Source organism: Mesoplodon bidens (assembly GCF_964165515.1).
Source record: "Mesoplodon bidens genome assembly, chromosome: 2".
Classification (NCBI taxonomy): Eukaryota; Metazoa; Chordata; class Mammalia; order Artiodactyla; family Ziphiidae; genus Mesoplodon; species Mesoplodon bidens.
This window is the reverse complement of record NC_138177.1, coordinates 117644047-117697224: the sequence shown is the minus strand read 5'-3', so window position 1 is coordinate 117697224 and position 53178 is coordinate 117644047. Positions and strand designations below refer to the sequence as shown.

The following is a 53178-nucleotide window of genomic DNA, read 5'->3' as shown; positions in this document are numbered from 1 at the left end:
TAATTCACATGTGAGTGGACCACTACAGTTTAAATAAGCATACTAAGATATATACAGTTATGGTATTCTGAGTGTATCAGACTCTGTTCTGCCTGATAGGCAATCAGTGGTTCTCTTCTCAGTGCAGGTTTATGGGGGGGGGGGATTGTCAAATCCCCATGACTGAAGAGTCCAGGGAGAAAAAGAAGTAGCTCATCTGCATGGTAGGACTTCAGATATTTCAAATGGGCAGTACATGAAGCTAGATAACTTCTTAAAATAGCAAATTTTATATATATTTTTTGTACTTCCCTGTGTATAGTTTGTCCCTCATTTCCCAGAGTCACTTACATTGTCTTCTTAAGAATTAAGATTATTTGAACCAGGGGGTGAAAAAAACCTGAAACAGTGTTCAGACTTTTTTTAAGTTTTGTAGTAGACCCTTGGGAGTCCAGGCCATGAGAGGATCTGAACACAGAATTTATAGAATTGCTATGTATTAAAAAAGTAATAGAGGGACGCAGTTCTGTAGAAACTATAAGGTAGTCACCCATCCTGGGAAGAAAGAGGGAAGAGAAATTGTCCATAACTCTGGTGGAAGAATGAAAGAAAGAGAAACAGAATTGAAGGGACCAAGAGGAAGAGTGGTACACAAAGGGGGAATTCTCAGTACCATGTGAGCAGTTACGACACTGACTGGAAGCCAGGGCAATGTGTCCAAAGTTTTCATTCCCATTTGAAGAAGCCCCACACTTCACAAGGTAAATAAGAAATGTTACCTGATGGTCTTGTCAATGTGGCCTGTGGGCCTTTCATTAATAATGGACTGACTGTCATCTGTAGACTATCCAACAGAAGGACACACCTCTGTTCTGAAATTTAGCTGGCTGAGACTCTCTGAATAGTTGGAGCATATCTGCTTTATAAAGACCTGAGACACTCAGAATACTCCCAACATATAAGGTTGACCCTTGATGCTAAAAGGACCAGTGGGAGTATGCAAAGGGGGACACCAACACAGGTTTTTGGATGGGACCTATCATACCTCTGAGGTCATATTAAGTATCTATGTCTTCCAAAGACTCAAGGAAAGGAAAGCTGGGAATATCAATTTCTTGAAGGGACTGGTTCATTCAAATAACATAATTTATGAGCAAGGGCTACCTAAGTTATTCGGTTATTTGTATGTGTTGGGAGTGGGAAGGTAGGGGGCAGGTTTGAAACTACATCTTGATAAATGCCAATTCTACAGTATCTCTTAAAAGGATTTGGGGTAAGTGCTGACTACCAAATGATCTCTCCTCCCATCTCCATGTCTTGTTTCTTTACCATTAAGGATCTAAGCCTTACTTATTTCAGTTCCATTGATGATACAAGGAATGTGTCAAATATTACCCTAAGAGTCCTAGCTTTCTAACTGAGCTGACAGCTGTTTTCCAGGTGATGTTAGACCAACTGGCTCCAGTCTGAGTTCTTAAGGCAGTCTTCAAAATGGAAGAAGAGAAGATCTTCTGCTCTTCTGAGCCTTTCAGGGAGCAGTGGAACCTGACCATAGAAGGAATTCAGACAGTGATGACACTGTGTTTAACCCTCGCTGATCTCTGCAAGCCTTTTGTTTTATCCAGTGTTCTCTGCTTGAGGCTGCTCCTCCTATCATAGCTTTTCAGAAACCTTCCCATGTTTCTTTGCTGGAGTCAGCTTTAAAGTCTTCCTTAACACCAGCAGCATATAAAGCAGTGGACCCTGATGCACTAAGACCCTCAGGATTGGCCAATTTGGCAAGAGACCTTCTCCACTGACCATGAAAATAGGGAAATGGAACTGCTCACCCTTGAAGACTCACTGAGACCAGCGTGGGAGACCTCCCTCCCTGTTGAAGCATGGACCACAGTCTCACTCAGCGCTGCAGAGTCAGCTTCTCTGCAGGTTCACATCTTTATTTGCAGTGGAGCTACATTCTTTAGCACTTTCCAGCATTTCCCTAGCAGGAGATAGTCACCACTACCTAAATGCCCTCTCCCCATAGTACGACAAGACCATCCCTCAAATTCCCAGCTCCTGAGGAAGAGAGTGAGTCTTTCCAGATGTATAAATGGAGGAGGTGCAGAAGGGAATCTCTCCATCATTTGATGCAGCTGATCACTTCCCCCTTCCTCACGTGAGTCCTGGGATAGCTGACTCTTCTAGCTTTTCTCTACTTTTCTGGCTTTTCTCTACTTTTTACTTTTTTATTAGTCTTCTTGGATAGACCCTTTTAATAATTCTGACCTCTGGGTATTGGGGATAAGGGCAGGTCTTTGTCCATAGGACCGCTCTTATTAATTTAAACTCATTCTTAACATATATATATATATATATATATATATATATATATATATATATATATATATATATATATATATATATATATATATATACTGATCATTCTCAAATTCATTGCCCATCCCTGACCCCTTTCCTGGTCTCTGATCTCATATACCTACCTGTATTATGTATGCACTTACAGATTTCAGTACATTTAGATTCCCCTCAAGAAATCTTCTCCCAGTGTACTCATCTCAATAAATAGCTCCACCATTCACCCAGTGCTCAAGTCAAAATCTTTGGCAGTCATACTAAATTCTCCTTTTTCCTTCCTCCCCACCCTTCTCCCCACATCCAGTCCAGCAATAAGTTCTCTTCTTTTTTTTTTTTTAATCCTTAAAGACATCCTGATTCTGACCACTTTTCATAAATTCCCCCACTATCATTCTAGTCTACACGACCTTCACCTCTCACCTGATATTGCAATAGCCTTCTGGTTGCCCTCTATTCTTCCTCTTTCAAGAGTGATCACTGACATCATTCTGCTCCATACCTACTTTACTGCAGCCTCATTGACCTCCTTACTGCTATCCAAGGTTGTTTGTGCTTGCTTTCTCTGTCTACAATGCTCTTCCCTGGATGTTTCAATGGCCCTGTCCCCACTCCATTTAGGTCGATTATCCAATGTCATCTCCTCAGACCTTCTCTGATCACGTGATCAAAAGTGGCAGATACCTTCTCTCATCATTCCTTTCCCTCTCATTCCCATTTATTTTCCTCATAACACTTTTCTCTAGATGACATTTGTGTTGGTTGCCTGCCTTCCAAAGAAGAATATAGGTTTATGAGGACAGGAACTTTGTCTGTCTTGTCTACTATATCCCTAGCCTCCAGAACAGTAGTAGGTAGGCACATAATGGGTACCAGATAAATACTGAAAGAAAGAATGAATAAAAGAATCTCAGTTCACAACACAAATAGGAAGCTTACCTTGCATAGCTAGAGACATTGGACTTAACAGATAATTAATAGCTTTTGAAAAAGAGCCTCTATTCCAAGTGGAAGATCAGAGATCTCATAGATGTTATTTTTCTTACTTTTATTTTCATATTAATGAATTATTTAAGTATATTTATGTATGCCATTGCCCTTAAACTGTTGCCAGGCAGTTTAATAGTATTACAAATTTCCTTACAATACAGGGAAAAAGAGGATAATATATTGTTTGGAAATTGTGAACTTTTTTTTCTTAACAGCTATAGTAAGGTACAACTAAGATACTTTTAATTGCACCTGTCGAAAGTATGTAATTTGATCCGTTTTGACAAATGTATGTACCTGTGAAACCACTATCACTCTGTTTTCACTTAGATTATGGTTCAAATCTTGGCTCTACAATTTAGCAGTGGAGTGAAATTTGGCAAATTATTTAACTCCAATATTCTGTTTATCTGAAAACTGGAGGGAAGATTGGTATCTTTCTCATAAGATTATTATTATTATTATTATTTTTTTTTTTTTTTTGCTGTACGTGGGCCTCTCACTGATGTGGCCTCTCCCATTGTGAAGTACAGGCTCCGGACGCGCAGGCCCAGTGGCCATGGCTCACGGGCCTAGCCACTCTGCGGCATGTGGGATCTTCCCGGACCGGGGCACGAACCCGTGTCCCCTGCATCGGCAGGCGGACTCTCAACCACTGTGTCACCAGGGAAGCCCTCATAAGATTATTGAAATAAATAAATGAGCTAACATGGAAAGTGCCTTGCAAATAATAAACGTATGATAACTTCTGGCACTTTTTTAGCTAATTAAATATACTTAAATCTGCTTAAAATATCTTTATTAGATATTACTTTTTAAAATAGAGTCAAAAACTTAATTCCTTTTTGGGCCAGGCAAGTAATTTAAAAATTTCAGAACCAGGAATAGATTTGTGAGGACACTTGGAACTGGAATGATATAAAAGCATTCAAACTTAAAATCCACTCCCTGGCCCCCAGAAAAAGAAAGAAAGGAAGAAAGAAAGAAGGAAAAAAAAGAAAGAAAAGGAAATTTGTTGGCCTTACAAAACAAATCTGCAGGTTGTGTTCAGCCTATACGACACAAGTTTGTGATCCCCAGCAATGTGAAGTCAGAGAAGGGGTTTTAGTGTGAAATTTACATATTTTAGTATGTATTTTACAAATGAAGTTGACTGGCTTTGTTGAGGAGAAGGAATTGGAGAGGAGGCAAGCAGAAAAATGGAGGGACCAATTAGGAGGCTGTTTCAACAATATACATGTATTGATTTAGAATATATTGATAGCAGAGATGAAGAGGAGTGAATGTATTTGAGATACCTTCTGGAGGTAGAATAGACAGTGCTTTCTTGTATGTCCATATACAGAAACTGATTGAATTTTCCTTAAAATATTTTTAAGTCATTTTAAGAAAAAGTAGCGAGCTATTAGGTTTTTTTCCTTCTGACTTCAATTCCTTGATTCTTCCAATATTATTTTTATATGACTTTACTATCTAAAATTAGCTGGATTCCTTTATGCTTGCTCACTGGAGGGAAATGGGCACACTGCCAACAGGGCTGGGCCACACTGAGTTTGTTTTCTTTTGTCTGAGTCTCTGAAGCCTCAAGGTTGCTGAGAAATTTTCTGCTCCCAGTTTGCACCTGCCTACCTGTCCAGAGAGAGCAACTACTCTCAGCTTCAGCCCTTGTATAGATCCTCCAAACAGGTAAATGACTTACTGCTTTCCACTTTTCCCAGCCTCCTGCAAAGAAGTCTTTTCTGTTTTTAACTTAAAAAGTAATTATTTAGGGCTTCCCTGGTGACGCAGTGGTTGAGAGTCTGCCTGCCGTTGCAGGGGACACAGGTTCGTGCCCCAGTCTGGGAAGATCCCACATGCCGCGGAGCGGCTGGGCCCGTGGGCCATGGCCACTAAGCTTGCATGTCCAGAGCCTGTGCTCCGCAACGGGAGAGGCCACAATAGTGAGAGGTCCGCGTACCGCAAAAAAAAAAAAAAAAAAAAAAAAAAGGGGAAAAAAAAGTAATTATTTAGAATGAAAAACTAGCTAATGACTTTTCTTGCTATCTTTTCACCCTACATTTACTCATTTCATTTGTAATGTAAAGTAAATAAAAGGCATAAATGCAAACTTTGTGGCAGTACATATTATCTGTTTTTCAATATTTAATGGAAAATGGATTTGATTTTCCACCAGATTGAGAAGTATGGCAATGACAACTTGTTTGACATGGATGCAAGAAAAAAAGCTGCAAAATTATTTTGGAGAAAAGTAGTTTAGCCTTCTCTATAAGGCCAGTGTCCATGAATTCTCTAGTGAAAGTTTGCTTCAGAGATGCTCTAAACAAGGACCTACTATAACAGTGATTTATAGTGAAGATCACATTGTTGGGGCATATGTGCAAAAGAACTACCCGGAAGACTATTTCATTATCCTTTTTGCCTTTCAAGAGACTACAATTTCAGAATGCAAGATAGGGCCATTTCAACTATCTATGTTGCTTTGTGAAAGTGATAGAAATTCTGAATTCAATATAAACCTAGAGAAAAAAGAGGTGGCTATTAGCATAAATACAGTGGACAAACTTGGACTACCTCAATGTTGTATTTCCTTCCAGGAATGTGAAGTTTTTCTATGTGAAAGTAGGTTTAACCAGATAACGCTATATAGAGTTCTCTTTATGTTTGGAGGGTTCTAGCTGACTCATTCCTGTAAGAAACAATAACTTTTATACTTGTCCTTATCTCCAGGTGGCCCAGACTGAAACCTGGCCACAAATTGTTTTCTACAACACAACCATGGTCAAAAGGAGAATATACAGGGGGCTTCCCTGGTGGCGCAGTGGTTGAGAGTCCGCCTGACGATGCAGGGGACACGGGTTTGTGTCCCGGTCTGGGAAGATCCCACATACCGCGGAGCGGCTAGGCCCGTGAGCCATGGCCGCTGAGCCTGCGTGTCCGGAGCCTGTGCTCCGCAATGGGAGAGGCGACGACAGTGAGAGGAGTGTGGGGAACGGGTGGGGAGGAAGCGGTAGGGTGAAAGGAAGAGAGAGAGAGCACAGAAAGCAACCTTGAAGACTGTGAGCCTGTCAAAAAGAAACCAGAGCTTGAACTTCTTTTGACTGGTACTCAATCCTTTCTGCTGCAGTTTCCTGTCATATCCATATATCAAAAGACCAAAGTTAATTTACCTATTTTTCTACTAAAGGACATTTAAATTGTTTCTTATATTTGCTGTTATAAACAATGCTCCTGTAATATCTGTATGCATATAACTGTGCACAAAAATACTTCTCTATGGTAACTTCCTGGTAGTGGAATTGCTGTTTAAGACTTATGTACATTTGCATTTCAATAGATCCCTTTCAAAAGCTTCAGTTGTCTGCGCTATCCCCAGGAGTGTTATAGAAATGACTCTTTCCCTGTATCCTTGCCAGTCTTTGCTACTAGCAATATTTAGAATCTTCACCAATTTGATGGTCAAAAGATCGTTTCTTGTTTTATTTTTTGCTTATCCCTGATTGTTAATGAGTCTATGTGTATTGCTTATTTATATTTCTTCTACGAAATACTTGTTTATATCTATCCACTTAAAAGAAGGGCTCCTGGGAGTAGTATTCCCTGAGCATTTGCGTTTGCAAACTAATTGTGGTTTTTATACTTAAATGACTAGCAGAGTACATAATTCATGGATCACATTTTATTCTGGGGGATACTGTAATGTTTCCACAGCTTTGGTGTTACTGTGGAAAACCTTAGGCCAGATTTATTTACTTGCAGTATTTTTTTTATTGTTTCTCTTTGAGTGATTTGATCTTTCTTCTGGCTGCCCCAAACAGCTTAAAACTTTTTGTTGTTGTTGTTGAAGTCTGATAAATTTACATGGATACATCATGATGTTGACCCTAACTGATCAGTTAAGTAAACTTTTTATTGAAGTATAATATATAAACAGAAATGCACAATTGATCAGTATACCAACTGACAAACTTTTATAAATTGGACACAGTCATGTAACCAGTACTCGGATGAAGAAATAGATTATTACCATTGTTTCAGAAGACTCCTTTATGACTCCTCTCAGTTATTACTAACCAAAGGTAACGATTATTCTGGCTCATAGTAACATCAATTAATACTTATAATTTTTCAATTTTATATAACTGGAACTATACCAAAGTGTTTGTTCTTCTGTGTCTGGCCTCTTTCATTCAATATTATGTGTGAGAGGTTGGGCTAATACAATGGATTGGATTATAAAATCAGACCTCTGCAAATCAGATGTCTTACCGAGTATCAAGTTTTACTAATAATTTCAAGAATAAAGGCTATCAAAAATCTCAGAGAAGTCAGGAAGAGTACCAAGATATTCTGTGTGGCTCCTAATTTTTTCCTTCCCATATTAGACATACATTTTCTGGCTAAGAACAGAAGGCAGGGTTTTTAAATGAAGTTTGTGGGCCACCTTACATATTGAAGAGTGGTTAGATTATGGAACATTTATATGCCAATGATATGGGCTCCCAAATTACGATTAAGGCATGTTGAAGCCCTAACCTCCTGTGTGAGTATACATGGAGACAGGGTCTCTAGAAAGTAATTAAGGTTAAGTGAGGTCATAAGAATGGGACCTTGATCTGATAGGGATAAAGTAAGTTTCCATATAAGAAGGGACACCAGGGAGCTTTTTCCCTCTCCCCACGAATCCACAAGAAAATGACTTGCAAGCACATAGCAAGATGGCAGCCACTTTCCTACAAGCCAAGAGGAAAGGCCTCAGAATGAAACCTGCTTTGCCCACACCTGGATCTTGGACTTAGCCTCCAGAATGCGAGAAATAATTTTCTGTTGTTTAAGCCACCCAGTCCATGGTAATATGTACAGCAGCCTGAGCAGACTGAGACAATCAGCTTATGTGACATTTCTGGGAAGACATGCCTCATAAATCCATAAAATCTGGATTTATTTACTGTAAGTAATTCTTAGCCAGGAACATCCTGTCAAAGACATTCAAGAGATAAGTACTCTCCTTGTAGCAAATATCATTAGTTTATTTCCCAGGAGACAAGAGTATTAGCATATTTATAAGAAAATTAGTCCCAGTCACTTTTTTTTTTTTTTCTTTCCCTGGTAAAGTAAGTGAATGTATCCCAGGACAGCTATTTTAACTTATAACTCCCTAGTGATTCATCCATAGTATTATATGTAGTAGTAATTTTTTCCTTTTAATTTTTATATAATATTCCATTGTAATGATTCCATCACACTTAAAAAAAAAAATCAAATCACTTTTGGTGACCATTTGGGTTTTCCAGTTTGGAGCTATCACAAATAATACTGCTATAAATATTCTTCTGCGTGTCTTTTGGTTCATGTATATACATAATTTTTTAAAGAGTATAAGTATGAAATTTCTGGGTCATTGGGTATGTATATTTTCAGTTTTGGTAGATACTGATAAAGTTTTCCAACACTGTCATACCATTCCACTACAAGCAGTGTATGAGACTTTCTGTCACTCTAAATCTTTCCCCAAACCTTTTATCACTGGTTTTACAATATGTAGCCATTCTGGTATGTGACCTGTGGTGTGACATTTTGTGAATTTGGCTTTCTTTGATTAGACTAGTTAGTAATTTATTTATTTCATATTTTAAATTAATTAATTACTATATTAATTTATCCCTTTTTTCAATTTATGAATTTGTCTTTTTGTTCTTAATATATTCTTATATTTCTAAGGTTTGTTCCCCTCTATTCTTTTCTATTCCTTTCCTTCTTTCCTGGTATTCATGAAAGGTACTTTTATCCCAAGATTGATAAGAAGCATTTATATTTTTGTTATTTCCTATATATTTACTATTGTGATTTTTAATTTCCTTTTGGATGTTAAAGTATCTAAAAAGTGATTTGTAAAACCCTAAGACATTACCCTTCTCTTTGTTTATGCTTGTTCTTTTCCAGTTTTATTATATTGCTGTCATTGAATGCAGTTCTTCACTATTTCTACTTTTGGTAATTTAAAGAGGCTTTCTTTGTAACCATACATACAGCTATATTTATAAATGTTCCACACAGTATTATTATTTTTTTTTGTTTAGAGAATTACCAGCATCTCTACACCTAATCCTTTCAGTTTTAAATCCACCATAAAAGAGTATCTCTTTCCAGGGCTTCCCTGGTGGTGCAGTGGTTAAGAATCTACCTGCCAATACAAGGGAGACGTGTTTGAGCCCTGGCCTGGGAAGATCCCACACGCCGTGGAGAAGCTAAGCTCGTGCGCCACAACTACTGAGCCTGCGCTCAAGAGCTCACATGCCACAGCTACTGAAGCCTGTGTGCCTAGAGCTCGTGCTCTGCAACAAGAGAAGCCACCACAATGAGAAGCCTGTGCACTGCAAGGAAGAGTAGCCCCACTCACCGCAACTAGAGAAAGCCTGCACACAGCAAGGGTGACCAAACACAGCCAAAAATTAAAAACAAACAAACAAACAAATAAATTTATTTAAAAAAAAAGATTATATCTTTCCAAGAAACAAAAGAATTCTGGGCCTTAGTCTCATTGGTTCAAATGAAGACCTAAGCCCACCCCTGAACCACTCACTGTGCTCTGATTGGCTATGCACAAGTACTACATTCTCTTCTGTACCAAGAAGAAAATCAGTTGGATTGGAAGTTCCAGGAAGCCCAATTGTTGATAGTAGGTTTTGGAGAAAATCTGGTGCCTGTGGTTTTTTGATTTGTGTGTCCTTGCTCATTATCCCTTTCAGACCTATTGGATTTATGGAGGAGAAAATATTTTAGAGTGTTTCCAGTCTTTCCCTAGCCTGTCGATGCCTCTAGACCTTGCTTCTCTGATTCAGAGAGGACTCCAGCCCTCATCTCTCATGTTGGAGTGGGCCACCCACTACTGCTGAGTAATTTGGTGAGAAAAGATCTGCTGACACTATAGTCTTGCAGTGCCTACATTGAGTCTAGTTCTGGACTCTTCAAATGAAATATGTTAAGATTTCCCATAATTTTCTCCACTTGCTTTTCATCATACTGCACTGTTCCTACAGAAAGGCTATTTTTATATTTTTCCCTGGTGAATTAATGGCATTCATTCATTGCCAGTCGTTCAACAACTTGTAATCTTCATTATTCTTTGATTATTTCTCTAGTTTTATTGGACAAAAGGAGGATGGATGGGATCACTGAGTAAGTCAATGTTCTTAATGTTCTATTATTCTATTCATTATCTTAGACTTATTCTATTATAGGTTTTGTCAATAAAATTCGTAGCACAAATTATAGCAGATAACTTGTGGATCACCAAGAACAAGTTATATTTATAATCATAAAATATTTCATAATAGTAATGTTAAAACAAAAAGAATACTGAGTGTATGAAAGACATTTCTCATGTTTTTATATACTTGAAAGGAAATAATTATTTTTCTGAATGTCTACACTTTTGCTTAGAATTCTTACAGCTATGGTTGGTTTCAACTACTTCAGAGCAGGGGTGGTTGGCAGGTGAGGAATACCTATCATGAACTTCAAGAACATGTTAGAAATTTTCTACTTCTATAAACCTCAAAAGTCACGTATTATGTTGTGGTTTTTGAAGTTTATTATTGATAATTTATCTTCATGTTTAACATAATTGCTGTTTATTCCAAGGTTTATATATGCTTAAATCTGAAAGTTTTATGTCTGATTGGCTTTAGTTAAAACTGTTACTTTTACTTCTTTTACAATAGGATTTGAGATAGGATATTTTCATGTCTTTTTATACAAGATGTTAATCAAAAATAAATAATAACATATGAGAAAAGAGACTGAATTCTAGGAAAATTTATGGTCGAGTCTTGTGACCTAACCTTAGTCAACTGTTAAAATTGTCTTGTCTAAACAGGCTCAAGGAGAGCTTATTGTCTGCTATAAGAACTTATGAACCATATGGAGGCCTGGTTCACCAAATACGAATTCTGCTTTTGGGTCCAATTGGAGCCGGGAAGTCTAGCTTTTTCAACTCAGTGAAGTCTGTTTTCTGAGGCCATGTAACAAACCAGGCTTTGGTGGGGTCTAAGACAACTGGGGTATCTGAAAAGATGAGTCTATTCTAGGTCACTCAGCCTTTGCTTCTTTGTTCAAGTTAATTATATTTGAGGTCTTTTGCTGATCAATTTCATTACATGTACACTTCATTTCAATTTACAGTTTTTTAGAAAATGAACTTTTAAAGTTGCTTTTTTTCCCTCTGCAGTACAGAACATATTTCATTAAGGATGGGAAGAATGGCAACACCCTGCCATTTATTCTGTGTGACTCAATGGGGTTGAGTGAGAAAGAAGAAGGGCTGTGCATGGATGACATACCCTATATCTTAGAAGGCTGCATTCCTGACAGATACCAGGTAAGATTTGACTAATTATTGAGAAAGTATAATTGATACTTGAAATGTTTATTTTTGCCCACTATCAACAATATTAGACTCTAGTTTAGTGCACTGGCATTTATTTTATTAAACTACACTTGTTCAAGATATTTTTCTGCTTTTTGATATTTTATTTTATAAAGAATTAAAACATCCATAGGTTTCTTCTCTCATAGTTGTTATAACAACTTTGAATGTTGTTATACATTCAATTGCTTTTGGCTATGTGAAACAGAAGTCTAACTACATCAATTTACTCACAAGGGTGATTTTTCTTATGTAACAGAAAGTTTGAAGGTAGGCCACTTTGGGCAAGTGTGGAAGGTTATTAACTTCATGTGTCCTTCTGACTTTCTGTTCTGAGATCCTCAGCATAAGGCTATGGATGTAATGTTTGCCCCCCACCCTCCATTCACATGTTGAAGCCTTAATCCATAGTGTGATGATGTTTGGAGACAGAGCAAGTTTGGGAAGTGATTAGGTCATGACGGTGAAGCCCTCATGAATGCAATTAGTGCCCTTGTGAGAAAGGACACAAGAGAGATGACCTCTCTTGCAGCCATATGAGGACACATCAAGAAGGTGGCTGTCTACACACCAGGGTTTAACCACACACAAAATTTACCAGCACCTTGATCTTGGATTTCCTAGCTTCCAGAACTATGAGAAATAAAAGTTTGTTGCTTAAGTAACTCAATACGGTAACTCGTTATAGCAGCCCAAGCTGACTAAGACATCTGGTTTTCATCTTTATGTTCTCTAGATGTTCATGCTAAGCACTGTCGGTGTTCCAGGCAAGAGGAAGGAAGAGATTAAAGAGAAAAGCTACTTTAGTTTGCCTTTTAAAAAAACTTTCCGGTTCCTTTTTATAAACATTTAGATCTTAAGTTAATTATTAATTCACCTTGTTCCAAATGAATAGGTGAATGTGCTAACATCTTTTATTGAATGTTGTATCTTTCCCTTCTAAATACGGGTATTTATTTTTGCAATCTATAGTTTGTCCTTTAATGTATTTTTCAGTTCCTTTATAATATTGTTTTTATTACCGTATTGTCTAATTGTTTTAATTGCCATAGCAATCAATTATGTCTTGATAACCACCTGGATGTCATATTCATTATTCATTTCTCACATGTTTTGGACTATTTTATACATATACTTTTCCTTTTCTAAATGAACTTGTTAGTGTTTTATTTGATTGTTTGTATTTGTGTTTGATTTGTTGGTGCTTTGATTGAAATTACATTAAAATTGTATATTGAATGTTGATACACAACTTTACATATCCAGTGTTTTTATCCAGAAACAGAGAATGCTTTATTTTTATATTCATGCAAACTTCTTTCATTCTTTAATTTAAAGTTATCTTGTAGAGGTAGTTAAGTTTATTTTAAAATATTCTTTAAAAGAAATATTTATTTAGAGAATGTTAAACCTATGCAAAAGTGGACAAAACAATTTAATGAATTTGAATTTACATAGTTTTAACAATTTTTTATCTATAGTCAATCTTGTTTCATCTGTGCCTACCCACTTTCTCCTCTCCTGTATTATGTGGAAGAAGATCTGAGAAGTCATAATATTTCATCCATAAATGAATATGCATTTAAATACATATAAATACATATATACACATAAGGTCATATGTGTCTTTTATTAAACATAGCCATGATATGCTTATCACATTTGAAAGTAATAGCTGCTCTTAATTTATCAAATATTACCCATTTCTATATCTCTTTTAAGTATCATGCACCTTTTATAACAGTTTGTTCAAAAAATTATTCAAATAAATCTATCCAGCCTCTCTTATTTTTTTAATTTCTTTTATTTTTTTGAAGGAACATGATAGGTTTATTAGAAGAGTGACAAGAACAGAATTCATAATTACATTTTTTAAAACGTTTTAATTGGAGTATAATCGCTTTACAATGGTGTGTTAGTTTCTGCTTTATAACAAAGTGAATCAGTTATACACAGGGGACAGGAGGAAGAACTTAAGAAGTTGCATATGTGAATATTCCCTGGTTAATCAGTGTGATTCAATCAAATCAATCACTCACTAGCTGTGTGACTTTCTGCAGATGGCTCAAACTGTGCCTCAATTTTCTGATCTATAAAATTAGTACAATAATAACTCCTACCTCAGAGATTTATTGTAAAGATTAAACAAAATAATATAGATGAAGAGCTTAGTGCAGTTCTCACTATCTGCTACCATGGCATCCCAGCATACATTTATTTACCAAGAGTCCTAAATTTCCCCTTTGTGTCTGAAAGGATTAGAGAGTGGAAAAGAACATTTCAGTAAGAAAAAGAGGCAGTAAAGTAAGATGTTGAGTAGGGAGAGGTAGCATAAAGGCTTTGGAGAAGGTAAATAGGATTAGGGAATTAGGGTGCCTCACTAACATTTCTTGGCTCTGTTATCCATTCTCTTTGGGACATTGGAGCAATTTATTTGTGATGTTTTGAAAAATTCCATCTCCTTCTTGAGGCCTCTTCTCTCCCATCTTGTTTTTTTAGAGTCCTTTTGGTCTTTTCTCTAGTTTCCATAAAAACACAACTGTTTGGACAGGATATGAAATCAATCAGTAATATTATAGCATACATTTTAGTTACCTCTTCCAAGAGGTGGTTTCATTTGAAGCCTTTTCCCATAAGAGGCAATGAAGGAAACTTCCTGTGTCAAAGGAATTCCAGCTATGAATGAGTAGTTAAGGGGGATTGTTTTTGTGGGGGATAGGGAACCTTCCCAAGTCTCTGAAATTGCTCCATAGATAGCCTATCTCATAACAGATAGCTGATTAAATGAAAACTACTGATGTTTTCTATAATAATGAAAACAATATGGATCTTTTCAACATAGGTGTGGTCCATGTGGTGTTGCTCACTCATGTGGATAACTTGGATCTGATTACAAAAGGTGACCTTATAGACATATACAGATGTGTGCTTGTGAAACTCAAAGTAATGGATGATGCCATTTGTAAACACATTTTCTGGGGTACTATGTCACTATAATGATATATTACTGCATATAAAAATAAAAATAAAAATAAATACCTACTGAGTTTAAGAAGAATTAAAACAATTGCTTGGGATAATTCAGATTCATTTCCCAAGTTTTAAAAGTTAAATATATATTTATCTTTACACTGACACAGATAATTCCATTTATTATAATTTAATTCAGTTAGGTTCAATTCAACTAATATTTATTGATTACCTTGAATGATCAAGCCAGTGTGGTAGTCTCTAATCAAATACACAGATAATTAAAACAATTTCCCTGTGCTAAAAAGCATATGATTTTATAGGTAGAGGTGAAGGGATGGGGGGTAGTATAAGAAAAAATTGACAAAAGAATATGATATGATTGAGTATGATAAATAGAAATGATTAAAAATAATATGCTTGAAAGTTTAGAGAAGGAAAAAATTGTATTAAAGTGGATGGGGGAAGATTTCATTACTTAGGTGGTACTGGGAAATGACTTTCAAGGACGAGGACTACTTCAGGAAGTGAAGGGACAAAAAGGTGAAAATACTGAGGCCCTGGGGGCAGCATAAGTCAATACATCAATAAAGGAAAAAGCAGCGTGTATGGGAAGCATGGAGTCATTTAGTTTAGCGGAGGGCTGGATCTTTGGAGGGGGGAGAGAAAGTGAGAAAGGTACATGTGCATGAAGTGGTTTTATTAATTAGGTGCATTATGTGGAATCACAGCAATTTTTTTTTTTGAAAGAGTAATGATGTGACCAAAGTTAAGCTTCACAAAAATTAATCTGCTGCCCATGTGCAGAATAGACTGGAGTCAAAAGGAACCTGGAGGTGGAAACAACAGTTGAGAAGATATAATGATAGCTAATATTTGCTGAGCACTAAATATGTGATAGATTTTCATTTTTTAACATCTTTATTGGAGTAAAATTGCTTTACAATGGTGTGTTAGTTTCTGCTTTATAACAAAGTGAATCAGATATACATATACATATGTTCCCATATCTCTTCCCTCTTGCATCTCTCTCCCTCCCACCCTCCCTATCCCACCCCTCTAGGTGGTCACAAAGCACTGAGCTGATCTCCCTGTGCTATGCGGCTGCTTCCCACTAGCTAGCTATTTTACGTCTGGTAGTGTATATATGTCCATGCCATTCTCTGTGATAGATTTTCTTATTCAATACTTATAACAACCTTATGAGATGGGTACTGTCATTACCACATTTGATAGATAAGTAAACAAAAGCACACAGAGTAAAGTATTTGCCAGTTTACTGACAATGCTAGGAAGTGACAGAGCCCTACTTTGAACCCAGGCAGTGTGGTTCCACAAATAAACTAGTCTAAGCATGAATTAAACATCAACATTAAACTAGTCTAGTAAAATAGACTTATCCTGAGAATAACCTTTAAAAGGAAACTGAAGGAAATGATAGATTCTAATATAGGGGTGTTAAAAATTCTTCTATTTCAGGGGTTTCCCTGGTGGCGCAGTGGTTGGGAGTCTGCCTGCCGATGCAGGGGACACGGGTTCGTGACCCGGTCTGGGAAGATCCCACATGCCACGGAGCGGCTAGGCCCGTGAGCCATGGCCACTGAGCCTGCGCATCTGGAGCCTGTGCTCCGCAACAGGAGAGGCCACAACAGTGAGAGGCCCGCGTACTGCAAAAAAGACCAAGCAAACAAACAAACAAACAAAAATCCTTCTATCAGAGTAGTTTGTATGGATCTATTATCTTTAGTTTGCAATTCATATTGAATCTATTATGTGTGTTCTAAATGAAAATTAGCAGTGATATTAGAACTTGACTTGCAAAGTTCTTGAAGAAATCCCTTTATGGGGCCAGATCTCTGTCTCCACATTCTCCAACAGGACAAGTATTGCCAAGTTCCTACTTTTTGATATTGCTTTCATAATTTATATCAACATAAAATTGTATTTTCCACTGTTTTAAGATTTCTGGGTTTTAAATTCTGTATTGCAGCTAGAGGTAGTTCACAGAGAACTTGGATTTGCTCTTTCTGACATCTTTGTGGTTAGTAATTATACCTCAGAGTGGGAGCTGGAGCCTGTCATGGACGTTCTGAACTTCTCTGCATTGAGACAGATGCTGTGGGCTGCAGTTGACTTCTTAGAGGATTTGCCTCTTGAGGAAACAAGTAGATGTTCTTGAGGTGTAGAAACTTGAAGGTGTCAGCTACATGGCTACTTCTGGTTTGGGTACATCCTAGAGGATCTATACTACTTCTCATCCCCCTTGTCTTATTTTAAAATGAAATATTTGAAATGATTGACCTCAGTCATTCCCACTGTCTGAACACCCCAAACAGTATCCTTGCCCTCTTCTGTTAAAACGGGCTTTGCTACTTGGGACCCAGAATGGGATTGGCTCAGCATTGTTTCTGATCAGATGTGATCTTTGATTATTGGTTCTTCCTTCAGACCTTATACTTCCACTGTTATTGACTTGACTTTTCAATGCCTCTCCCTTGTCAAAGTCCCTCTTAATGCAGAGTGGTCAGTTCTGGGTAGAGGTGTGTGCCTTTACAGTTTACGACCTCAGATTTTAGTGTTATGTGTATTTTCTGTTATCAGCCTGTGCATAGTACACACTACACTGTTCCAATCAAAGATCAGACAGAAGTATCAATCTAAACTCAAATCTTATTTTAGCTTGTGGCAAATCAGAGTATCATATCATCTCTAGTTCTCTCTCACTCACAAACTCCTGCGAAACTCTCACACTACTACTATTGCTGTCTTGACTCTGCCATCTTGGTTTTTCTATTCCTTCTCTTCCTCATGGTGCATGCATTCCCAAAGTCAGGGTTGGCTTAGACCTCCTGTAGCCCAATGTTTCTTCTTCCTACTGGTTGATTTTCCCTAAATAATCCATGAAGAATACTTTGTGTCTCTTTACTAAGAGATCAGAGGAAAGAAATGATCAGGTGTAAGTAAAGAAAATAAGTGAATGCTTTGCATATTAAAACGTTTTTAATCTCATCATAGAAGAGTAAACAGTATGAGATGAGAAAACATAGGAAAAAGAGAAGTAGTTGAACCTGAGGGGGGTATTTTATTTAAGTCTGGAATGAAGTTACACATACAAGATCATAATACCTACAAAGAGGAACAGGACAATTTAAAATCATTAATTGTAAAAAAATTATAATTTCTTTTAAAATTATGTGCTGTATCTGTGAAAAATTAAAGTTTCTTTTTGTAAAACCCGAGTCTCACTTGAGTGTGTGTGGTATGTGCATGTGATTCTGACAAAGCTTATTTTAATATGACTTGTCAGCATCTTCTGATCTTCAACCAAGTCATCTTAATTTTGCTTTCTTATGTTACTTCTTTTTTTTTTTTTTGCGGTACGCGGACCTCTCACTGTTGTGGCCTCTCCCGTTGCGGAGCACAGGCTCCGGATGCGCAGGCTCAGTGGCCATGGCTCACGGGCCTAGTCACTCCATGGCATGTGGGATCTTCCCAGACTGGGGCACGAACCCGTGTACCCTGAATCGTCAGGCGGACTCTCAACCACTGCGCCACCAGGGAAGCCCCCTAAAGCCATTTTTATTTGATATCTGAACACTTCTTCAAGGATGTGGCAATTAATATTAATGAGTTCCAGAGGACTAAAACTGAGAGGGACTATAGTTTGATTACTCTGTCAATTACGACTATTTTAATTTCAAGTGACAAAACTCAACCTGAACTACATGAATAAAAAAGAGGACTATAGTACTGGATCAAGTAATCCAACAACAGAAAAGGCTGGGATTGCATTGAATTGGCGTCAGGAATTGTTGAATCTAAGGATTCAAAAGCTATTCAAAAGCTATTCTCTCTCTCTCTCTCTCTCTCTCTCTCTCTCTCTCACACACACACACACACACACACACACACACACATATACACCACAGCCTTTTGATTCCTTCTTTCTGTATATTACTGTCCTTCTCTCACACTAGCAATCTTGATAAATCCTTCATCTTTTGAGTCCAAGCTTCAGGCTGACATTCATTCAGTCTTGTGACCTGAAAAGAAAGGACTTTTCTTTTCTAGTTTCATTGTGAAATACTCCCCCAAAACGACTGCAATTGATCTAGCTCAAGTCATGCACCTAACCTCCCTCCCCCAGGAATAATTACTTTACCAAGAAGAGCAAGGAAGTATGATCAGCCCATCTTAGGTCATGTCTGCCCAGGAAGAGTGATTTATTATTATTAGAAGAAATTTAATCATGGACATGGCTACTGTTGGATTAACTGAGCTGGAGAGGCACCATAATATGTATCTCATAGATCAGGAAGTTTTGTATCTAGTTCCTCATTTAGATTAAAAAGTTTGCTAAAAAATCTTATTAGTAAGTCTAAAATGGTTAAATTAAGAAAAACTTTTTAAACTTTAATAAAAAGTATTTTATTAAAGTACCATATACTCATAAAAAGTGCATGGTTCAAAAGTGCAATATATAGCTGGATATATTTTTACAAACTTTACAAATCCATGAAATTAGAACTCACATAAGAAATAGAACATCACCAGCACAAAATAAGTCCCGTTTATGCCAGGTCTAGTTATCTAGGATATTCACTGTTCAGACCTTTAATTGCAACATTATGTACGATCATACCTATTATACCCACTATTCTGAATTTTAATTGGGTAGATTGGTCTTGTTCTTATTTATTCCTCACATAAATAGTATTATGCACTATTTATTCTTCTGAGTCTAATTTTAATATGATAATGTATTTGATTTATATTATTGTACAATGATAAAGATTATTCATTCTCTTCTATTCTACCTTTGATGAGCAGCTAGGTAGTTTCCAGTTTGTCACTATTACAAATAGTTTCACTATAAACATTCCAGCATATGCCTTTGCAGAACATATGGAAACATTTCTGTTGGGTATATATCTAGGACAGAATTGCTGTGTCATGGAGTGTGTACATGTTTAGCTTTAATCGATAATACCAACCCCTTTTAAAAGACATTTGAAAAAGGTTTTGTTTTTTTCTAAAAATTTAATGAGTCAAGACTTCCAAATTTTTAAAACTTCATCTCAAATTTAATATATTTAATTTCTTATTTTATCAATTCTATTGTTTGACCAAATCTTCCTGAGTACTAAAAGATTCTTATAGATCTAGTATCTTGGTCTTAGAATCATAGTGAACCTAAAGTTATTCTAAATTTCCCAATATATGATGAAAATGTATTAAGATTTCAACTTAAATCCACAAGTTCAAATTAAGTAAATATTTTAAATGAGAGATATAAGAGATTTGACCTATCAGTACTTTATTTTTGGTTAACTCTCAGTGCCTAAGAAGCCACGTCAAACTTTAGTGCCTTCAATAAGAATCTCTTATTATCATCTGTGTCTGAGTCTGGCTGAAGGTTGGTTATCCCAGCTTGGGCTCAGCTGAAAGGTTATACTTCAGGCTATGGCTGCTGGGGTAGGTTGGCTGGGGCTGTTCCACTCCATATCTGTGCATTCTGAAACTGATAAAACAGTAGCTTCCTAGGGACAGCACTTCCTGTTGTGTGGCAGAATTGCCAGAAGGCAAGGGGAGCCATGCAATGTCCCTTAAATCCTAAGCATACAATGAACACATCATCACTTCTGCCCACCTGCCATTGGCCAAAGAGAGTTATATGGGCACACCAAAACCAAGGGGCTGAAAAATTCACCCCTCTCTCCCAGTGAGGTCATGGCAAGTGTGTGACCGCAGAAGAGAGTGAAGAATTGAGACCAATAATAATGTATGTATATGTCTATCTAGTATATACATATAATATACCATATTATATATATAATAACAAATTATACAATTTGTTTTCCATTCCCATATCAAAAGAAAGCCAGGATTAGTTTACTTGTTCATGGGACTAACAACAGTATACATTCTCTATCCTCCCTCAAAGATACTTATATTCTCTAGTATACTGTCATAACCTAATAAGATTTATACTTGATCATTATCAAAAGTCAGTTGCTTCATAACGATGATACTACCATGATAGTTTCTCTATAAGAAAAGAAAGCCAGGGAAAAAATGAGAATTGTGATAGTTTATTCAGTTCAATTTTGAGTGAAAAACATGGGCTGTAATCACAAGAGACTTTCCAAAGACAGTACATAATATATGCCAGGGCTTACTACTTAGAATGAGGCTCAATGGCTTTTAAGGCTATTTGAATCTTGGAGGGTACATATGTTGTACCTAAGATGTTATTATCCTTTATATATCAAATGACCAAAGAGAAATCTGAGTTTGAATGGGATCTGGAACAAAAGAGACTTTGATATATTTACAAAGGAAGAGCTATAGCTCAAGTAGCAAAACCAAGTCCATGTAATGTCACATGAATTATTTTGAAAATATCTACTATGAAGACATATGTAGACTAAATTCTCAGTAAGAAGTCTATAACTGCTCTCACTTGGTGACTACTGAGATATTTGGACCTGCAAGTAACCTGATGGCAATAGCTAGATGTAGTCACTCCAAGAGACCTTTGTTGTCCTGAAATTGGGCTTTGATAGAAATAGCTCCCATCACTGAAAGACATGAAATATCCATTATATTATAGGTAATGTCAGAGAGCTATTCCAATAATGATGGATCAGATCCAATGATGGATAACATAGAAATAGAATAGTAACTAGATGTGACTCTGGGAAAGTACATGGTATCCATGAACAGGTTGCAGCCCCACCTTTGGAATAGAGGACAGAACGACCAGAAGAATTCTTAGTTTCTGTTGTTAAAAATGGTGAACCTATGAATTTTATCCTACTGAAGTAACACTTTAGGATTGGATAATTAAAAATACCACTGTGAGGAAAATTAAATTATGGACATATGTGGAAATTCTGTAGAAGAATTACAATGGGTCATATCAATGACCACCAGATAAAACCTGGCTGCTGGCTCATACGGGGTTAGAATACAAAGACTGATGCATTGGTCTATTCCTTGGATGTTATCTCCTTGGGTACATAAAATAAATGGGGATATTTTTACTCGAGCTATAAATATTGGATGGAACAATGACATCCTCCTTTACAGAAATTGCTGATGTGATAATATGCTATCTGGATTGTGAATGGGAAAATAATTTCCAAAATATGACTTTGGGTAAGATTCCTCAAGAGCACGGAATGGCAGTTGAGAACACTGGACCCTTACTGGTAGCCCAGGTGGCTTCAACTGCATCCTGACTAGAATAACCACATATTAGGCTTTGACTTTGTTTATCCTTTGGGTGTTAGACTTTGACTTTGCTTATCCTTTGGGTGTAACCATGGCTGAGGATACTATTAAAGATTTGGAACAATACAACGTGAATAAACTCAGTCTCCTAAGTTACAATTTATCAATCAAAGTATACTTTTCACTGTTGCCTGTGTACAAAAATGAGCTAAGAGACATAACATCATATGGACTTACCAAATTCCGTATCACACATATAGCAGCAGTTTGAAAAAGACCTGGAATGGGTAATTAAAATATATGTTAATAAAGACTGGTGATGCCAAGGGCATGAAGAATTGGCTGACATGACTGGGTCAATCTAACATAGAAAAACCATTGGAGGATGGTTCCTATGTGTATGTAGGGGTAAAGATAACAGTGATGATGCAATCACACAACTCCAACAGAAAAATTTTTTTCTTTTCTTTTCTTTCTTTTCCCTTCTCTTCTCTTCCCTTCTCTTCTTGTCTTGTCTTTTCTTTAATATGGAATGCTTCACGAATTTGCCTGTCATACTTGCACAGGGGTGACGCTAATGTCTGTATCATTCCAGTTTTAGTATATGTGCTTTGAGGTGAGCATCCAGCAGAAAATTTATTTTATCTTGCCAGATTCACCTGTATTGTGTTCAAGACTACACTACCATATCTCACCAAAGGGAGACACTGATACTCAGAAAACTAGTTCAATTTCTCTGAATTTGACTGGCATCTTGGTAAAAAACACAATGGACTTGATAGTGACGCCCCTCATGTATCCTTAACTGTAAGTGCTGCCCTGCTGGTGACACGTAGGATGGTCCCATCACTACTTGTCTTTCCTTCTTGATGGGAGTGGACAGAAGGGGAAGCCTTGGCAGAGTGATTCCAGCTATCTGCCCTTGAGGTAAACAGTATAGAGACACACCCAGGGAATGAAATATGGTAATAAGTAAGTAACAAATGAAAGCAAAGGGGGAATTGTGGCAGATGGAAAGAAAGCCCACAAAATCTATAGTGTTGCATCACTTTTTTCCTGAATGTCTCAGAGTGAGAGAAAAACACTTTTAACTGTTTCTCTCAGATATAATACCAACTTATTGCTAATTCAGAGAGAAGAGCCTGGATTTTTCCCCTCTCTGGGAAAGAGAATGACACTGAAGCCAAACTACAAGACTAACCTAAGAACTCTGATTTAGTTATTTACTGAAAAGACATCAACTACCCTTGATGATCCACCTCAATAGTAGTTAGTTGCAATTCTAATTTGAGTCACATTTTGTTGATTATATTCATCATATTGGTTTTCTCATGTCTTGGAGAAGGAGCCTACCTTTAAACTGAGAAGGATATGTTGTGACTCTAAGCTCGGTGTGGGTCTGAAGGGAGATATGCCACCACTGAATTTCCAGTAGGTCAGAGTCTCCTTTTCTCTTTTGACTAAATCAGATATGAATGTGGAAGGAACATTAAATAAGTAGGGTAGTCAGGAAATCAGAATGGTGTCCAAAAGAGTGAATTATGCCTCACTTGATGAGTAAGTATCACTGATGGAATTTGTCTCTGAAACTTTGAAAAGGATGATTATGAAAAGCCTATTCCTATTAAATTGAACTGCAGCTAGGAGTCAACAGTTTCAGCTGATGATCTCCAGGAATAACAATATTTTAGGTGCCTATTATATATTTGAATTACACTCATAGCACAAGCAGTTAACGGCAACTATACTTGTAATGGATTAACTAAAACTGGTCCCAACATACCAAGAGAGATTTAGGAGCCTTGGGAATTAGACTTGGTGTGTTGAATCGAGTGCAGATAGCTTTTCTGGAAGCTCACCACCATACTGAGAGGAATTTTAACTCAGATAGGGACACTGGAGTCCTCTCTCAGGAAACTTGTCTTGCTATGTAGGCCATCTAAAAGATGATGAACCTATCTGAAATTGAAAGAGAAGAAAAGGGGTTGAGGGAGAGGGAAAGGAGTAGCTGGGCGGAATAGAGGCTTAGGCTATGGAAACACTAGGGTCAACCTAGTATGGCAAGCCATCACTGGGAATGCAGTCTTTTACTGCTGCTTCCTCATAATCAGTGTACCCACTTTTAAAACAAGGTCATGTTCCTCACAATAAAATTGTTTGAGATTGGACAGGATCAGGATCAACCACCTCCTCCTAATGGGAAGCAGATGCTACCTAGAAGCTTCTATCAGTAAAAACATTTTTATTTATGGTATTGTTTTTGATGGCTGGCATATACCTATATGTATTTTTATCCAGACCAGAGGCAACCAAAATTTACAGAGCAGTGGCCTCTGGTGACTTCTCCAGCTACCGGAAAACATATGGCATACAGAAAACGTCATTTTTACTGGGAAGGGTGGTAAAATGTCACAGTAGTATTATTAATGTGTGGTGTATTAAGCATCATTTAAAACCCTACCATAACTATCTAGTGTAATAAAGGATATGCAGGCTTATTTATAGATGTAAATGAAAATAAAACTTACAAAGACAATGAACCTCCAGGATGAAATGATTCCCCCCATCCTAATTTGGTGTATTACCCATGGAAACTAATTACCCATGGAAACTAATTTTTCATTTTGAGAAGGTTATACATTCAATATCTATCAATACATATAAAAATATAGTAATATTGTATTACAAGTAATAGTGGATAAAAGAATAAAATAGTCCACCTGGTTCATCTATGTTGCTGCATGAGTCAATAGTTCCTTCTTTTTACTGCTGAGTAGTATTCCATTGTGTGGATATACCACATCTCTTTGTTTATTCACCTGTCAATAGACTTTTGTTTCCAATAAAGTTGAAGATATGCAGACAGACCTGATAAACTAGCAATTTGACTCAGTTATATATCTTAGGGACAATTTTTATATGTGAATCAAAAGATGTGTGTAAGAATGTGTGTAGTAGCCTTATTTATAATAGTCCCAAACTGAAGACAACCCCCATGCCTATGAATAGTAGAATAGATAATAAATTATGGTATACAACATAGAGCATTTCATTTTATGTAGCAATGAAAACTAAAGAACTGTAACTATGTACAACAGTATAGATAAATATTACAAATATAATATTGAACAAAAGGAGAAAGACATGAATGAATCTATACACTATGAATAGATTTATATAACTCTCACAAAAGTTCTAAACAAAAGAAAGGGAATGATGATCATAAAAATGAAGATGGTAATTACCTTCTAAGGTGGAGGGGGTGTTGTGAAGGGTGAGTAGCTCATCTGGTGCTTCTGCAGGAGTTAAAAGTGTCCTTTGTTTGGGTCAGGGTGGTGGTGAAATGGATATTTGCTTCATTATTATTTTTAAGTTAAATACTTATATTTTATGTACTTTCCCGCATGTACTGTATATTTCATAATTAACACAGAGAAAAAGAAGTAATATCACACACAAACTTTGGAATTAGACAAAACTGGGTCTAAACCCTTATTATGCCACATAATTTGTGATCTTTTAAAAATCTTTAATTTCCCCATCTTACAGATGAGGATGGTAACACTTTATTCACAGATGTGTTGTAAGAATAAATTTAGGTAATATATATAACTAAATTATTAGTGTAGGCAATTAGAAACACAAACCTAGGTTCTGAAGGACATTGCCAATCTTATAACAAAAAAGTAATAATTAACTATCAGTCTCTATTGTAAATTTAATTTTATTGTAGTTGAAAACAAAGATAAGATTTGAACTTGGTAACTCATAAGAAAACAAAAGAGACTTAAAATTGAATTGTCAGTTTTTTCTTTCTTACTTTTTCTGTTTGTTTGATATGCAGTTTTAAAGAAAATATACCTTTGGCTTCAAGAGCATACTGCATCTCGATTCAAAATCTGAAATAGCAAATAGAAACATATTAAATGGCTTGGTCATGTCTGCCCCCTAGTGGTCAATGCTCTACTAAATGAAGAGGCTGCTGAAGGTTGAATCTGGAAGTTTGAATAAAAACAAAGACTTCTAATTCTTAAAAAAAAAAAAAACTATCACAACAGATAATTTTTTAAACGTGTAATTTTGTTAAAGGTATGCAATATTGAATTGGAAGATAATTTTCTCCTGGTGTTGAATATATGATAGTATTTGGAAATGCTGTGTTCTGTGCTACATTTTGTTATTCCTGGCATTATATCAGACATATTATTGATGTATATCTGCAATTTAAGCTACTATTAATCTGTCCTATTTTAGTATGTTTGTAAACCTGTAGAATATAAATTTGAATGTATAATACTCAAGGCTTATGGTGATCATGAACACATAAAGTGGGTACTTTTGTCTTTTGCTTTTCAAAAATGTTATCTCCAATTACATTACTTTTGGTTAATGAAGTTTGAACCCGTGTATACATGAGTTAATTTGTGCAGTCAAATTACACTCCTGTAGAACAGAAGACACATTATGCTTCAAGAGCCATGTTCCTCCCATTTTAATTTATATTTGATTTAGTATTATTCTATATGAATAAAGAGTTTGCAAATTAGGTACTATAGTACCTTGTTACAAAAATCATGACAATGTGCCCTGTTTCCCTGGCAATTCTTCATTCAGAGATTTACAATGAATTCCCTTCAGCTACATGGTATTATGTCCAAACTTCTTAGGACAGTTTTCCTAAACAGGTCATATTTGATCTCAAACAATAAAGCAAGAGCTCCACTGAGTGAATTCCCCTTCCTGATTATTTTACATGCATTGTCCTATCTCCCATGCTGTTGTTTATACTTTGGGACAGTGACTTAATTTATATTTATAATACATGGTTTTCTCATCTGGCAAATGGGGATAATTATAGTACATACCTCAGAGAGTTGTTTTGAGGATTAAATGAGAGAGTATATATAAAGCACTTTTTGAAAAGTGTCAGAAACACAGTAAGCAGTAAATAAATGCCTATTATTATTCATCTTTCCCTTCTGTAATATTCCACCCCATACACCTCTCTACCACCTGACAATCAAGAATTGATTTCTTGGAGATATTGGTTCAAGATGGCGTAGTGGAAGGACGTGCTCTCACTCCCTCTTGTGAGAGCACCGGAATCACAACTAACGGCTGAACATTAATCCACAGAAAGACACTGGAACTCACCAAAAAATATACCCCACATCCAAAGACAAAGGAGAAGCCACAACGAGATGGTAGGAGGGGCGCAATCACAATAAAATCAAATCCCATAACTGCTGGGTGGGTGACTCACAAACTGGGGAACACTTATACCACAGAAGTCCACCCACTGGAGTGAATGTTCTCAGCCCCACGTCAGGCTTCCCAACCTGGGGTCCTGACAAAAGGAGAAGGAATTCCTAGAGAATCAGACTTTGAAGGCTAGTGGGATTTGATTGCAGGACTTCGACAAGACTGGGGAAAACAGAGACCCCACTCTTGGAGGGCACACACAAAGTAGTGTGCGCATCGGGACCTAGGGGAAGGAGCAGTAACCCCATAGGAGACTGAACCAGACCTACTGGCTAGTGCTGGAGGGTCTCCTGCAGAGGCAGGGGGTGGCTGTGTCTCACTGTGAGGACAAGGAAACTGGCAGCAGAGGTTCTGGGAAGTGTTCCTTGGCATGAGCCCTCCCGGAGTCTGTTATTTACCCCGCCAAGGAGCCTGGGTAAGCTCCAGTGCTAGGTTGCCTCAGGCCAAACAACCAATAAGGAGGGAACTCAGCCCCACCCATCAGCAGACAAGCAGAGTAAAGTTTTACTGAGTTCTGCCCACCAGAGCAACAGCCAGCTCTACCCACCACTAGTCTCTCCCATCAGAAAGCAAACCACATTCAAAGAAAGATAGAAAAGATGAAAAGGCAGAGCTATATACCAGATGAAGGAACAAGATAAAACCCCAGAAAAACAACTAAATGAAGTGGAGATAGGCAAACTCCCAGAAAAAGAATTCAGAATAATGATAGTGAAGGTGACCCAGGACCTCAGAAAAAGAATGGAGGCAAAGATCAAGAAGATGCAAGAAATGTTTAAAAAAGAACTAGAAGAATTTAAGAACAAACAAACAGAGAAGAACAATAAAATAACTGAAATGAAAAATACACTAGAAGGAATCAATAGCAGAACAACTGAGGAAGAAGAAGAGATAAGTGACCTGGAAGAGAGGATGGTGGAATTCACTGCTGTGGAACAGAATAAAGAAAAAAGAATGAAAAGAAATGAAGACAGCCTAAGAGACCTCTGGGACAACATTAAATGCAACAACATTTGCATTATAGGGGTCCAAGAAGGAGAAGAGAGAGAGAAAGGACCTGAGAAAATATTTGAGAAGATTATAGTCAAAAACTACCCTAACATGGGAAAGGAAATAACCACCCAAGTCCAGGAAGCACAGAGAGTCCCATACAGGATAAACCAAAAGAGAAACACACTGAGACACATAGTAATCAAATTGGAAAAAATTAAAGACAAAGAAAAATTATTGAAAGCAGCAAGGGAAAAACAACAAATAACATACAAGGCAACTCCCATAAAGTTAACAGCTGATTTCTCAGCAGAAACTCTACAAACCAGAAGGGAGTAGCATGACATATTTAAAGTGATGAAAGGGAAGAGCCTACAACCAAGATTACTCTACCTGGCAAGAATCTCATTTAGATTTGATGGAGAAATCAAAAGCTTTACAGACAAGCAAAAGCTAAAAGAATTCAGCACCACCAAACCAGCTCTACAACAAATGCTAGGGGAAATTCTCTAAATGTGAAACACAAGAGAAGAAAAGGACCTACAAAAACAGACCCAAAACAATTAAGAAGATAGTAATAGGAACAGACATATCGATAATTACCTTAAACATGAATGGAATAGATGCTCCAACCAAAAGACACAAGCTCACTAAATGGATACAAAAACAAGACCCATAGATATACTGTCTATAAGAGACCCACTTCAGACCTAGGGACACATACAGACTGAAAGTGAGGGGATGGAAAAAGATATTCCATGCAGATGGAAATCAAAAGAAAGCTGGAGTAGCAATTCTCATATCAGACAAAATAGACTTTAAAAGAAAGACTATTACAAGAGACAAAGAAGGACACTACATAATGATCAAGGGATCAAACCAAGAAGAAGATATAACAATTATAAATATATATTTACCCAACATAGGAGCACCTCAATACATAAGGCAACTGCTAACAGCTATAAAAGAGGAAATCAACAGTAACACAATAATACTGGGAGACTTTAACACCTCACTTACACCAATGGACAGATCATTCAAAATGAAAATTAATAAGGAAACACAAGCTTTAAATGATACAATAGACCAGATAGATTTAATTAATATTTATAGGACATTCCATCACAAAACAGCAGGTTACACTTTCTTCTCAAGTGCACAACAAACATTCTCCAGAATAGGTCACATCTTGGGTCACAAATCAAGCCTCAGTAAATTTAAGAAAATTGAAATCATATCAAGCATCTTTTCTAACTGCAATGCTATGAGATTAGAAATCAATTACAGGGGAAAAATATTAAAAACACAAACACATGGAGGCTAAACAATACATTAGTAAATAACCAAGAGATCACTGAGGAAATCAAAGAGGAAATCAAAAAATACCTTGAGATAAATGACAATGAAAACACAACGATCCAAAACCTATGGGATGCAGCAAAAGCAGTTCTAAGAGGGAAGTTTATAACAATACAAGCCTACCTTAAGAAACGACAAACATCTCAAATAAACTATCTAACCTTACACCTAAAGGAACTAGGGAAAGAAGAACAAACAAAACCCAAAGTTAGTAGAAGGAAAGAAATCATAAAGATCAGATCAGAAATAAATAGAAAGAAAGAAAACAATAACAAAGATCAATAAAACTAAAAGCTGGTCCTTTGAGAAGATAAACAAAATTGATAAACCATTAACCAGACCCAAAAGAAAAAGAGGGAGAGGACTCATATCAATAAAATTAGAAATAAAAATGGAGAAGTTACAACGGACACCGCAGAAATACAAAGGCACCCTAAGAGACTACCACGAGAAACTCTATGCCAATAAAATGGACAACCTGGAAGAAATGGACAAATTCTTAGAAAGGTATAACCTTCCAAGACTGAACCAGGAAGAAATAGAAAATACGAACAGACAAATCACAAGTAATGAAATTGAGACTGTGATTAAAAATCTTCCAACAAACAAAAGCTCAGGACCAGATGGTTTCACAGGTGAATTCTATCAAACATTTAGAGAAGAGCTAACAACAATCCTTCTCAAACTCTTCCAAAAAATTACAGAGGAAGGAACACTCCCAAACTCATTCTATGAGGCCACCATCTCCCTGATACCAAAACCAGACAAAGATACTACAAAAAAAGAAAATTGCAGACCAATATCACTGATGAATATAGATGCAAAAATCCTCAACAAAATACTAGCAAACAGAATCCAGCAACACATTAAAAGGATGATACACCATGACCAAGTGGGATTTATCCCAGAGATGCAAGGATTCTTCAATATATGCAAATCAATCAATGTGATACACCATATTAACAAATTGAAGAATGAAAACCATATGACCATCTCAATAGATGCAGAAAAACCTTTTGACAAAATTCAACACCCATTTATGATCAAAACTCTCCAGAAAGTGGTCATAGAGGGAAGAAGCTACCTCAACATAATAAGGGCCATATACAACAAACCCACAGCAAACATCATTCTCAATGGTGAAAAACTGAAAGCATTTCCTCTAAGATCAGGAACAAGACAATGATGTCCACTCGCACCACTATTATTCAACATAGTTTTGGAAGTCCTAACCATGGTAATCAGAGAAGAAAAAGAAATTAAAGAATACAAATTGGAAAAGAAGAAGTAAAACTGTCACTGTTTGCAGATGACATGATACTATACATAGAGAATCCTAAAGATGCCACCAGAAAACTACTAGAGCTAATCAATGAATTTGGTAAAGTTGCAGGATACAAGATTAGTCACAGAAATCTCTTGCATTCCTATACACTAATGATGAAAAATCTGAAAGAGAAATTAAGGAAACACTCCCATTTACCATTGCAACAAAAAGAATAAAATACCTAGGAATAAACCCACCTAGGGAGACAGAAGACCTGTATGTACTTGGATTGGCAGGATCAATGTTGTGAAAATGACTATATTACCCAAAGCAATCTACAGATTCAGTGCAATCCCTATCAAATTACCAATGGCATATTTTACAGGACTAGAACAAAAAATCTTAAAATTTGTGTGGAGACACAAAAGACCCTGAATAACAAAAGCAGTCTTGAGGGAAAAAAATGGAGCTAGAGGAATCAGTCTCCCTGACTTCAGACTAAACTACCAAGCTACAGTAATCAAGACAATATGGTATTGGCACACAAACAGAAATATAGATCAATGGAACAGGATAGAAAGCCCAGAGATAAACCCACACACCGATGGTCAACTAATCTATGACCGAAGAGGCAAGGATATACAATGGAGAAAAGACAGTCTCTTCAATAAGTGGTGCTGGAAAAATTGGACAGCTACATGTAAAAGAATGAAATTAGAACACTCCCTAACACTATACACAGAAATAAACTCAAAATGGATTAGAGACCTAAATGTAAGACTGGACACTATAACACTCTTAGAGGAAAACATAGGAAGAACACTCTTTGACATAAATCACAGCAAGATCTTTTTTGATCCACTTCCTAGAATAATGGAAATAAAAACAAAAATAAACAAATGGGATCTAATGAAACAAAAGTTTTTGCACAGCAAAGAAAACTACAAACAAATCGAAAAGACAACCCTCAGAATGGGAGAAAATATTTGGAAACAAATCAATGGACAAAGGATTAATCTCCAAAATATATAAACAGCTCATGCAGCTCAATATTAAAAAAAACAAACAACCCAATCCAAAAATGGGCAGAAGACCTAAATAGACATTTCTCCAAGGAATACATACAGTGAGCCAAGAAGCACATGAAAAGCTGGTCAACATCATTAATCATTAGAGAAATGTAAATCAAAACTACAATGAGGTATCACCTCACACCGGTTGGAATGGGCATCATCAGAAAATCTACAAACAACAAATGCTGGAGAGGGTGTGGAGAAAAGGGAACCCTCTTATACTGTTGGTGGGAATGTAAATTGATACAGCCACTCTGGAGAACAGTATGGAGGTTCCTCAAAAAAGTAAAAAGAGAACTACCATACAACCCAACAATCCTACTACTGGGCATATACCCTGAGAGAACCATCATTTAAAAAGACACATGCACTCCAATGTTCATTACAACACTATTTACAATAGCCAGGACATGGAAGCAACCTAAATGCCCATCGACAGATGAGTGGATAAGGAAAATGTGGTACATATATACAATGGAATATTACTCAGCCATAAAAGGGAATGAAATTGGGTCATTTGTAGTGACGTGGACAGATCTAGAAAGTGTCATACAGAATGAAGTAAGTCAGAAAGAGAAAAACAAATATCGTATTTTAACGCATATATGTGGAACCTAGAAAAATGGTACAGATGAACCGGTTTGCGGGGCAGAAATTGAGACACAGATGTAGGGAACAAACATATGGACACCAAGGGGGGAAAGTGACGGGGTGGTGGTGGTGGTATGATGGATTGGGAGATTGGGATTGACATATATACACTAATATGTATAAAATGGATGACTAATAAGAACCTGCTCTACAAAAAATAAATAAGATTAAATAAAAAATAAGAATTGATTTCTCTGTCATTTGCATTCTGTTGACTCTTTGTAGATACTGTTCAAGCATTATCACACTATATGTTAATTATTTAGCTATATGGTCATGTCCCTGGCACTCTGCTCTTTGTGGGCAGTTCAATTAGTATAGTTTCTTCACATAATAGATGTTCAATAATGTTTGGGGAGTTTAAATGAAATGATTAGAAAACATGAAGATTGATGGGATGTGAACCTGATTCATGAAAATCAGTTGAGAACAACAACAAAACAACTACAATAGACTCTTGAACAACACAGGTTGGAACTGTACAGGTCCACTGATATGCAGATCTTTTTCAATAAATATACTGGAAATTTTGGGGGAGATTTGCACCAATTTGAAAAAACTTGCAGACAAACAGTGTAGTCTAGAAATATAAAAAAAAAAGAAGAAAAAGTTAAGTATGTCATGAATGTATAAAATATATATAGATACTAGTCTATTTTATCATTTACAACCATCAAATATGCACAAATGTATTATAAAAAGTTAACATTTATCAAAACTTATTCATAAAACACTTACAGACTCTACTTGGTGCCATTTGCAGCCAAGAGAAATGTAAACAAATGTAAAGATGCGGTATTAAACTGTAACTGTGTAAAATTAACTGCAGTACATACTGTGCTATCATATTAATTTCATAGCCACCTCCTGTTGCTGTTTAGGTGAGCTCAGATGTTGCGAGTATTGTGTAAAATGCCAAGTGATGCTAATCATCTCTGCATGTGCAGTTCCTCTCTGGTAAATTTTGTATCATGGTAAAAAGTGATCTCTCCCAGTTCTTGCATGGTTTTCATCATGTTTAGTGCAATACTGTAAACCTTGAATAACACCATAGGATCCATACAAAGTGCCACTAGTGAGGCTGGAAGTGCTCCCAAGAAGCAGAGAAAAGTCATGATATTACAAGAAAAATTTGAATGGCTGGGTATGTACCCTAGATTGAGGTCTGCAGCTGCTGTTGCCTGCCATTTTAAGATAAATGAATCCAGCGGAAGGACCACTGTAAAAAAAGAAAAGGAAAATCATGAAGCCATCGCTGCAGCTACATCAGCAGGCAGGAAAACCTTGCACTTTTTGCAAAATACCTTTTTATCTTGTATTGAAAATGCAGCTTTTATGTGGGTACAGGCATATCTACAGTTTTTTAAAAAAGCTAAATCATTATATGACAACCAAAAGCCAAAGGAAGGTGAAGGATCTAAAGCTGTAGAATTTAATGTCAGCAAAGGATGGTTTGATAATTTTAGGAAGAGGTGTGGATTAAAAAAGGTCAAGATAACAGGAGAACCAGCTTCTGCTGACCAAGAGGCAGCAGATGAATTCCCAGATGCCATTAAGAAAATCATTGAGGAGAAAGGATTCTCCTGAATGTTTTTTTTTCTTTTTTTTTCCTGAATGGGTTTTTAATGCAGATGAAAGTGCCCTATTCTGGGGAAAAAAATGTCACAAAAGGCATTTATTTGTAAGGAAGAAAAGCGAGCACTAGGATTTAAGGCAAGAAGGGATAGGCTAACTCTACTGCTTGTGTAAATGCGGTCGGGTTTATGATAAGTACTGCCCTTATCTACAAAGCTGCTAATATCTGAGCCTTGAAGGGAAAAGATAAACACCAACTGTCTGTCTTGGTTGTACATCAAGAAGGCCTGGACCATGAGAATTCTTTTTCTGGATTGGTTCCATCGATGATTTGTCCCTGAAGGAAATACCTTGCCTGTAAGGGATTGCCTTTTAAAATTCTTTTGATATTGGACAAGGTCCCTGGCCACCCAGAGCCTCATGAGTTCAACATCAAAGTTGCTGAAGTGGTCTCCTTGCCACCAAACACAACATCTCAAAGTCAACCTCTAGATCAGGGGGTCGGAAAGACCTTTAAGGCTCATCACACACAGTATGCTATGGAAAGGATTGTCAGCGCTATGGAAGAGAACCCTGATGGAGAGAACATCATGAAAGTCTGGAAGGATTACACCTTCCACTGAAGATGCTATTGTTATTATAGAAAATGTTGTGAAAGCCATCAAGCCCCAAACAATAAATTCCTGCTGGAGAAAACTCTGTCCAGATGTTGTGCATGACTTCACAGGATTTATGACAGAACCAGTCATGGAAATACTGAAAGAGATTGTGGCTATGACAAAAAAGGTGGGAAGTAAAGGGTTTCAAAATATGGATCTTGGAGAAATTCAAGAGCTAATAGACACCACACCAGAGGAATTAACAGAAGATGACTGAATGCTTCTGAACCAGGGCCAGACAATTAGGAAGAAGATGTAGAAGAAGCAGTGCCAGCAAACAAACTGACATTGGACATTCCGTTGGAAGTGTTCTGATTTTTCAAGACTGCTTTTGCATTCTTTTACGACGTGGATGGGCCCTTCTATAAAATGGGTACCGAAACCAAAATGAAAAACAGTAGGGGGATTGATTCCATCTAGAAACAGTTTTAGAGAAATTAAAAAGCAAAAGTCAGACAGAAATTACCATGTAGTTCCATAAAGTTACACAGAGTGTGCCTGCCTCTCCTGCCCTCCCCCTCCCCCTCCTCCATCTCTTCCCTCTCTGCCGCTGCTGAGATAGCAAGACGAACCCCTCCTCCCCCGCAGCCTTCTCAACGTGGAGACAACAAGGGTGAAGACCTTTATGATGATCCACTTCCACTTAACGAAGAGTAAATGATCATCATGCCGTACAGTTAATGAACTTATCTGCTGTGTGTGTGTGAGTGTCTTCATGTGAAAATCTAGTAACCGTATGACAAGAACCATAGGAGAGCTTTTTGTGTCATCACCATCAACATCACCTAAGTATTCATCGGGTAGAACATGGTGCACCAGACTTATATTGAAATGGACAGCATATCTTACATAGGCATAAGGTTAGTAATATTTAACATAAAATTGACAGTGTGTTAGTTTTCTTACTGTTTTATAACTTTGCTTTCAAAGAATTACATTACCATACAGTATGCCCCTCTCTCTCATTCTTGGAAAAACTGTGTATCAGCCTATCATCACAGGTAGGTGGTTTCTAAAAAAAAAAGTAACAATGTTTCTAATACTGTATTATGAATAAGACTATAGTATTGTATGTCATAAAATTTTATAATGATTCATTCACTAGTGCATAGGCTAGGCTACCATGAAGAAATCATACTGCTGCTTCTTCATTATCAATGCACGAATCATTATACTTGTAAATAAATATGCATTTTTCACATTATCTTTTCATTGTGAAGGCTAGTGATAGTAATACATAGAACATCTATTGTGTTTTGTATCATATAAGACAATATTGATATACATACTGTCAGACAGATGATTCATCCTGTAAGCAAACCATGTAAACTTATAGTATTGATAAATACAGTACAGTACTGTAAGTGTATTTTTCTTCCATATAATTTTCTTAATTTCTTTATTTCTTAATAAAATTTTCTTTTCTCTAGCTTACTTTATTGAATGAATACAGTATATAAAACATATAACATACAGAATATGTGTTAACTGACTGTTTATGTTATTGGTAAGACTTCCACTAACAGTAGGTTATTTGTAGTTAAGTTTTGGGGGAATCAAAAGTTATACTCAAATTTTCATCTGTGTGTGGGGTCTTGGCACCCCTAACCCCAGCGTTGTTCAAGGGTCAGCTGTACTTTTAAATGTAGAGGACTAAGGTAGGGAAAGGTAAAGAAAGGTGGAGCAAAGTCAGTCTTAATGGCCATCTGTACTTATCAGACTCCTGGCAGAAAATAGAAGCAACTCTGGGTCTTTTAAGCAAAGTGATGGGAAAGCTGAGAAGTCAAATGAAGGATAGAGAAACAAGCCATAGGTTAGCCATTTAGGGGAGCCAAAGCTTTACCTTTGCTGATCTTAAGTTTTCATCTGGGGTTCCTTAACAAAAAGATTAACAAGAGGAAAATAATTTATTTACCTGTACTGTGCACATCATGGAGGAGAAACCTCAGTGAAAAGTAACTCAGAACTGTGGCTTAGAACTCCAGCTTATATAGCATCTTCAACAAAGAACAATACATTTGTAGAGAAATGGCAGGACAAAGGAAAGCAGTTTTAGGCTTCTAAGGATGGCAAACTGTGGGAAGGTAAATATTTAGGAGGAAACTAATAAAGTGAGGTTTGTTTGCAGATTGCTCTGGTGCTGTCTCTGAGCTGATAAGAGTCTGTCTCCAGTAAAGGGAGAATTTGTATCCTGCCTTCAGACAGAAAAGGGGAGGGTAGAGAGAGCTTTTCCTACTTCTTAGCTGACTTTAACTCAAAATAATTTTTATGTCAGAGAGGCGTATTTGGGGTGACATATCCTGATTTCCTTCAGGTGAAAGAGGAAGCTGCTATCACCCTTAGGGCAGAGAGGGCAATGTGATGAGATGGTGTTACCAGAACCAAGAAGCCAAAGCTCTTTGGAGGAAACTCAACTAAGTGGGGGCTTCCTGGTGAGAAGTGAAACTGCACAGGGTGGACTGTCCCATGGAAGATGGAGACATGAAGACATAGTTGCTGTCAGAGGTCACACCCAAGAGTGAGAAAGGAGCAGACAGAGCCCAGATCTCTGCACTACTGCCCTCCAGTCTCTAGGAGGTATCTCCCACTGGCCAAACTCAGCTGTAAACTAGATGAGGTAGGAGCCTTGATAAAGCAGTCTGCAGGGGCAGGCTTTTCTATGATATGCAGTGGAATTGGATGCAAGCCTGAGGAATAGATCTGAAGGCAAAAATACAGCTGACCATCTTCTAACTTCTTTTCTTCCTCACAACTTACATTCCTACTTCTGTTTTTCTGGCCATTCCTAAACACAGGGTAACTGTCATGCCTTTACTACTATTCCTGCAACACAGAACACAATCTCTATGCTTTTTTCCTGTTAGAATTTAACCAATTGTTTAAAGCCCAGTCGGAATGCCACACCATTTTAAAACTTTTCTCTTACTATCAGTTAAATAGAGTATTCCATCGGTACTTTATAGTACTTTGACTATGTTTCTCTTGTAGCAGTAATTTTTGCCTTACATTATAGTGATTTAAGTATAGGTCCTTTTCTCTTAATATTAAAAACATATTTGACTATTGCTTGACTAAAAATCCCCACAGGTTCAACACTTTCTTTAGTGCCAAAATCAGTGTGGACTGTGAACTGTGAGGACATTACCTAAGATGGTCTTGCCTCCACTTATAGCCCAGGGACCATGGCATACACTATCTCCCTCTGGACACCAGGAAGGACTTCCATTAGCTCAGAAATGGGAGCTAACTTTCTCCCTGTGGCATGGAGAGATTGAAACTACAATGGATGTCAAGATTTTGTCCTCACCCTCTTTGGAGAATTCACCATCCTGGCACGAGTCTAATTTATTTAGGGGAAAAAAAAGTGCATTGAATTATTTTTAAAAGATCATTTTCTTCTTCTAAATATAGAAGGTTTCCATCTCTTTTTCAGAACAAGGCTACAGAGGGTGAGAAAGTTATGGCCAGTATGCTTTTCCTTAACCAGTGGTTATGATTTATTAACACAAATGTTAGGGTTGGTCAGTAACCACGGTATCTGTAGCTTCAAACCACATATTTCCCAGTGCATCAAACTTCAATTTTCCCAGCATTGTAGGAGGAGATAAATTCACCTGTTTAATACCATTCTGTATTGAGCATCCATGTACCATGAACTGTGCAAGTGTCTTGGGTAGGTCATTCTGGACAAAGTTCGGTCACGCTGATAGCTGGATGGTGAGCCAGTTGCTTTCAGGGATGTGGACTGGAGCTGTTGAGGGCCCAGCTTAGTTTAAAATGACATAGTCTAACTGCATCACAGCAATGCCAAGGGCATGCATTTCAACATACAGTCTTCAGTCATTCCAAGATCTCAGTATCTAGAAACTTGAAACTATTCTGTAATCTCCACAAACTTGAGATATTCTTCAGGAGTCTCAGACTATTTGTTTTTGAGACTTATTCCTTTACTGTTCTAATTTTGCTCCTTTCCCAGGCATATTTTGTTTTTAAAACATTTAGAATTCATCTGGGCTACATTTTCTATGCATTCCATATGCATGGAAAATATGCTTACCCTGAAAATCATGTAAATCGTAAGTTATAAGAATGGGCTCCTAGCTGTAGTCAAGAAAATTGATTCCTTCCAACCTTCATGATTATTATTCATTAGAATCTCCACTGTGTAGGGTATTGTTCCAGATTCCAGAGTTTGAGGGGTGTAACATTAAAATTGTACTCTGGAAACATAGAGTCAACATTTTGCTCTATTGTTAACTAGCTCTGAGATTTGAGGTTAATTTCTTTACTTCTGTAAGATTTAGTTCTTTCATTTGTAAAGTTAGGAGCTTGGACTTCACAAGATTAATTGTGAGCTCTTTTCCAGGTCTGAAAATCTGTGACATTATAATGATAAAAATCCTGATATAAATATTTTCATATATGGGACAGGCAGTTAAAACTATAAAGTATATCCCTCTGACACATGAGGTTCTAAGTGATATAACTTGATGTTGAAAGTATCTTCACTGTGCGAGAGACGGGAGAAATCCTTAAAAAAGGACATTGACACCTTAAGTTGCAAACCATCCTTCTGTGACTTTTCTCTCACCTTTTCATAGTTTTCTATTCGAAACAAGTGTTATCACAATTTGTGGCCAAGTAGAATCAAAGTAGGATATAAAAATCGATCCATGTTTATACTGTTTTCATACATCATTTAAAATTACCAAGTGATGCACCAAATATCTGTAATTGGTTCCAGTCTGTCATTTTTGGGCTCAAATGACATCACTGTATGTCCAGAGAAGCGAGAATATCATATCATTACTTCAACCAGGTTAAGTCTGTGACTAAGAAGAGACAAGTTCATAATTGACAATGAGACCTGGGCAGGGGGAGGAGAGGAGAATGACAGTCCATGCGGAGAGTGAGAAGAAGGCAGAGCAGTGGGAGAGAGGACTGGGAAACTGGGAACCCGATTGCACTGAGAAAGAATGATCTCACAGCTCCCTGGGAGCTTCAACAGTGATCGTTGATCAGGATGATGGCTAGGTGGCTCTGTTCAGCTGCTCATTTCATGTTTTCTCTTTTTTGCTATTAGTCACAAAATGAATCGGTTGCATTAGAGTCAGTGTAAATAATAAAACCACAATACATTAACTATGTTTTCCCTGCACAACATTTATTATTGTTGTTTTCCCTTAATGCCAGTTATTATACATATATTTCAGAAATTTAGAATAATATACAGGATTTTGAGACAAAGACTCATAAGGTCTAATTGTAATCCATCCACTCTTTTGAATCATCATTTATTAATTTACATGACACTTCAGGGTAATCAAATCCCTTTACCAAAATCAAAGTTAAGGAAAGTGATCAGTGCACTGTAAAACTAAGTTTAAAATATCTGAAGAAAAACATCATTTACTTCATTCTTCTCAGGTGCCTACCACAAAGTACCTGCATATGTCAGCAGTGGAGAATCAGGGATCTTGGCTGTATCAGCCTTCAACAAAAACTGCCTCCATCTCTGAGAGTCCTTCCTAAAAATGACTCATTTAAGAGGACTTCTACCTAGGCTCAAATGGGTGACCCACTCTTGTAGTGTGATATTTTCTTGCAGGAGTTATGAAAATGCATCAGAAAAGGCACTCACACTTAAATGCTCAAGTGATTTCCACTCAATGTTCCAAAATTATTTAATGGGAAAATATAGCTTTTAAAAAACAATCCTGGAATAAATGGATAAACAAATGCATGGGGAAAAGAAACTCTACCTCACCCCATATGCAAACATGAACTCAAAATGAGTCATAAAGTTAAGTGTTAGAGCTAAAAGTATTAAATTTCTAGAAGAAAGCTTTAAGACAAAATCTTTATGATGTTGGGTTAGGCAGATTTCTTAACAGGATCCAAAAATCACATAAGAGAAAAAAAAATGGAAAACTGGTTAGATCAAAATTTGTTCAATTTCTTTGAACCTTATTAAGAAAGCCACAGACTGAGAGAAAAAAATTGAAACTATATCAACAAAAGGCTGATATCCAGAAAAGTAAACAAAGACCTTATCCAGAGCATATAAAGGACTCTTAAAGAGAAGAAAAATTTTAAATGGGCAAAAGGTTTGACAGACACTTCACAAACGTGGCCAATAATCACAAAGTACGATCCACATCAGTAGTCATCAAGAAGATGCAAATGAAAACTTTAGTGAGATACCACTACGGACTCACCTGAATGACTCAAATGAAGAAGATGGATAATACTTCTCACAAAGATGTGAAGCAACTGAGACTCCCATACCTTGCTGTGGAAATTCAAAATAGCACATTTACTTAGGAAGATAGTATGGTATCATCTTATGATATTAAACATATATTATTATCTGATCCAGCAATCCCACTGTAGGTATTTATCTAATGGAATGAAAACATATGTCCATACAAAGACTTATATACTCATGTTTATTGCAGCATTTTTTTTTGGGGGGGGGGATACGCGGGCCTCTCACTGTTGTGGCCTCTCCCGTTGCAGAGCACAGGCTCCGGTCGCGCAGGCTCAGCGGCCATGGCTCATGGGCCCAGCCGCTCCGCGGCATGTGGGATCTTCCTGGACCGGGGCATGAACCCGTGTCCCCTGCATTGGCAGGCGGACTCTCAACCACTGCGCCACCAGGGAAGCCCCTACTGCAGCATTTTTTATAATAGCAAAACCCATCAACTGATGAATGAATAAACAAATTGTGGTGTATGTAGCATATCTATATATGATAGTTCTTTTTATGACTTGACTGGATCAAGAGATGTCCAGATGTCTGGTTAGGCGTTATTTCTGGTTATGGCTGTGAAACTATTTCAAGAAGAGATTAGCATTTGAATCAATAGACTGAATGAGGTGCATTGCCCTCCACAACATGAGTAGGCATATTCCAATCTATTGAGGGCTTCAATAGAATAAAAAGGTGGAGGAAGGGGGGATTTGCTCTCTCTGCCTAGCTGAATCCTTAATTAAGCTATTAAATATTTAAATTTTGAAAAGTAAACTCATCCACAAAGAAAACTCCATTCCCAGGTGAATTCTTCAAAATATCTTACATACTTTTACACACAGAAAGTATAAAGTGGGAATACTTCCAAACTTGTTTTATGAGGTCATAACAAAATTAATTTCAAAATCTGTCAAAGATAAAACAATAAAATTAAAGACCAATATTTGCCACTATCACAGTATATCTATTTATATCTTCTTTAATTTTGCAAATTATTATAGTTTTCATTGTACAAATTTGGTCCCTTATTTTTGCTTAATTTATTCCTAAGTATTTCATATCTTGATATTCTAGTAAATTATGTTAGTTTCTAATTTTACTTTAAAATTTTAAATTGTGATTATACAGCAATAAAGTTGATTTTTGTATTATTGACTGTGTCCTTGCTAACTTTATTTATTAGTTCTAGTACCTTTTGTATAAATTCATTGAAATTTACTGTGTATATGATAATGTCCTGGCAAATAAAGACAGTTTTTAGTCTTCCTTTCCAATATTTATGCCTTGCCTTTATCAATCAATCCTCTATCTCTATCTATCTATCTATCTCTCAATCAATCTATCATCTATCTGTCTATCCATCCATCCATCCATCTATCTATCTACTATCTATCTTTGCCTGGTGAAACTGGCTAGCTAAGACCTCCATCACAAGCTTGAATAGAAGAAGTGAGATAGATATCTATTTGTGATCTTAGCTAGAAAGTTTTGAACCTTTCACTTTAAAAAATATTAGCTTCAGGGTTCTCAAAGATGCCTTTTATCATGTTGAAGGAGTTCCCTTTTACTCCTAGTTTTCAAAGTTTTTTCTCATAAATGGGAATTGAATTTTGTCTACTTTTTCCCCCTGCATCTATTGTGATGATCATATGGGGTTCTTTCCCCTTTATTTTATTTATATGGTGATTGATTTATTTTTGAATGTTGAACTGATCCCTTATTATCAGTATAAGCCATTCTTGGCCATTATGCATTTTTCCATTTATATATTTATAAATTTGTGTCTTTGTTTATGGGAATTTGGTATGTAGTTCTTTTGTCTGATTTTGGTACTGTTACACGAATTGGAAAATGTTCTCTCCTCTTTGATTTTCTGAAACAGTTTTTATAAGATTAGTATTATTTTTCCTTAAATGTTTGATAGAATTTACCATTGAATCCTTCTGGGCCTGGAACTTTCTTTGTGGTAAGGATTTTGATTATAAATTCTAATTCTGTAATTGTTATAGCACTATTTATGTTTTCTATTTCATTTTGGATATCTTTCCATAAGTCATATCTTTCAAGTATATTGTCCACAGGCCAACTTTACTGGCATAAAACTGTTCATAATATTTCCTTATTATTCTTTTAAAATGAAACTAAGGTCTACAGTGATGCATCTCTTATTACAAATAATAAGCTTTGGTTCTACTGATTTTCTCCTTTGCTTTTCTATATTCTATTTACTTGGTTTGTACTCTTATCTTTTGTTATTTATTTACTTTTACTTACTTTGAGTTTAATTTATGCTACTTTTTCTTGGTATGTATCACTAGGGTTTTATCAGTTTTATTAGTCATTTAAAAAATTAGCTTTTAGTTTTGTTTATTTTATCCATTATATTTTTGTATTCTATTTCACTTATTTCTGCTTTTATCTTTACTATTTCTTTCCTTATACTTCACCATGTATGAGCCTATTCCTCTATTGGAATAGTGACAGATCTATTCCATCTATGAAAGTATTACTTGTTGTGGAAGATGTTTCAAGTTAACAGCCTTTTTATAAGGTTAATTAAAGAGTTTCTAGAATTTCCATGAATCAAAACACTCACTGCCTATGACTAGCTTACAGCAAGGCCTGTCTTTAAAAAATCAACTAACCACATATTGAAGTTTTCTACTTCCACAATTTGGGGAAATAAACATCCTATGGTTACTGAAAAGTAGGAGGTAATAGTGAAGAGGGAAAGATGGAAGTAATTCAGTTTTGAGTACTTTGTCTTGGAGCTCAATATCTGCATGAAAACATGATAGAAGGGACAATTGAGGGTATCCAATGGCAATTCAGACATGAGTAGTTATCATAGATTTATAGTATCTCAATGGTATTTTGCTTTCTAAAGGTGTCCTTGGGACAAAATTCTGTTCTTATGTAGGTCATAGTTTGGACTCTTCTGTGGCACACAATTACATTATCTCTGCTATTGTAAAGTGTATTCCTTGGATACTCGGTGAAAATATATTTTATACTAGGAAGACACCTCCCAGGATTTCCAGCCTAAAGTCACTTTTTGTTGGAATGAAGCAGACAGATTTATCATTTGGCAATCCTAGTAGAAAAAGACTTGAGACCACTGTTTCCTTTAACAAGAGAAAAAAACCCAGTTCTACCTCTGGTTTTAAGAGAGTACCTTGCATCAGAACAAACTTCCTGTCTTGGAACAAACAATAAATTTGGACACAATAAGAAAAGAAACAATAAATAAAAACACCTATTTAAAGGCACTGGAGAGAAACCATGTCAAACAGAAATAAGAAAAAAATATACCAAGGTGAGCTCTTCTTTCTCTGCATCTTTTACACCTTGAGGCACTCGATGATTAATAGTTTTAAAAGTCAAAAGCTAAATAAAAGCAGAGGCTTAAAGCTTGCTTTAGTCTCACTGGGCTAGTAATATAAAAAGGAATTCAGAGATAATAAGGAACTCATCACTTCATGGGAAATGCCCTGAAGAAAATGGAACTATGGAGAAGTGAAACCGTCTATCTGCTTGGCTTTTGGCCTCATACTATATTACACAGTGAAGAAGGATCCTACTTTGAAGAACCTTAGCTTGTTTTCTGTGTATATACCTGGAGCTTTTCAACTCTTTGTTTGGACCTAGCCTCCAGAGACCTGAGATTTGTAAGGGGAATACCTAATACAAGCCATCCCTTTTTTGCATGTGTAGCTCAAGGTGAACTAACACACCATGGAAACAGCAATAAGGGAACCTCAAGATTCTTGAGAGCAGTGTCTGACGATGAACGTACTAAATGTATGAGGAAGAAAGAGCTGTAGATTTTGAGTGGGGGTCTGGTTGCACAGGTTCTGTTTTCCCTGGAAGCCCATTCATTGGTGTCTCGGGTTGGAGACTCTACCAAGGATTTCGAAGCACCTCGCCTCTCATCAGTTTTGACCTTCAGGTTGGAGTCAGCAACCTTTTCTTGTAGAGGTCAGTTAGTAATATTTACAGCTTAATGGACCATGTAGCCTCTGTTGCAACTGCTGAGCTCTGCTGGTGTATTATTAAAGCAGCCAGAGACAAAAAGTAAATAATTGGGAATGGCTGTGTTCTAATAACATTTTATTTATGAACACTGATATTTAAATTTCTTATAGTTTTCATGCAAGATGAAATATTCTTCTTCTTATGATATTTTCCTCCACCATTTAAAATGTAAAAAAAAATCTTCACTTGCAGGCTGTACAAAATTGTCCCATGGCTGTTGTTTGCTGACCCTGTCTTAGGGCATCAAGTCCTTCCTGATATTCAGGATCCTCAGGAGATTCAGTACTCTTTTCCCATAACAACAGCATTATGGTAACATGGGATTTCGGGGAAATATTCTGCAGACAATCTGTTCCTGGAATCAATTTCAGTCGCTTAATAACCACCTCATCATCAAGGAAGAGAAGATGGCTTGTCGGTTTCGTGGTTATTCTCAGCGTTTGCTCCAGAAATAACTTGCTTGATATTTCTCCTTCCTTAAGTGGCAGACACTGAACATGAATGAGAAATGATTTAATATGATGTACTGTTCTGCCAAGAAGGGAATGTGGAATGAGACATGATTTTTTGGTTGTTGTTGAAATTTTACCATTGTTAACGAATGATTTCTACTTATGAACAAGTTTAAGACTTGACTAGATTCTTTCACACGTTCAGTAATGAAGTAAGTGACTGGCTGTCTGGCTGAAACAGCACTACGAATCCCGACGTTTATCCTTTCTCTATGAGTCGAGCCAGAGAATAGTCTGAAATATAAGGAAATTAAAACAGAAAGACAGGGGAAATGACAATAAAATTATAAAGGCATTTGATAATACACATCCAACTGTGAGTAAGGTTTTTATATTTCAGAAATTTACATGACAGTTAAAAAAAAAACTAGAAATTCACCCCCAAGATTATAATCAGTTTATGCAAGTCTTTTTAATTCAAATGGGAAAGTGTTACAAATGCATTTTAGGTGTCTATATGGACACCCCAGTTCCAAGACATGTTTCCAGCTTTGGAAAAGGAAAATCAAAGCTGATGTGTATAGCAAATTTGGGAAACGGTTTCCTTGCCTCTATCAGAAACTGCATTCAGTTTCTTCCCTGAAAGAGTACTTCTAGCAAAGGAATTAATTCTGCAGAGTTTCTCTAACAGAAAAAGCTTAAGATGAAACATACTAGTATGGGGGCAAGAGGTTGCTTCAGAGAAGATACCTTTAGCAAGAAATGGAGTATTTGAGTGAAAAGACTCACAACTGGCTCCCAAATAATTATAAAGTCGTCCAAGTCAAGCAAGAGTTTTAGAAAAGCTATTAATTGCAAGGACCAGTAGATGGCATCAATAAGTCAGGATAGACTCAAGGCTAAGGAAAGAAAAAGGGCAATTTGGTAACTCCTTACTTTCATGTCTAACCCTTCTGTCTGAGCTAGTGCTATTTGCCTCGCTGATCCTATTTGACACTCTGAGCTACTGCTTCAGTTTTAGTCCACACTCAGGAAAGGTCCATGAGCACATGCTGAGGGACTTAGGACAAAAAACCCAGTGAAATGATGTGCTCAGAAGAGAGTTATATTTTCCATTACAATTTTCCTGCTTCTGTCCCCATGCTCATTTTCCTTTCTTCCTCCCTGCCTTCCTCCATCTCTTCCTCTGTACCTTAGGTGCAAATATCTGACTTATATTCTGCTCACCATCATCACAGGTTGAAAATCCCTCTCTCTCTTTTTTAAAAAATTTTCCTTCTTTTCCTGGACTTCCAAACTGATCTCCCCATAAGTATTTATGGAATGCAGTTGATACCTATGCTTGACAGTGTACATACATATGTAAAATATGTAATGTTTTGTGCATGTATATATTTTTAATTTTTATGAAAATTATTATATTGTTGATTTTTGTTTCTTGTTTTTCCTTTTACACACAATATGTTTCTAAAAAATGTTCAAGTTGCTGTTACTTCTAATGGCTACCTACTATTATTCCATAGTATTTACCTGCTATATTTTAATTGGCTATTCCTTTAGTGATGGACAAAACTAGACCTCTTCTATTTTTCTCTTTCCTTCTCTCAGGGCATGGTCAGACTTTAGAAAAAATACATTTTGTAAAACAGCTTCTAAAAATGTGATAAACAGTGAATAAAACTGAGGAAACACGGTGTTTGTTGGGAAAAGCATTCTCAGTCTCTGCTACAGATTGGCTCAGTTCCTTTAAGACTTCTAGAAGAGCTTTCCGATTCTCATTATTACTAATTTTTACATTTTTTACCAAGTACTAGTATAAAAACCAAGGAGATATTTGAATTCATTCTACTCTTAGATTTATTTTCTCTTGTTCTAACAATGTATTTTGAAGAGAGAACAAAAATGAGAATGTTACAAAATTAACATAATTGGTTCGTGTTTTATAATCAACATCATGGCTATTTCTAATCTTACTCCCCTCTACATATATAACAATTTTTAATGGAAAATGCAGCATTAAACACTGGTAAACTATCTGTGCCAGAGAGACAGGCAATACCGTATTCTTTGATAGTACAAACTGAACTGTGCTCCACTAAATTCGTGTTGAAGTCCTAATTCTCCATGTGACTGTATTGGAGATAGGGCATTTAAGGAGGTGATTAAAGTTAAATGAGGGCACAAAAGCAGAACCGCAGTTCTCTAGAACTGGTACTCCGATAAGAGGAGGAGGACACACAGAGTGTGCTCTGCACCGTGTGAGGACCCAGCAGGACGGCAGCCTTCTGCAAGCCAGGAGGAGGGCCACCACGCACCCAGCATCTGACTTACTAGTACCCCGATCTCCGACTTCCAGCCTCCAGAACTCTATGAAGATAAATTTCTGTTGTTTAAGCCACTCAGTCTATGATATTTTGTTATGGTGGCCCAAGCTGACTAATGCAAAGGCACAGATAATAAATATTTTAGGCTTGTGTGCCAGGACCAGCATTACAAGGCTTACTCCGGAATGCCTTTCTAAGAAGGTGACAGTTGGCTGAGAACTCAATCATGAGAAGGATCCGATTATACAAAATTCAAGGTGTTCCTGACAGTGTAAACAGTAAGTGCAAAGTCCTCAAGGTGGCAGAGGTGGCATCCAGCTTGTGGCAGGGTTTCGGGGGGCTCAGGACAACAACAAAAGGACCAGTGTGTCTGGCTTAGAATCTGGTGTAAGAGTGTGAGATGTATGAGATAAGGAAGGATAATGAGGAGGGTGAGCTCATGGTGAGAACTTGGAAAGGAACTTGGATTTTAGCCTAAGGGTTGTGGGACACTTTTGGAGTGTGTGTGTGTGTGTGTGTGTGTGTGTGTGTGTTTAACTTTGTATTTCTTTGGAGCACTTTAAAGTCTGAAAGTAACTTGATCTGATTTATGTTAAAAAAATCACTTTGGCTACTAAATGAAGTGGAAACTGGGAGTCTAGTTAGTAGACAATTGTAAACTTGGAATATCGATGCTGGAAAGCGTGGGTAGATTTCAGACATTATTTATATGCTAAATCATCAGGATTTGTTGATAGATTATGAATAGAGGGCAAGAGAAAGACAGGATGACACATCGTATTTTGGTTTCAATAACAACAAGAGAGGTGGGAAAAATAGAGAAGGAATAAAGTCTTTTTCGAGGGGAGGGAGGCAAGAGTTTATTTTGGAAACGTTGCATATAAGATGCTTATTAGAAATGCATGGAATTATTGTGCACGTAGTTATATATACAAGTCCACATCTCAGTAGAGAATGGAGGTTGGTGTGTTACCTTCAGCATAGATATGGAAGAAAAGCCATAAGACTGAGTGGAAGCCCTTAGGGCAGGAGTGAGCAAGAGAAAAGAGAAAAAGAGGGCCCAGGATTGAGCATGGGGGCATTTATAGGCTGAGCAGTGGAGGAAGAGCCATCAAAGGGCACCAAGAAGAAGCTTCTAGGAAGGTAGGAAAAACACTTATCACAAGATAGCAGTCATTTTGGAAAAGATCAGAGAGGATTTCAAGAAGGAAAAAAAGGCCAATTGCTTTGGATGCTGACAAGAAGTGAAGAATGAAGACAGATAGTGACCATTGGATTTGGCAATGGAGGTGGTCAGTGGACCTGACAAGAGCTGCTTCTCTAAGAGAAGAGGATGGAAGCCCCAACGGACCATGTTGAGGAGAGAGTGAAGGTTTGGATTTGGAGGTTAAGAAGGAAATAAGGTGAGCACTGAACTTGCCTCATAAGATCTGAGACTGAAGTTGATCTCCGCCATGTACTAACTGAACCATCTGGGAAAAATCACTTAATTTCTTTGAATTTCATTTTGCTTCTCTGTAAATTGGGGATAAAATGCTACACACAAGGGTAGTTATGGGGACTAAATAAAACAATGTAGGCTAAGTGCACATAATAGACACAAGTATTTACCTTTTCCTCTCACATTCTATTCACTTGATCTAACCCTTCTGTAGGTAATGAACATTTCCAATGTAAGGATCCACAGGTGGCTTTTGCAAGTGCCAGGAAACTCTGGGGTTGTGAGTACAGAAACTACTAAAAAAGACTTTGCTGCTCTAGTTTCCTAACCTGTGCTTGAGGTGCAGTAAGTATAAAGGTCTATACCTTGGTCTCTGAGGGCCACCAACCTAGGAGAGCAGGAGGATATTTGCAACATATCCCGACAACTCCACTTTGGATCTATTAAAACGTTCTGGTCTAAGGTCTATCCACATCTCAGATGGACTTTCCTACAGTCTATGAGCGACAAGAGAACATGTATAAGTCAAGGATGATGTACTTTCGCCCAGAAAAGCAAGGTTGACATTGTTAAGTGGGAATTTGAGGATTTCTAGGAGCTTGTAGTATGTTGCTATCTAGTTGCATTGCACATGCCCTTACCCCCATAGTAGAAAAATGGGTTTAGAGGAACCATCCAATGGTCTTCCTTGAGTCTTCTACAGTGCTGCTTCCCCCAGGAGATTCTGTTTCCTAGCAAGTCACAATCAAAAGAAAGTGAGTTATAATGGAAAAGAATATAAAAAAAGACACCCCCCCCACTGGACTGGTGAAGCGGCTTCGCCCCTTACTTTGGACCTCGAGCCTCACTTCTCCAGATGGACCCCAAATGCTCCTGCCCCACTGGCGGCGCCTGCAGCTGCGCTGGCTCCTGCACCTGCAAGGCCTGCAGATGCACCTCCTGCAAGAAGAGCTGCTGCTCCTGCTGCCCCATGGGCTGCGCCAAGTGTGCCCAGGGCTGCGTCTGCAAAGGGGCCTCGGACAAGTGCAGCTGCTGTGCCTGATGTTGTGGAGAGCCTGCCCCAGGTGTCAATGGAGGACCACGGGCCGACCTGTGTTTTTATACAACTCTGACTTGATTGCTACATTCCCTTTCCTATGAAATATGTGAGTTGTAATAAAAGTTGTTGACACTCTTCTGAAAAAAAAATATATATATAAAAAAAGAAATGTATATATGTGTGTAACTGAGTCACTTTGTTGTACAGCAGAGAGTGGCACAACATTGTAAATCAACTATACTTCAATTAAAAAAATAGAAATAAACTTTTAAGGAGATAGGAAAGAAAAAAAGAAAGTGAGTTATTCCAGTTGAGGGACCTGCCAACATTTTACCTTCCTTGAAGCATGCCTCCTTCTTTCTATCTCCTTCTCCACCCCTGCACCTGTCATTAGGAAAAAATATTCTCTTTAAGCTTCATAATTAAAAAAAATGCTTTACTAATTAAAATATTTGCTTGTGTAATAACAATAACTAATTACACCCAGCCTGATGAGTTGTATATCACATTTCAGCCAAGTAGAACTCCAAACAGCTGAGCTATTAAATCCTGATAAGTGTTAATGGAAAAGACTGCTCAGCCTTAACCCTAGTGATGCTACCAGCAGCACTATAATTATAATTTCCTCTTTCATTAAGGAGCATAATTTGCCATTGATTTTTATGTAAAATGCCATTGACTTCAATGGGAATTCCTTATGAATAGCAAAGGGAAAATATGGCCTTTGTTATTTCCTGGAATGTTTCTAAAACTTTCATTCTTTATGGTATGATTGGATGCCATATCATAAATTTTCATCTTGTTCTTTATATTTTATTTTCTGTTAGAAAGTATACATAAAGTTACTACAATTCAGCTTAGAATGTTTGTCATTTTTGAAAAAAGTTAGTATAGGATCAAGTTCCCAAGAGAATTATAACACAAGTCATGTCTGTTTGAAGATAGATTTAAGTTCAAGAGAACAATCTTTACAGAATCTACAGAATCCCTTTTCCCAATTTCATGACACATTTTGCCCTGTTTTATTGCTGTTTTTGTTTATTTGTGCATATGTCTGTGTGTGTGTGTATTGATAATGTCTGAAGTCTGTGAACTTCCTGGGTTATTTTTACATGGGACATGAGACACGTTAGAAAGAAGGCAAAATCCCTTTTCCTCCCAACTACCCACTCACCATTCCAGACAGCCATCCTTCCACAGCCCCACCTCCTGGCTCCTCTTAAGAAACACAGATCCTTGCACCTAGATGCCTTTTATTACAAGGGCACAACCACAAGCATGGTGCCAAAAATACTATAATGACCATCAAGCTTTTGGTCCATTTCATTTGCTATCAAAGCAGTAGAGCTGAAGAATGGTAACAGTATATTCTTGTCAGTATTCTTTATGTCCCCTCCCTCTTTTACTTTACTTTTTTATTTCTTTTCTTTTTCCTTTCCTTTCCTTTCCTTTCCTTTCCTTTCCTTTCCCCTTCCCCTCCCTGTCTCCCTTCCTCCCTCCCTTCTTCCCTTCCTTCTGTCCTTTCTTGCTTTCTCTCTTTCCTTTTTCCCCTGGTAAGTGCTTGATTCTCACTATTGAGAGTATTATACACTCTCACCTTGTTAGTTAAAGCCAAGGCAGGAGTAATCTTCCCTGTGCGAGGCAGCACCCACTCTCTAGAGCTTACTGACCATCGTATAAGAAGATCTTGGGGATTACTGTTGGCTCTGGATCCCACATTTAGGAGTGATGCTGGTTCCAGGCCCATGCACTGTGTGGGGGGAATTGAAACATAGTTCTCCCTTGCTTATGATATTCTAAAGCAAAGCATGTCCATGCAGTTCAGGGAAATGTGGCTTCATGAGCATGTATCAGTCCGGGTATGCACAGAGTTCAGCCCTGCCACTGTCTCAACAATGAATGCGGACAAGTTACCCAAACATTCTGGGCAAAGTTACTGACTATTATTACAAGGTACGGGTTAAGAATCAAGTGACTCTAAGGTCTTAGGCCATCAGCTTTTGTTGTTTAACAAACCAATCAAAAATATAGGTGTCAAACAATTTATTCCTGCCCATGGGTGGCCTGGGGATGAACAGATCTAGGGTCAGTGCAACGGGCGGCTCTGCTTCAAGCTGTGGATGCCACTGGAATTGCCTGCTCTCAGAGAGCTTAACCCAGATCTGCTCCATGTGCGTTTATTCTGGGCCCAGGCTGAAGGGGCAGCAGCTACTCTGGGGAAGCTCTTCTTATGGTGATATCAGAGGCACAGTGAGTAAGCACAATTCCCCAAGTGCCTGCTCAGCCTTGTTTTGTGTCATATCTGCTAACGTACTGTTGGTCAACTCAGGTGGTGTGGCTTTTCCTGAAGTGGGACATGGAAGAAAAACAACTATTTGTTAGCAATGAGATTAAAAGCAGAATTAATTTTCTCTAGATATTTATGTTTCCATTTTATATATTGGTACCATCAGAGAGGAGGGCTTCAAAAGAATACATTTTGGGGGGAATTTCTAAAACTGTGGAGATGGGGTGTTGAGAATAAATGGAAAACAAGGCTTTCAAAATATGAATTAAATAAAAACCATGGAAAATTTCCCTGTAATGATTTTCCCTGTAATGATTTCCCTGTAATGATTTTTTCTTTCTTTCTTTTTAAATTTTTTTCAATTGTTTTGATAATATTCATGGACTAGGTAAATCATTAGAAGCCGTGCTAATGGGTCCAGAGAAGATAGATGCACACAAGAAATTTGGAGTAGAATTTTAGAGTGAAGCATTAGTATCCCATTTTATATAATGCTGTTTTATCAGAAACAGCAGCATAGCAAATATTAATTTTCACAGAATATATAATCATTTGT

General features: G+C 37.1%; 2 protein-coding genes across 2 annotated transcripts; both read left to right on the top strand.

Moving 5' to 3' along the window:
• Positions 1 to 5389: 5389 nt before the first annotated feature.
• Positions 5390 to 34144, top strand: IFI44 (interferon induced protein 44; the record flags this gene model as incomplete). The annotated part of the gene is given in 10 exon segments (XM_081214231.1): positions 5390 to 5573; positions 5577 to 5943; positions 10464 to 10500; positions 11201 to 11336; positions 11340 to 11396; positions 11552 to 11701; positions 12486 to 12516; positions 14592 to 14692; positions 16710 to 16884; positions 33612 to 34144. Coding segments are annotated over 10 exon segments (1653 nt in total). The 5' UTR covers positions 5390 to 5507.
• A 15936-nt stretch (positions 34145 to 50080) lies between these two features.
• Positions 50081 to 50619, top strand: LOC308612404 (metallothionein-1E-like). The gene has a single exon (XM_081224880.1). It carries the CDS (start codon positions 50153 to 50155, stop codon positions 50336 to 50338), a length of 186 nt encoding a protein of 61 aa, XP_081081006.1. The 5' UTR covers positions 50081 to 50152; the 3' UTR covers positions 50339 to 50619.
• Positions 50620 to 53178: the final 2559 nt, after the last annotated feature.

Bases quoted from the DNA above. Each gene is read 5' to 3' on its own strand.
- LOC308612404 (XM_081224880.1), top strand. From the start codon at position 50,153: ATGGACCCCAAATGCTCCTGCCCCACTGGCGGCGCCTGCAGCTGCGCT.